General features: G+C 39.3%; 3 protein-coding genes across 12 annotated transcripts in view; 1 reads left to right on the forward strand and 2 right to left on the reverse strand.

Moving 5' to 3' along the window:
• wdfy3 (WD repeat and FYVE domain containing 3) overlaps positions 1–12,918 on the reverse strand; it is a 99,902-nt gene extending 86,984 nt beyond the window's left edge. For 3 of the 4 annotated variants that reach the window (XM_053674582.1, XM_053674581.1, XM_017452023.3), the window contains exon 1: positions 12,701–12,918. The gene's annotated coding sequence lies outside the window, so the exon portion shown is untranslated. The remainder of the gene's footprint in view (positions 1–12,700) is intronic. The other variant, XM_053674583.1, reaches the window with a different exon arrangement.
• A 1,913-nt stretch (positions 12,919–14,831) lies between these two features.
• On the reverse strand, positions 14,832–19,947 carry si:dkey-193c22.1 (alpha/beta hydrolase). 7 transcript variants are annotated; one of them, XM_017452016.3, is made up of 10 exons: positions 19,859–19,938; positions 19,724–19,749; positions 19,415–19,454; positions 18,482–18,619; positions 18,265–18,382; positions 17,879–18,091; positions 17,676–17,759; positions 16,356–16,497; positions 16,010–16,172; positions 14,832–15,151 (listed from the first exon to the last, which is right to left on the reverse strand). In XM_017452016.3, coding segments are annotated over exons 3-10 (1,095 nt in total). In that variant the 5' UTR covers positions 19,417–19,454; positions 19,724–19,749; positions 19,859–19,938; the 3' UTR covers positions 14,832–14,916. The 7 variants fall into 7 exon arrangements, with proteins under 7 accessions (XP_017307505.1, XP_017307506.1, XP_047005799.1 ...); XM_017452017.2 differs by having other exon boundaries at positions 19,880–19,917; XM_047149843.2 differs by lacking the exon at positions 19,415–19,454 and having other exon boundaries at positions 19,859–19,947.
• A 944-nt stretch (positions 19,948–20,891) lies between these two features.
• On the forward strand, positions 20,892–46,809 carry cspg4ba (chondroitin sulfate proteoglycan 4ba). Its single transcript, XM_017452379.3, has 10 exons — positions 20,892–21,129; positions 26,235–26,398; positions 27,869–31,438; positions 31,540–32,013; positions 33,112–33,288; positions 37,385–37,583; positions 38,196–38,327; positions 40,597–40,769; positions 41,930–42,110; positions 42,324–46,809. The coding sequence occupies exons 1-10, from the start codon at positions 21,072–21,074 to the stop codon at positions 44,351–44,353; spliced, it is 7,158 nt and encodes a 2,385-aa protein (XP_017307868.1). The 5' UTR covers positions 20,892–21,071; the 3' UTR covers positions 44,354–46,809.
• Positions 46,810–60,000: the final 13,191 nt, after the last annotated feature.

Raw genomic sequence — 60,000 nt, forward strand, 5'->3', positions numbered from 1 at the left:
TCAGTCTGCAAGGAATTGTGGGTGCTAACAGATGCTTAGCTGTAGGCTAGATATTGAGGAATGGTAACTCGGGCTAAACAGATGCATTTATGTATAAATGTACGGATATAAACATCGTATTCGGGATACGGCTGCACCCCGAATCTATGAGGTGCGTGTAAACATGGTCGTTGTTACCTTTTGGTCTTGTACGGGAACACAGTGACGTGGATGTGCATAATCCCATTAATAACCGCAACATTCAAGTACGGTCATGTGAAAAAATAAGTACACCTCACGGAAATTGTTGGCTTTCTTGACATATTTGGACAAGCAAACATTTGATCATCTTTGAAACAGTGGCTGTTAATGAAGGTGACATACTTGAACAAAACCACAAGGAAAATGATATTTTTCAATCATTTGTTCAACAGAAATAGCACCAGATGTGATATTCTCCTGTGGAAAAAGTAAGTGCACCCTTGGCCTGAGAAGCTAGTATTGCCCCCTTTAGCAGACCACTCTGTTTGACCACTCTTCCATGCAATATTCTTTCAGTTATATGATGTTTGAGGGTTTTCATGCATGTACTGCCTGTTTCACAACGTTTCAACCGGATTCAAATCCGGGATTTAACTAGGCCATTCCATAACCCTCCATTTCTTCTTTTTGAGCCATTCCTTAGTGGATTTCCTAGTGTGCTTATTATCATTATCCTGTTGAAGGTTTCACTTTCTGTTCAACTTCAACTTTCAGACAGATGACCTCACATTATCTTCAAGCGCTCTTTGATATATTGCAGAATTCATAGTTGAATCAATGAATGCACGCTGTCCAGTCCCTGAGGAAGCGAAGCAACCCCAAACCATAACATTTCCACCACCGTGCTTCACAGTTGGTATGAGGTGCTTCTCCTGAAAAGCTGTCTTTGGTCTGTGCCAAACATGTCTGCTGTTACTTTGGCCAAATAGCTCTATCTTTGATTCATCTGTCCAGAGCACATTATTCCAAAAGGCCTGGTCTTTGCCTATATGATCACTGGCAAACTGTAGTCTCGCAAAGCCTTTTTCCTGGCACGCCCCTTTTTGCATCAGACGGTCTGCTCTTGGGCTGAATTTGCTGGGACGGCCAGTCGTTTGAAATCTGCGCCATATGTAGATGATTTTCCTTAAAGTGGAATGATGTATTTCAAAAAATTTGGAGATATTTTTAAATCCCTTGCCAGACTCAGACATACACAACCTTTTTTCCACAGGAATTACAGAACTCTTTAGATCTTGGCATGATGACACCACACACCTCAATAGCAAAGGGAACACCAGACACTAGAAATGAGGGAGTATAAATAAGACAGGTTCCACCTGCACTCCCTAAGCAGATTCTAATCATTGGCACCCAATCTAGATTCAATTCCTGATTCAAATTTTATGGATTTACCTTTGGGATGAACTGGAACGCCGACTGGACCCCAGGCCTCCTCACACAAGATCAGTGCCTGACCTCATTAATGCTCTTGTGCCTTAATGAGCACAAAAATCCCCCCCCCCCAGTCGCACTCCAAATTCCAGTGGAAAGCCTTCCCAAAAGAGTGAAAGTTATTATAACAGCAAATGTGGACTAAATCAGGAATGGGATGATCAACAAGCACAAATGGGTGTGATGGTCAGGTGTCCACAAACCTTTGGTCATACAAACTACAAGCCAATTTGGGCCAAAAAAATTCAGTTGCATCCCTAATAAATACTGTTAACTGACGTTACCTATATATTTGATTAACGTGAGCCAGAATTGACATATATTCAACGATTTTATTTCATTTTAACGATCTCCATTTACCACGAAAGACAGCGAAGCCGCATCATGCAGGAAAATGGAGTTGAGCCAAATGATTACTCATGTGAGATTGCGGGAAGGGGGCGGGGCTTCCAGAGGTGTCCGTTATGCTGCATTCGTCCCTGGATGTGGGATTTGAGCTACAACTTGGAGGAAAAAAAACATGGGACACCTCCATGTTCGTCTTCTGTCGATGTTTTTTCCTGACTGCGGGTCTGGAATTACTATTATAGCATTAAACCCAGTGGAAAATTTGGGCGGAGAAGACTAACGCGTCTTTTCGAGTAATAACTCGTAGCAGCGTACTCTGAGGTTACGATGCGGAAAAGGTCGGCGGGTCTTGTGCGCTATTTATAAAAAAAAAAAAAAGAAAATGGATAAAAATGCATAAATCACTGCCTGAAAATATTAATGATCAGACTATACATTCTAATCACACAGTGCAGCCATGACAAATTAAAAAAAGCAATAAAGATTGGAGCCCGGTAATGGTTGTTAAAGTTTAATTACAGTTGAATGTTAACTCCAGTAAACTGTGGTTAAGCATGTGGTTAATGCTTTACTCTTTACTGGTATTCTCTAACTGGTACGATGCAAACGGAAAAAAAAGGATAAATAAACTAAAGGCTCATTAGAGGATTAAAAGAGTTTGTGAGCTTTGTGTTATGTAATCGCAAAAACCTCACTTCACATGTGACAAATTCAGAGAACCGAGACTCAACATTTCCATCGTTTCCAAATACAAAAAAAGGGAAGTTGAAACAAAGCCAGTTGCCTGATAAAGCTAAATTTGTCATTGTCCATGAAAACAGAAGAAAAGTTTTGGTTCACCCAAATTCTAGTAGTCACTGGACTGTCTTATTTTGACTCATTCAATAAATTTTTTTTTTTTTAATAAAGCTTTTGTTCAATCTGAGTCTAGTCAAGGCAAAATGTCGGATAAGCAAGCCAATAACATCAGAGATAAACTACAAATACTAATTTTATATATATAAAACAAAAAGAGCAACACATTTCAGATGCCCATAGCACTACGATTCACATGCAAAGCACCCATGATCACGATCGACATATTTACCATCTCCATAATCCTACCTTAGAAATCAATCACACTATTGAAGATATAAACGCTCCAAATACGTACTCAGAAAATAAATACAGCACAGCGAGTGTACTATCAGCGTATCCCGGGTCGAAACAGGAAACCTGTTATTACAATAGACCCCTTATCAAGAACAACTGTTTCCCATTTCACCAAAACCATGTAAACAAGGCTTATTACATCACATCCATTCTCCCAAATTCTGTCTAATAATCCAACATCATGATGTCTAAACAAAACAAAGCACCATCCTTACACAGTAGGGACTCATCCTGCGACATCTCAAATCAAGAACAAAGCACAAAACAGAATTTTGTGTCTGTGGTTGAAAGAAAACGGTGGTCAGAGACACCAGCAGGCTGTAACGAAGCAGCTATTTCAAGACCACCATGGCAGCAGATCAAACCGCACCAAAAAGGCGTGTAAACAAACCCTCTTGTCACCATGGAGAATGTGTTTTCCATACCTACTGCTCTCCCGCTGCTCTGCCAGCATCCCTTGGTATCATCGATGGAAAGGCAATTCGAAAGGAACCGGGGAGATAACGATCCTTGTTTTTTCCGTACAGGAGGAAAGCTCAGCGTTTATGAGGCGTTATGGGCGCGAGAGGAGAGTTTTATTGGCACTGCCAGGCGACTCGGGTGCCAGCCTGCAGGGACTGGCACAGCTGATGCTCCCCTGTCACCAGCTGTACCACGCGGGTGGATAATGGGAGGGGCGCTTCTTTCACACCAGGAGATACCATCTGGGTGCCATGGCGGGGGAGCAAAGAGACACAATCCATCGAAAACACGCAGCACACAGATTTTTTTTTCTTTTTTATCTCACCGTGTTGTCTCATCATCGTAGCTTCTTCTATTTATTTGATTATCAAAAACAGTAAATAGCCTGACTTATACCATGGATCTGTTCAGGTCTATATTAATGCACTCGCTCTTATATGTTATCGTTTCTATAGTAACAGCTCATTCACTTGGACTTGTGTGGCAGACGCTCCATAAAATCCAAGACTGATGTTTAACAAAACATCTTTAACAAAGGGGTGCACGGTGGCTTAGTTTGCCTCACACCTCCAGGGTTGGGGGTTCAATTCCCGCCGCTGCCCTGTGTGTGTGTGTGTGTGTGTGTGTAGAGTTTGCATGTTCTCCCCATGCTGGGGTTTCCTCCGGGTACCCTGGTTTCCTCCTCCAGTCTAGTGCATGACCAAAGTGTGAATGTGAACATGATGGTGCACCCTGCCTTGTGCCCCATGCTCCCTAGGAGACACTCAGCCTCTCAGGATAGGTCCCCCATGACCCTGAAGGATAAGCGGTATGGAAAATGGATGGATGGATGTTTAACAAAGGAAAATATATAGTGAATATATACACATATATTTTATATTAGGTGATGTTTAACATAAGTCATTTATTAAATATTTATGGAAGGAGTCTCCAGTGTCGGTGCTTTGTAACAGTCAAGAAGTTTTCGTCACTGGGAATGTCTTCCGGACAGACGACTTTTCGCCTTTTGGTTTCTCTCACAATTCATGTTTTTCGTCAATATGTATTTATTATCTTCAAGAGAGTAAAAAGAGACTGGCGAGAGACTGTTTATAGCTTCTGTAAACAAGAACTAACTTGTCTTGTGGACATCTTACAACATTAAAATAACCGTAGGTTGAAATACAGGACATTTCGTCCTGATATAATGGAGCTTAGCAAAAACGGAGCTTCTTGTCATCCCAGCCTTCCCCTTAATCAACCACAACCTCACTGTATAGCTTGGCTGAACCACACTGAAGCCAACCAGGACAGCCAGAAACCTTGGGGTGACTTTCGATGAACACTTGACCTTTACAGACCACATTTCAACAACTGCACGATCCTGTAGTTTCATTCTAAACAACATCAAGAAAATTAGACCCTATCTCACCAAACAGGCTACACAGCTACTAGTCCAGGCTCTTGTTGTTTCAGGCGGCTGTGGATCGGGTGGTAGAGCGGGTTGTCCACTAATCGTAGGGTTGGTGGTTCAATTCCCGGCCCATGTGACTCCACATGCCGAAGTGTCCTTGGGCAAGACACTGAACCCCAAGTTGCTCCCGATGGAAAGTTAGCACTTTGCATGGCAGCTCTGCTACCATTGGTGTGTGTGTGAATGGGTGAATGCGAAACAGTGTAAAGGGCTTTGGAACCGCTAAGGTTAAAAAAGCACTACATAAGTGCAGACCATTTATCATTTACTTGTTATCTCAAAACTGGACTATTCAACGCACAACTCCGAGGTCTCCCAGACAGCTCCATCAAACCCCTTCAGATTATACAGAATGCAGCAGCATGCCTTGTTTTGCAACCAGACCAAAAGAACGCGTGTCAGACCCTTCCTCCTCCTCCACTTGCTTCCTGTAGCCGCCCGCATCAAATTTAAGGGCTTGATGCTGGAAAAAAAACTCCATGGGGTGAAGTCAGACCTGTTCTAGCTCCGCCCACCTGGGCAGAGTTATGCCAAAAATCCAAGCTGTGGAGATAACGCTCAGTGTGTTTCAGGCTGGAGAAGTGTGTTTGTGTGTTGCTTTGGGTTAGGAGCGGTGAATGGTTCTGCAGACTTTAACAATTCACCAAAATGCTTAAACACTTACCCACACACCCCCATTTTGCCATTTTATCCAAAAATAAATGACTGCTTGTATAAACTTCTGAATCAGCAGGCTGACCAAATGAACCAAAGTCATTTTCATAGTACAGCACTGTTACAGAAACCAGAAGTGAGAAATGAACCTCCTACACAGGGCTGAAGAAAAACCCTCTTCATTAAGAAGACCAACATTCAGGTGGATGCTTACTTTACAAGAGAAATATGACTTTCTGAGACCCATAAAGCTGGTTTACAGCAGGTGCCATTATTTACACATCCTTATAAGCACCGTGGTTTAAGATTTCAGGACCTGAGTTTTCAAAAATGGAAATGACTCAAATTCACTCTAGACAGTTCCTTAACCCTGAGAGGGATGCGGGTTATAATATAACTCACATATACAGAGCAAAGCACTGAGATCTGTAAACACACCAGAACAGTGACAACTAAAGGCACGGACAGAAAAAAAGAAACTGATTCTTCAGTCTTCTTTCATGCTTAGTACACTTAACACAAACGCAACCCCAAAATACTGCCTACCTCAGCAACCTTGCGCTGAATGGAAGCTAGGCTAGGCATTTTGAAAAAAATGAATGAGGAACACTGGCCAGAACTCAAGTACAAGCTAGACTGATAAGAGACTAATACAAGTACAGGTCCTGGGAATGATCAGAATGTGTGAAAAAAATCCACTACATTACCAAGAAAGTTATAAAGACAACTTTTCAGGTTTGAAAGCCACATGACATTTATTTTAAATTCAAACACTTATCATCATAACAACTGTCTATAGTAGTACAGTGCTCTCCACTACTATTGGCACCCTTGGGGAATATGAACAAAGAAAACTGTGAAAAACTGTCTTTACTGATTTGATCTTTTGTTCGAAAAATTCACAAAAATACTCTGCTCTCATGGATATCAAACAAATGCAAACACAACATAGGTTTATATATATATATATATATATATATATATATATATATATATATATATATATATATATATAAATATATATATAAATTGGTTAAATCAAAAGGTCCTGCCATGACCATCCTAGTCCCCTGACTTGAACCCCATAGAAAACCTGTGGGCTGAACTGAAGAGGAGAATCCATCAGCGTGGATCTTGAAATTTTTAGGATCTGGAGAGATTCTGTATGGAGGAACGGTCTCAGATCCCTTGCCATGTATTCTCCAACCTCATCATGTACTACAGGAGAAGACTCAGAGCTGTTATCTTGGCAAAGGGAGGTAGCACAAAGTATTGACTAAAAGGGTGCCAATAATTGTTGCACACCTATATTTAACAAATATATTTTTTATGATAAACCTGTGTTGTGTTTGCAATTGTTTGATTTCCATGAAAGCAGAGTATTTTTGTGATTTTTTTTTTTAAACAAAAGATTAAAAAGTTAAACAATAAAGACAGTTTTTCACAGCCTTCTTTGGCCATATTTACCAAGGGTGCCAATATTAGTGGAGGCACTGTACACAGTATACACAGTACAAACTTTCAGACACAGCTCTAATTTCATTAGTCAGTTGTGGACTCCAAATGCAGTTGATATATAGGGAGAAAAAACCCTGGGGACATACTATCTTAGGAAAATAATCAACATCAAGGTGGTGTGATGCCCCACAATGCAAAGCAAAGTTACTGTCATCATCCCAATGTTGATTACTTCCTATAACAGCACCTCCCAAAGATAGTGTTTTATTTCACTTATACCACAGTATAACACCACTGTAACTTGCCAACAATAATAATTTTTATTAGCATTTTTATCTATTTATAGTTATGTCAAATGTTGTGAAATGTCCTTGAAACAAGTTAGATCATCTCAAATCAATTACATTATAACAGCAATAAATTATTGTTCCCATGACTTCTTATGTTAAAAAAAGCGTCACCATATCAATAATTATATCTTTTCTTTGTTAAATAAGAGCACATTTTCATCCTTGTGAATGAGCTGTTACTATAGAAACAATAACTATGTTTGAATCCACATCATGAGATACCGCATACATTTTTTAAAATTTATTTTAAAAACGCTGGATGGAAACACCTTATGTACTCGTTTGAGGGGGATATTTTTTTTTTATTCCATTAGAAGACTTGCGCATAGACTAGGATGGAAACACGTTTACTGAATAAATTCCTTGATGCGCTTAAAACAAAATAAAAAGTCATGACGCCTCAACAAGTCATGTGATTGGATAACCGACTGATGTGATGGGATATTCCGCACATGTGGCCAACTTATACAGAGCAATGGCAGTGCGTTTTTCTTTGGGAACTGGGGCGCAGTGGGTCGTATAATGATAATGAGTCTTTATTGATCACATATACATTACAGCACAGTGAAATTCTTTTGTTCGCATACCCCAACATGCCAGAAAGTTGGGGTCAGAGTGCAGGGTCAGCCATGATACAGCACCCCTAGAGCAGAGAGGGTTAAGGGCCTTGCCTAAAGGCCCAACAGTGGCAGCTTGGCAGTACTGGGGCTTGAACCCCAGACTTTCTGATCAGTGACCCAGAGCCTTAACTGCTAAGCCATCACTGCCACATATACATTATAATCAATCATAGTTATATATAGTTATACATATACACACACACACACACACATATATATATATATATATATATATATATATATATATATATATAAAACTGCACTAACCAGCAAACCAGTCTTGCTGCACAGCATCTCAAATGTTGTTTTTGTTATTCTGAAATGCCTGAGCCAAAGTCTGTCATCGAAATAAGGTTTGAGACAGGGTTTCGTCCGCGGGCGCCAAAGTGCAAGAAATGTATTATATTGGAATAAAGAGGCATGGAGACTTCCCCGGTTGCAACAACTTCCATTTGTATTAATTAATACTCTGTGCAAGTTTCCCTGGAAGTCATGATTTTGTTCTCTTGAACACATGGAATGGAAATGGTGCTTTATTCGCAAATGGTTTATACATTACTCCAATTTCCAGAAGCTAAATTTGCAAGTTGGATGGAGACATAGCTAATGATGTGTTACAACATTAATACACACCTGCGATCTGAACTACAGCTGGAACTACTGTCAGAGCTGCTGTTAAAGAAAATGAATTCAATTCAGTTTTATTTCTATAGCGTTTTATACAATGGACGTTGTCTCAAAGCAGCTTTACAGAAACATATAAACACAGGATACAGATTTTAAGTGTGTGGATTAATCCTAATTGAGTCAACCAGTGGCGGTGGTGGCGAGGAAAAACTGATGATATGAGGAAGATGATACGAAGAAGAAACCTTGAGAGGAACCAGACTCAGAAAGGAACCCATCCTCATCTGGGTAACAGATAGTGACTACGTTTACATGGACAGCAGTAATCTAATTATTGACCTTATTCTGAATAAGACAATATTGTGATTAAGGTGTTTACATGAGTTGCTTTTACAATACTCCTTTCATGTTCCTATTTTACATGTTATAGAACACGATCGATTAACATCCCCACGCCACACTGTCTGATGTTCCCTCCAGAATTTCACACATCAGCATACAGTTCGTCTTCGTTATGGTACCGTATACAGTTCTGGCTTTTTAATTTTATGAAAGCTTCAAGTGCAGGTAATGATTTGTCGTGCTATACGTGCAAATAGACGACTGCTTGAAGCCGTGAGCAGCGTCCGAAACCACGTACTTACCGAGATACATGTATTTCTCCTACTACATAGTAGGTCAGTACGTGGTTTGGGACGCAGCCGTGCTCTCTTGTTCGCCGTAAAACGGTTGCGCGCTGCCGTGTGTGTACGTGTCCTGTCGCAAAATACGGTGAAAACTCCCACACGACGTTAATAGTGTGAATAAGGTGTGTACATGTCTGTAATACACTTCGATAATGCGACTAAAACAGGAATATTCCACATGTATCAATTCAATTTGTGTTTCTTCGAGTATGACTTTCATCGGATTAAGGTCATCAATAATCGCGGTTTACGTGCTAGTTTCTTAATCAGAGTATCGTCTTAATCGGGTTCATATCGGATTATTGTTGTCCACGTAAACGTACTGAGTGTGAAAGTAAAAGAAAGTTCATTATGGTTTGTACATGAAGTCTTTGTTGAACTAGTCCAATTAATCAGCACCTTCTGACTAATCCGATTACAGAATTCAACAACGCACAATGTAAACATAATTAATCTTCATCATCTATCAAGGTCTATAAATCTTTTTAAAATAAAATAAAGGATATTCCTGCTGTAATGTCTGCCAGATATGACCTCTTTTAAAGCCTGTAGTCTGAGCTATGAATAAAGACTAGTCTATTTTATTTATTACACATGAATACACCAGGAGATACCAGTCTCTCCGATTTCTCTTTCTCTTGAAGTTAATAAGACAAAAATATGCAGCTTGTCATGTTACTGAGAAAACACACACCACAAACTGGTCTGTCCTGAAGACTTTCGCACGGAGGAAACCTTTAGATTATGTTGAGCGTCAACCGTGCAAGTCTGATTGAGCTGTTACTATAGAAACCATAATTAGTATGGATTACTAATTATAGATTTGAATTTCAGCAGGGACGACCGTGAGCATTGAGAAGTCAACAGCACTGTCGTATAATGATGGCAATAGCTCTATTTGGATTGGATTCGTTTATCAGGGGGACGGTGTTGATACGGTTTTTTGTTGTTGTTGTTTTTCTTACAGGTCTCCTCGGTGATAAAACTCTCACATCCAGACCGCAATAAAATCAGCACAAGAAGAGCACCCTTGTACTGGACTGTATTTTCTACAAACCTTACTATGTTTGCGTCGTGTGGTCTGCCTTCAATATCTAATGCTAAATGCTAATAAGTTACCTGTAAATAATTAGCAGTTTAAATATAAACAATTAAATCAGTCGGAATATTAATTTATCAGCATTTCCCATGAGATATTTAAGGAACTGGCAGTGATGCAACTAGTCATTATTTACAGAAGAGTAAAAGTTGATGATATTATGCATATGTGAATATAAGGTAATGTTTTATACCTGTAGCTGTCATTATAGCGGCTCCTTTAATCACTCTACTGGATCTCGCCTTTATTTAATGATTTTATTTCATTTTCACCTGAAACTGCTTTTCTCCAGGTAGTGTCTGTAGACCAGGTTTTACCGACCAGACCAAGTATCTGGCTGAGTGCCGTTTCTAAAGCCTCCATTTTACATGTCATGACTTGGGACTTCTCTCGCGCGCTCTCTCTCTCTCTCCCTCCCACCATCTGTATGTCTCTCTGTCTATCTCTCTCTCTATCTGCATGTCGCAATCTCTCTGTCTGTCTCTCTCCATCCATCTGTATGTCTCCCTCTCTGTCTGTCTCTCTCTCTCCATCCATCTGTATGTCTCTCTCTCTCCCTCTCTGTATGTTTCTCTCACTGTCTCTCTCTCTCTCTCCCTCCCTCCCTGTCTCTCTCTCCCTCCCTGTCTCTCTCTCCCTCCCTCCCTGTCTCTCTGTGTCTCTCTCTCCCTCCCTGTCTCTCTGTGTCTCTCTCTCCCTCTCTCCCTGTCTATCTGTCTCTCTCTCTCTCTCTGTCTCTCTCTCCCTCCCTCCCTGTCTTTATGTCTCTCTCCCTGTCTGTCTCTCTCTCTGCCTCCCTCCCTCTCTGTATGTCTCTCTCTCTCTGTCTGTCTGTCTCTCCCTCCCTCCCTCTCTGTCTCCCTCCCTCCCTCTCTGTCTCTCTCCCTCCCTCCCTCACTCGCTGTCTGTATGTCTCTCTCTCTGTCTGTCTCTCCACCTCCCTGTATCTCTCCCTCCCTGTCTCTCTGTATGTCTCTCTCTCCCTCCCTCACTCGCTCGGTCTGTCTGTCTGTCCCTCTCTCCCTCCGTCTCTCTCCCTCCCTCCGTCTCTCTCCCTCCCTCCCTCACTCGCTGTCTGTATGTCTCTCTCTGTCTGTCTCTCCCTCCCTCCCTGTATCTCTCCCTCCCTCCCTGTATCTCTCCCTCCCTGTCTCTCTGTATGTCTCTCTCTCCCTCCCTCACTCGCTGTCTGTATGTCTCTCTCTGTCTGTCTCTCCCTCCCTCCCTGTATCTCTCCCTCCCTCTCTGTCTGTCTCTCTCTCTCCCTCACTCTCTCCCTCCAGGTCATGCCCTGCTCTTACTGGTCCGGTGTCAGTGTTATGACTCTGTAAGGAGTCGGTTCGATGGCTGGTTTCCAAACGGCTCCCTACTGCTCCGACAGTGCGCGTTATTTCATATCGGATGTAGCGCACTTAGGTAGGAAGCAGCGAGCCATTTGGGATTCGACCAATGACTTGCACATAGCTTAAGTTTTACTTGTGAACAGCTGTCCTGTATTCTCTCTCTCTCTCCCTCTGAACACACACACACACAAACAGCTGTTTATCGAGGAGAGGATAAACTAACAATATAACACACTATTTTCCTCACTTTTATACCTAGCAGTAATTCAGAATTCCAGTAAACACAGACAAGAAATATCACATTAGGGCCCTTACTGTAAGTGGAGGAAGGGCGAATATATTTCATTCTTCTCTTCTACACATACACACAACCATATTATTATTATATATTTATATTTAAGCAACTGTACATGTATGATAGTGAAGTGAGAAGCTGCCAGCTACCCGGTGTTTCCATGGACAGGTAGAAGGACATGTCCTGCGCTGATAGACTGTAGTGAAGGTGGAGGCTACACAATTAGCACCATCAATCACTTACATCCGTCTAACGCTTCTGTTGTGTTTTTGTTCAGATAAACAAGCGCATTAATGCTGCAGACAGCTCGTACATAAACTGTATCCAAGAGCTGTCATTTACCCTGTGCTATTATTTCCTGTGTAAAACAGCCAGTGTAAACAGTAAACAGAAAACAGTAGATACATCCCGCTGTGTCTCTCTTCCCTCTGCGCAGAAGATGCTAAGCTAGCGTTAGCGTTAGCAGGCTAGCCAAACACTTCTAACATAGAAGCTGTATTCCCGCGAACAGTCAACAACAACAACAACAAGCGTTTTATAACACACCAAGTTATTTAAATATCAACACACACACACACCGGACGCGCACGCGCGCGCTGCAGGAGGTGCCGGAGTGAGAGCTGGCTCGTTAGCACTCCGCTAGCGTTCCCGTTAATGTTACTCACAGCAGCGGCTCGCGCTATCAATGTACAACTTACCGCTAATGCCGAAGCTCTGAGGTCGGAGAAAACCGGGCGTTTAACGGACTGGATGTCACTTCAGTATATTAATGACAACCTCCTTTTCCGTTTTCCATCCATATTTGACGCATAATGAGCACAACGCTTGATGTAGTGGCTACTGTTTCGGAGTGAAATCAGCTAGTGGCCATATTTAATCCTCGCCATCCCAACAACACAGGATCCTCATCCCAGCTCCACTCCACTCCGAGTCAGCGCTCAACGCTTCCACACCGCCGCCTGTCTGCCGCACGAAACACAAGCAACACTGACACCTGCTGGTCAAACGCCGGAATAGCACCTCATTTCATTCGAGCTAATTTAGTCCAGGTATATATATATTTTTATATAAATGATATATGTATATATGTATGTATGTATATTATATATTAGGGCGCACGGTAGCTTAGTGGTTAGTATGTTCACCTCAAACCTCGTATATATATATTTTTAATATAAATTACATATGTATGCATGTATGTATGTATGTATGTATGTATGTATGTATGTATGTATATATATTATATATTAGGGTGCACGGTAGCTTAGTGGTTAGTATGTTCACCTCAAACCTCCAGGGTTGGAGGTTCGATTCCAGCTGCTGCTTGTGTGTTCTCCCCGTGCGGCGGTGGTTTCCTCCTGCGTGGTACTCCAGTACTCCAGTTTCCTCCCTCAGTCCAAAGACATGCATGATAGGCTGATTTTCGGGTCCAAAGTGTCCAAAGTGTCCATACTGTGTGAATGTGTACGTGAATGTGCCCTGAAATGGATTGGCACCTCGTCCAGGGTGTCCCCCGCCTTGTGCCCGATGCTCCCTGAGAGACGCTCCAGGTCCCCGTGACCCAGTAGGATAAGCAGCATAGAAGATGGATGGATATATTACATATTATATTATACATGTATAACTTTTTAAATTGTATTTTTTTAAAAATACTAAACTGTTTAAACATACCAAAATATTTTATGTCACTAGTTTATATAAACCAAAGTATTTATGTTCTAGATTAATTTTAATATATGCTTAGGATCTATGCAACTATCCTTTATTTTAATTTTTCAAATTTATGCTGTTTTAACTCATCTTATATTGCCTTTTATGTACTCACTATAAAGCATTGTAACACATGCTCAATAAAACTTACCAGTTAATTTCCTAATAAAACTGCACAAATTGTACCTCAGACTAATTTTTTTTTAAAGCAAAGGGTCGTCACAACAAATACTGACTTTGTTTCATTTATTACTGTTTACTGCTCTTTATAGTATTTTTTAAAAATGTAGAATAATATAGTATAAAGCATTTTAAGTTCATTTTAGCTCACAATTTAGTATTTTAATACATGCTTAGGTTTTATGTAACTAGTTTACATTAACCTAAATGTCATAAAAAAATATTATTCTTTTATTTTTTTGTGGGACCAAACTGTAATTATGGGTTTTCAATATCATGAAATCTTATTCTTTACAACCCTATTAACAAAGTTGAAAGAGTATTTGATATCAGTGATTATAACTCTTTAGAATCTCTTCCTCTCGGCATTCTGAAATGGAAATAATTATATATATTTTTACATTATTGCACATTATGAGATTTTCTCAAAGGTATACATTAATGCCAATATTATCAAAAAATTTACTCACTAACAAGAAACACTTTAAAGTTCTGTAGCAAATTTTTCAAACGCAATTTTTTATTAATACTGTATTATTACTGTAAATGATAGCCTGTCCCCAATGTGTGTGTGTGTGTGTGTGTGTTGATTCCCAGGCTACCAGTAAACGAAAACATTAAACCAGATTTCTAACTGTGTATCGAGAGTGTCTGATATAAATTGAAGTGCTCTCAATTTGTTCTGTTTTTTATAGTTCCTGAAGAGCACAGTAAAATTTTTAATAACCATACAATAAACGAACATCGGGGGAAAAACATCAGAAATGAAGTTTTCCGTTTGGATCTGTAAACATGAGCCATGGTTGAGCATTAACAAAGAATTATTTCATCATTACATTATTTTTCATGAACTGTTACATAAAATCCTTGGGCTTATTCCTGACTTGGTCTTCGTAGATGATATAATAGCTATAATAAAGAATGCACAGCAAGTGGAAGCACAGGGAGGTAAACAAACTTTATAGCATGTGCAAAGACAACTGAAAGAACACAACAGAAGCATAACAACATAAAAAGACATGAATTAAGATGGTCTAATACATTTTTGGTATTCCTGTTTGATACAACCAAATACTGTATGATAAAAGTGTCTGCCTGGCACCATGAGATCTGTAACCACCTCAGTGTGATTGATATCGGGCACGAGGTAGAGGGTGACGGTGACAGAGAGTGACGTGAGGAGCTCACACAGTCGCACGGATGACTCCGCCGGAACGATGATGTCATTAGTGCCATGGATTAATCCTACTGGAGGAACTCTGTAAGAAAGCACAAGCACGCATGGAGCCTGATCAGAGTCTGAAATGGGATTCCTATCAGCTGAAATTTTTATTTAGTTTAGATTTAGCGGTGTGTTGAGATTGTACAGTGTTTGGTTGTCAGGTGAATATTTAATTCATTCATTTTCATTTCCACAAGAAGCCACAGTGTAAAAAGCTATAACCGCTGATAAAAGATGTGTCTTATTTATAGCCGTGAACTACAGAGACCACTGTTTATTTTGCAATACTAAAACCTTGAGTAGAAGCAGATACCAATATCCATTTTATATTGTATATTTTGAAAAAAAAAAAAACCTACTACTTTACTAGTTAAAAAAAAACATTTAACTGAAGCACTTCACAATTAAACTCGTTCATAGAAAAACCACGTACATTGTAAGTATAATAATTTTTAAAGAATAAATATAATAAAATAAATCCTGGAAAAGGAAAAAATACAATTTAAAAAAGTTTCCTTATATTATATTATATATATATATATATATATATATATATATATATATATATATATATATATATATATATATATATATAAACATTTCCAGTTCCAAGAATTAATTCCTTTCCAAAATCTTTTACGTTTGTTACAGGATTTTAGATATCCGACATGCTTTTCTCCGAAATTTGATATCTTATATATTTCACCACCATTTTTTGCTGGTATTGGTACTGATAGTACTGATACAGGGTCTCGTGGGTATCAGTGTCATCTCTACCATGAACCAATCCTTAGTGATTAAGCATTAAAACATAAGTGTTCCCTTCATCCAGTCATGTTAGCGGCTTTTCCTGATGTTTTTAAGCAAAGATTTTTATGCACAGTGGATACTGTACCTTTCTAACTGGTCCTTCTTTAGCTTCCTGAATCGAGCTGTAGGTGAATAGTACTCGAAGTTCTCGATGCCGTCCATGGCTTTGTGCATAGCGGAGATGTATTCAACAGCTCGTGTCTTCTCGTGTTCATAATGGTCCATTACATCGTACACGCCACTCAAACCTGCACAACAAGGAGTGTGTTTTGTGTGATGAAGTAGCAGGCATGGAGAGCATTTGTGAAGTGAAGTGTGTAACATGAATTGTGGTCTGTATTGTGGCTAAAAGCAACATAGTTCTGATATTAACAGCCATTCACTAAGTTACAGGTTTTAAGTGAAAAGCTGTAAAACAAGAACATGTTTACCTATGACGCCTTTAATCGAGTCGATCATTTCTTTCTGTTTGAACGGCTTGATGAACAGCGACTCCACACCGTCCAGTAGAAACAGTGTGGTCAGTGCGCACAGATGTGCTCCTGCTGAGTGGCCTATTAACACAATGTTATCCTACACGACATAAAGTAAAACACAGTTAGAAATGGAGATAAATAGAAATGTTAATCTTTGCATTGTATCATCTTTATTCCTATTTGACCCTGCGTTATCAATTTGACAATCTTATCTGCAATCCACTTATAAGGATGTTATTTTCTCACCACAAATGCGTCCTGTTCAAAGACATTTAAATAATATACTTAGCACTCAAAGTTACAAGTAAATAAAAATTCACAGTGTAGGCCTAAAAGTCTGAGGCCAATTATGGAAACCTTTTAATTCATTAAAATTAAAATTTTATGAAATTACACTTGAGATTATTCTTTATTCATTCAAAAAATGTTGCTGATTAACTTAACAAAATTCTTATTAATTGACTCATAAAAACCGTCAAACACTTAAAAAGTCACAACAATTATATCTATGTATCTCTCTCTCTCATATATATATATATATATATATATATATATATATATATATATATATATATATATATATATATATATATATATATAAACTTGAGCAATTTCTGTGTGAATAATGATATAATCAGATATATTTTAATAGCATTTGAAATGATTATTTTTTAATGACATTTTTTCCAACAGCTTGAAATAAGGTAACCTTCAGATTCAATAATGTACACTGTTTAACATATCAGGGTTTTGTTTTATAAGAAGCGAAATAAAAACAGCCACTGCAACAAGAAGTGGACAGGTGACAAATTAAAGGAAAACTGGTGGGAATGTTATGCTGCTAGCTATTCTGCTGGCATGGTTTGGGTCCTTTTGTCCCCTTTTCACTGATCAAATTTATCCCATGCTGAACATTTCTCCAGGATGACTCTGCCCCCATCCACAGGGTGCAAGGGCTCACTGAATGGTTTGATGAGGGTGATCTAAATCATATGCTATGGACTTTAGTTACGAGATCTCAACCTAGTTGAACAGCGATGGGAGATTCTGGAGCGTGCTTTCCACCACCATCATCAAAACGCCATCTGAAGTAACATCTTTCTGAAGAATAGTGTTCATTACTCCAGTGCAGTTCCAAAGACTTGTAGAAACTTTGTCTAAGCAGCTGTTATGGTGGCTCATGGTGACCTAACATCTTACTAAAACAGTTCATGATGGTTTTTCCAATTGGTCAGCCGTCTTTACCTTACAAGATCAAGTGCATGCAATACTTACTTTGTCAAGATAGAATGAATGTCCATTCTCTCTCACCCACAACAGACTGTCACTTATGTCCTGAACCATATTTAAAACATTCCCCTAAAAGGTAACACATTAGTTTAATGATCTATCAGTGTGAACTGTATGAGTTAGATTAATCATAAACCGAAAAGTAGTAGGCTATGCACTTTATATCATAACTGGAAAAAAAAGTGTACCTTTGGATATGTTGAATAATCAGGGCAAATGACTGAAGCATTAAGCTCTTTAGCCATTTGTAGAGCAAGCAGACAGTACATGGATCTCTCTCCTGAGCCCCAGGCTCCTCCATAGACAAACACTACTACTGGGATGAGCTCTGTGTCTGACTGATCCAATCTTGGGGAAAGATACAAGTCTAATTTGTTGCCTCTGTGACCAAAGGGGATGCCCTATAAACATAGAAAAGTTACAAAACTGTACTAGTGCATGAGACAGATTCGGACCGAATTCAAATTTCTGAATGGTCAAATAGCAAAAAAACAAAAAAACTTTCCATCACACATATTTTCTGCTGCTATTCTTAGAGGGAAAATCATACCAAAAAAAAAAAAAGGTGACTCACTTTTACAAATTGCTTACTATTGTTTTTCCTGTACCACAGTTTCCATTGGAAATATAGCTTGCTGTACTGCAGATACTTCATCATTTCCAGCACCGCCCTTGTCAAACGGTATATACGCCTAAGCAAAATATTGAGATTTATATTAACTTCAGTCACACATCAAATATCAAAATCATGAAATGAGCTTCACGACAAATTTTCGTTATAGTAAACATACCTGGGTTTGAGAGCCTCTATATACTTTTTGTACCCAGGCTTATCAGGCCATCCATAAAACCACTGGGCTGTAAGTGAGATGCTGTATGGAATAGCTACAGATATTGCAGCAGCTGCAACAAGAAGTCTCATATTGTACCTGGAAACAAATGACAAGCTTGTACTTTTGTTTACTGACATATGTTTACTGCCATGAACCTGACTGGTGCCACATTGAAGGTAAAATACTACTTTATATACACCACAGTGCTTTTATATTCACGAATCTGATTAGTCAGAACCTGTCGATTAATTTATCATTTATCTTACTTAATGTTACTCAAAGAAAAACATATAATCATTGATATGGTCGTGTTTTCTGTGACGAAACGTCTATCTGACATTTATGGAAGGAGTCACTAGTGTCAGCACTTTGTAACTGTTGGTAAAATTTCCTTCATGGAAAGAGGACTTTGTGATTTCCAGTTTCTTGGTAACATGACTGTGGTTTTTTTTTTTTTTTTGTATTACTATATTAAAGAGAGCGGTATTAAAAAAAAAAGAGAAGCTTGTGAGGGATTGACTGTGTACAAATGTTACACCATAAGTAATAAGAGGAACTAACTTGTTTTGCAGACATTCCATAACATTAAATGTAACTAAAATAATCATTTGTTAAAAAAGAAAAGAAAAGTATGATGTGTAGTTCTCTCGTTATAAATAATCGTAATAACTGGCCATATGCTGTGGTATAAGATGAGTAAAACACGTGCTCTTATAGGAACATCAGAGTGGGAATGGCACCCTGTCACTGATTATTTTCCTATTACAGCATGCCCTGGTGTGTTTTATCCCTTACACATAACTCAATTATAATAGTAAGTAGTGATGTAAGTATTATTTACACTATTATAATGAAAGCTCTGTTTCCCCATATGCATTGGGAGTCTCTTACATGTTTTATACGCAAAATGATAGCTGCAGCTGAAGAGTCACTAGATAAAAGATACATAAATTAATAAACATAAATCACCACATGAGAGATACAGTGTAAATACTATCTAACAGGGTAGCATACACACACAATATGTGCAATAGCATATTTGTACAAAGAGTGATCATTAGATTTGTTTCAGTCTGTGTTAGATAAGTGTACAGCTTCAGAGTATCGTAGATTAGATTAGATTTATGATTAGACACGACAGATATAAGAATTATGCTGATGTAAATGAATCAACAGGAAATAAAAGTACATACAACTCACCACAAAACGGCAAGGTCGACTGTGAGCTAAAACGAGAAAAGGACAATGAATCAGACTGTCACGGTTAGCCTGAACAGTGAATTAAAAATCATTTTAAAACATTATTATTCTACTGAACAGAAAATGTTTAGTTACAGGGAGGAGAAAACAAAGCACCGGGAGAGCTTGGCACTCAGCTGAGTACACTACACTTCCGCTCGGTGACGTACTGTATTCCTTCTTCCTATTGGTTCCTTTCTGCAAAGGCGGGGCAGAATGCTTTAGGACACGCCCCCAGACACCTTTACTGCTGTAGTAAACAGTGGGTATGTCCAGCAGCGGGGGAAGAATATATTCACCTACTGTTTAGTACGCTAGTATTTAGTATTGTACTATACAAAATAACTACTATTCGTTTGAATGGTCCAATAAATAGAATATTATGTCCAGATGAAAATATTTATTGTATAATCTTTTAAGTTGAGTCAATCATTTATATATATATATAGGAACCATAAATTAAACAAATAACTAATAATTAACAGCTGTGTCTGAAATAGCTTTCTCACATCTGGTCTCTGACATCTTCAGTGTGTTTAGTTCTTCTCTTTCACTGATTCTTTCAATCATTTTATACTGAGGTGCCAAAAAAACAGCATATAGGCCTACATTATATGGACGAATGTTTATGGACACCTGACTATCACACTTACAGTATATATGATTATTCCCAGCCCTGTAGTGCACTTTTCTGGAAAGTGGAAAGTGATGTAGTGATTTGGGATGCAGCCCTGTAGTGCACTTTTCTGGGAAGTGGGAAGTGATGTGGTGGTTTGGGATGCAGCCCTGTAGTGTACTTTTCTGGGAAGTGGGAAGTTAGAAGTGATGTAGTGGTTTGGGATGCAGCCCTGTAGTGCACTTTTCTGGGAAGTGGGAAGTGATGTAGTGATTGGGATTCAGCCCTGTAGTGCACTTTTCTGGGAAGTGGGAAGTGGTGCAGTGATTTGGTCTGCAGCCCTGTAGTGCACTTTTCTGGAAAATGATGTAGTGATTTGGGATGCAGCCCTGTAGTGCACTTTTCTGGGAAGTGGGAATTGATGCAGTGGTTTGGGATGCAGCCCTGTAGTGCACTTTTCTGGGAAGTGGGAAGTGATGCAGTGGTTTGGGATGCAGCCCTGTAGTGCAGGGGAGCTGGAGTGGGCGGAGCTACATGGGGAATGTAGAGAGGAGTTGAGTTGGTTAAAGGGGTTTAGTTTAGTTTAGATTTTTTTTGAGTGCTGTTTTAGTGTTTGTAGAACTGCGACTAATAAAATGGCTCGTAGTTTTGTGGGATTTTGCGTTGAACCGGAATAAAAACAAGGCGGGTAAAATGAAGACTTTACTTTCCTACGGGTTTCTGCTGCTGTTTGTCGGAGTGGCCCGAGGAGGTAAGTTAGTTATAGGACCTCCAAACTTTCATTAAATACAAACAAACAAACATGTAGAAAAAAATATTTAAACACACGACTTATCCATGCAACAGGTTAAATAAAGCGTTACTCTTATTCTCGGTTTGTCTAAACATCCTAAGAAATAGTTTTTCTCTTTCCCCACTCACTCGTTATTTAGTGGCGAGTTCCACTGTTATGTTACAGACCCACATGGGAAATGTATACATTATATTTTAAACTTTCTTTCTGAATAAATACAGTTGAAGTTTACACACGCATACAGCATCTGCAAAAGGTTAATAATTAAAAAAAATAAAAGTATATAAATAATAATAAAAAGAGTTACCAGAAACATAGCATGTTGTTTTATATTTAGTCCTGCCCTGAATAAGCTATTTCACATAACAGATGTTTACATTATAGTCCACGAGACACAGTAATAACTGAATTTACACAAATGAACCAGTTCAAAAGTTTACATGAGTCTTACTGCTATGTGTAGTTACCTGCATGATCATTGGCTGTTTAATTTGTTATTATTTTGTTTATCTCTTTTCATGTAGTTCTGCCTTTCATAAGCTATATAAGATATTTACATGTTCCCCAGAAGACAAAATAATATCAATTTACACCGATCATCCTGTTCAAAAGTTTACACACTCCTGGCTCTTAATGTATCGTGTTGCCTTCTTGAGCATCAGTGAATGTTTGCACCTTTTGTAATAATTGTGTATGAGTCCCTCAGTGTGAAAAGATAGATCTCAGCATCATATAGTCGCTGTTAGAAAGGGCTCAATGCAGAATATGATGGAAAAGTGAAGAACGTGCAGGACCGGGTGGATTTTTCTGAAGAACAGTGGGCAGTTTAACTGCTCAGGACAAACAAGGGACTCGTGATCAACTATCACAAAACATGAAAACAGTCATGGATCATCCAGGTAACGACACGCACTATTAAGAATCAGGCGTGCAAATTTTTTATGATCCCTCTTATTTAAAAAAAAAAAAAAAAACATTTTGCAAATTCTGCAATTCATATGTAAACTTAGTTTATAACTCATAGTTCTACATTAAAACAAATTTCTAAAGAAATATCAGCGCTACAGTAAGTCAATCACATACGTGAGATTAAACTCGTCCAGACTTCTCAATGTTGTGGCAGACTCATCGATCATCGATGCTGAAGAGAGAGAAAGGGTCGAGAGGGTATGATCGCGGCACACCACGATATGTGCAAGTGAAACAATGTTTGGTTCGTGAAGCTGGAAAATAAAAAAAAGTCTAAAGAAGCGACTCGTTAAGAGAATCACTCTTAGCTTTCGATCATTTATTGAAATAATGGAACATGTTTCCTGATTTTTTCCTTTCTAAAAAGTAGCCCTCCTTTTGTAAATACTCATAAACATGTCATTTTTTAAGCACTAAAGACAGCTGTGCAAAATAGCAATTTGCTTCTGTAAGTAGTAAAACATGATGGTGCATGCTGTTATAGGAAAACAATCAACAACTGAGTGGGGTGATGAGGCGAGACATGATGCTGGTTAATAATTTTTTTTATTGCAGTGCTTTATACAGTGTTTTATAACTCTGATAGCACATCAGTTTTCAAATGACTACATTGTTAGAAAGTAAATGTACTTTTTATCCATTTATAGTTACATTTAATGTTGTGGAACAACAGCACAACATTAAATGTTGTGCTCTCTTACATTACAACAGATATAAAGAGCCAGTTCCTTACCAGACTTTTTTTTCTTAAACAAAATATACAGCTTGTCATGTTTCCAAGAAACCTCAGTCCTCTATCCAGAAGAATTTCTTGTGTCAGAAAACGTAAAGTTTTCCAGCTTTATCTCTGATTGTTACAAAACGCTGACACTGGAGACTCCTTCCATACATGCTAAAAGAACGTCTCCTCCCAAAAAAACCTCACTATGTCAACAATTACATATATTTTAAATCTGTTTATGTGGAGTGTCTGGCGTATAAGTCCCTGTGTACGTTGTTACTATAGAAACCATATTATATTACAATAACCACATCTTGTAGCTGAACTAGTGTTGTTATAGAAAATGGACCAACAGCTTCTGACCAATCAGGATCAAGCGTATACTTCTTCATTACATCTTAGTAACTTGATAACTATATATTTGTTATGCTTAGGGAAAGGAAAAGCTATCCCCAAATGATCTGTTCTCAGAACACCACATCAATCTAATGAATGTTGTCAATAATGAGCAGGAAGTCCCTGTGATCATCTTTTTTGTCTCAACTTTCGGGGGAAAAAACCAAACAGGCGTTTTAAACGTTCTTAATGTACATAATTACATGCCTTATTTTAGCCAGTAATGTTAGATTTGGTTAAGTGTGGATTTCATTCACATATTTCACATGCCTTATCTACAGCTGGATGTACACAGTGTCCGGTAGAAGGCCTGATCTCAGGTGTGATGACATGACATGCCCTGTATTCTTCAAGATGTTGTTCATGACTGATGTTTCCTCCACATCTGTTTTTTTTTTTTATTTATTCAAGCCAGAAAAACTCATTCTTGTATCCCGTTTGTGGTATACCCTTGGACTTACTTCAGTACTTTAGGTCATGTGTTTGATATTTCAGAGGACTGTTAAGAGAAAGCAAGCGCAGTACAGTGGCATGAATTCTCCATGGCGTTTAACCAAATCTGACATACCATTTTGATGCTAAAGTAGACGCCACATGTAACCAACCCACTAATCAAGGCTTTTCAGGAGTGTTTAAACACTGAGGTGAGGTCACACATTTGTTGAGAGGTTGATGAGAGTGCAGACAGAGTATGGAGATCACAGGGCTATGTAGAGGGGTAGAGAGCGAAACAGCTGCGGCCGAAGGGCCTTCTGTAGCCGGTCTTTTATTGTAGTGGCAGCGTGTTGTCGGGTCCAAGCATGCCAGCGCATGCACACACACACATTATAGTGTTTTGTTGGCAGTACCATGCATATCACAGCTTTCCTTAAAGGCAACAGGCAATTTAGAAAATTTGATTAAAAAAATAAATGTGTGGTTCTCACTTCAAATGATATATTTAGGTAAGAAGGGAAGAGTTCAACAAAAAATATAGTATTCTGTAGTTCTCGTCCTGCAGAGTCTGTGTGGTAAAGCTTTAAAGGCCCAGCATTTTTCAACTTAACTCTGTTTCTGACGTCTGTAGCGTATGTGTGATTACCACAAACACTCGTTTTAAAACGACTTCCTGTGCTGAGAGAAGACCAGAAATTCTGTTTACTCAAAATTCACCTAGAAGGGCAGTTGACCTTAACCTTTAAGGGCAGTTGTTGAATTCTATCAATAAGGGTTTAAAACATGCGAGTATATAATGTGTGTTCATTGTTACATTGTATAAATAAATTTGACTGACATGAGAGAGAGCTGTGTTATGTAGTTTTATCCAACGTGACTACATTCATTTATCTTCAGTAACAGCTTCATGTAGTTGTTGTATGCTATCCTTGACATGCTATCCTCAACCCAGTCTGGGTGTTCTCCGCTCACCTCTCTCATCAACACCACAGAACTGCCACTTACTGGATACTTTTAGTTTTTCCACATCATTCTGTGCAAAAACTTGAGAGACTGATAAGTGTGAAAACCCCAGATAATCAGCAGTTTCTGAAGTACTTAAACCAGCTCATATGGTCAGAGTCACTGAGATCACTTTTTTCCCTCATTCTGATGTTTGATGTGAACATCAACTGAAGCTCTTGACCTGTGTATAGGATTTTATACAGTGTACTGCTACTATGTGATTGGCTAATTGCATCAATGCGTTCCTAATTAGGGATGCTCCGATCGATCGGCTGCCGATCGGTATCGCCCGATAATCACATTCTCGGTGATCTGTAGTCTCTAAATTTGGCCGATCTCACGAACCGATCGCAGTTTGATGACGTAAAAAATGTGAGGACGTAAAACACATGACGATGTTAAACTTTAGCACCGCGGTCATGTTCATGTCATCGCCAGTGTGGAATTATTACGAGGCCTCAAGAAACAATGAAAAATTCCCCATTTGCCGTGTATTTTTAAAGGCTTATTAAAATGTTCATTGTAACATGAATATTTGTTGTGCTTATTTATTTGATTCTCAATTTAAACAACAATCTACAACATTACTGTAAATAATATAACCAAGGCAACATCTGTGGTATTACTTCATCTGGGGAAAAAAAGGTTAACAGTGACCGTCAACGGAAAGCTTACATATCACTTATATAAAGCTTGATCGATCAGCCGATTATGATGACAAGAAATCGGTAATCTGTATCGGCTGCAAAAAGTCCTAGTTCCTATCAAAGTGGCAGGTAACTTCCACAGTCCCATCTATCCATCCATCCATCCATCTTCCAACCGCTTACTCCTTTTCAGGGTCGCGGGGGAACCTGGAGCCTATTCCAGGAAACATCGGGCAGAAGGCGGGGTACACCCTGGACAGAGTGCCAGTCCATCGCAAGGCACAATCACATACACACTCACACATGCTCTACGGACACTTTAGACATGCCAATCAGACTACCATGCATGTCTTTGGACTGGGGGAGGAAACCGGAGCACCCGGAGGAAACCCCCGCAGCACGGGGAGAACATGCAAACTCCACACACACATGGCCCCGGTGGGAATCGAACCCCGGACCCTGGAGGTGTGAGGCGAACCACTAAGCCACTGTGTGCCCCCAGTCCCATCTATGAAAAGATAATTTCTCCAGATCTCCTGAATAAAAAAAAACGTTTCGCATGAACATTTATTGACGGCCCCAACAACTGTTGTTAGACATTCATTATGAGTAAATTTAAAATAAGTAGACTTTCCTTTTTTTTTTCCTCAATATGGGAAAATGTTTTGTAATTCTTGTTTGTTGTAATTACACATTAACTACATGTGTAGTAGATAGAGATACTGTAAGTGTGAATAATGCTGAGGTATTCCTTTAACAGCCAACTAAGACCTGTATATCAACCATGTATATTTGCATAGTATATATATATATATATATATATATATATATATAATTTTTTTACTGTTTATTGTATGTCTATGTAAAATATATTCTCTGCTCTCTCTCAGCTTCCTTTTATGGTGATGGATTTGTGCAGTTAAAAGTGAAAGAATCGACTCAGCTCAACACACTCCGTGTCCGCTTCCGCACGTCTAGCCAGAGAGGTGTGCTCTTCCTGGCTGCAGGGCAAAGCGATTACCTGCTGCTGGAACTCAGTTCTGGCAGACTTCAGGCAAGTCATGTACACGTCTATCATCATGTTATACAGTGTGTGAGGCTCACTACCGTTCACTCACTGAAATGCACACGTCAGTTCCTTTCCGCTCAAAGGTATTTAATCGGTTCAGCTGTGGAAGTGAAAACCACAATCGATATTTATGCGAAGCTCAGTGAGATGATGTTAGAGTGCAACCATAACAGTGCAGATTTTTTCAAATGATCATCTCATTGTAGCTTTCTTCATCATTTTTCAACATGTAGCTGTTCTTTTTAGTACCGATAACACCTCCCTCTTTTAGATGCTTCACCGTGGCAGTGTCAGATGAAATCAGCAGAACAGAGCTTTTTCAACACAGGAAAGTGTCAAAGAAAAGTCCTGCATTTATGAATCGTTCACGTGAAAGTCGCATCATTCAAAGTAAATATTCGAGACAGTACGTCTGATGTTTCAGCTTTGTAGATCTAGATCTCGATCGTGACACCGATTTTTGTCATTTTGTTCCTGGGACGAGAATTCCATATAGTGAAGACATCACACGTTAGTGTGATTATACAGCTGTTATACAAGACTCGACAAGTCTATCCAAGTAGTTCTTCTCTGTGACATGACCGTGACATACCTATTTGAGCCTGTAAGCACAGGAAACAGGGATGTTGCTTCTTTTACATGACTAGTACATAATATAAATAATGAAACATGACAATGTGTGCTGTTAGAGGAATCTAATTAGTGCCAGGTTTGAGCAACACTACCAGCTAGAACTTTCCAATAACAGCACGTGTTATTCTTCTTATCCCACACTGATTTGCCAACAATAACATGCTTTTATTAACTAAAGAACAGAACGTCATGCATTTCATCAGTTTAATAGTTAATAATTTAATGTTGTGGAATGTCAGTGATAAAAGTTTTTTTTCCCTTGCTTTTTAAATTTATAAGGAAGAGTTAAAAAAAAAAAAAAAACTTACCATGTTACCCAGAAACTGGAAACTCCTATCTTGAAGACTTTCCCATTGTGGGAAACATACTGACTGTTACAAGACTCCATAAATGTTAAATAAACACCTCCTTACAGAACGATTTATCATATGATTGTACCTCTTTGTTAAATATAAACATTTTAAAATCTGTTGTTTATTCAGTTTATATTATATATTATAATATAAGCATCACTAAAGTCCCTGTAAATGAGTAATTTATTAAAACTAATGCACCAACATAAACCTGTGATTTGAAGTACAGCCAGTACTTCCACCAGGTCACGCCATTATAGAAAGTTAATCAACAGCTTCTGACCAATCAGAGAAGAATTTAACAGCTGTGTGGTCTAAAAATATATTACAAAATAAAAATATGGCTGTTATATAATATGTGTATATTAAATATTGTGTTTGGTTAGTGATTAAAAAAATGAGTCCTTTTTAAAATAAATTAAATAATCTATAACTATAATCTAAAATGTAGATTGATTTTCATCCATAGGCAAAGTTGGATCTTGGTTCTGGTGAGCGAATTCTACACTCAGACAAAGGGAACCCACTGAATGACTTGGCTTGGCACACAGTAGATCTTCTCCATGACAGATTTAATGTAAACCTAACTGTGGACAAGCATGTCCAGACCAGCCAGACACTTCCAGGCTCACAGAAAGAGCTGGATATCAGTGATGGTTTATATATTGGTGGGACAGGAGGATTGGATAAAGTCTATCTCCCTACTGACCTCACTGGCTTCCGTGGTTGCCTTGATGAAGTGCTATTTAATCAGCACAACCTCCTCTCATCGCTTAGGCCATACTCTGGCTTAAAGAACGTCTATGAGGTTTCTCTTGGATGCAGTCCACAGTTCTTTGCTAATGAAGAGGAGGCAATCAGTTTTTTCAGTTCCAGGGCATACGTCTCTCTTCCTCCTCGGTCTGCACAGCAAGAATGGACTCTTGAATGCTTGGTACATACATCAGCTCCAGAGGGAATCATTATGTACAATTCTGCTCGAGAAGGGGGCTTTGTTGCCATGGAGATTCACGATGGCTTACTTGTTGCTGTGGTGGGCAGAGATGGATTGAGAACAGAGCTCCGCTCTCTTACTTTCATCAATGACAAGAAGTGGCATTATGTTAAGCTTTACTTCACCTCTAAAAGCTTGCAGCTAACCGTCGACGGAGAGACTGTGAGGTCTAGTATTAAATCCAGATCAAAATCCTTGCATTTGAAAGGTTTTCTTTTCCTTGGTGGCGTAGATGATGGTACTCGCTCTGAAGTCAGAAAGGTGGGCCTGTCATCAGTGGCAGGAAAGCGCATTAAAGGTGGCTCCTTCAAAGGATGCTTTAGAGATATTAAGATCAATGGCATTTTAACAGGTCTCCCAGACGCTCTGGTGACCAAAGACATCTCAGTCGGCTGTGAACCGGAAAAGGAACCTCAGGTTAGCCCCACTTTGAGCCCGAGTACTGTGAGTCAGATTTTTGAATATGTCACTCAGTTACCGTCTATAGATATGTCCACCCTTGCAAAAGGTCTGGTTGCTGGGCATGGACAAAATTTCTTGCAACTTAGGAACCTTGTTGTCCCTGAGGGTGGTCGCGCATCATTGGAATCAAAACACATCAAAGTGAACCTGGATTTCAAGAAGCTCGGAATCCGTCAGTCTCAGATCATGTTGAGAATCGAAGAGCAGCCAGTGCATGGTCAATTGAGGTTTGATGTGGACCAGGAGCAAGAAGAATATACGTTCAGTATGCTGGACCTGTGGCATGGCAGAGTGATATACATCCATGGAGGTTCTGAAGATCCACAAGACTACTTCATGTTCTCGGTGTTCTCCAGTAGCAGAAAAGTGACACCGAGCTACCTCAAGGGAGAGAAGTCGTACAGATTCAATGTGACAGTAACACCAACAAACGATGCCCCTGAATTGAGCCTGCCTGAAGGAAATCTCTTTGTTCTACTGGAGAACTCTAGGAAGAGGTTAACCACTGATGTGTTGAAAGCCACAGATGTAGACAGCAGCTCCACAGATTTGGTTTACTCTGTATTGGGAAATCTTAATGTTGATGCTGGGTTTCTGGAAACTGATGATAACCCTGGTCAGGCAGTTACTTCATTCCCTCATTCAGCTCTGGAAGCAGGAAAAATAAACTATGCCCACGCCGGAGTAAGGAACTCAAGGATAGTGTTGAGGGTTAGTGATGGAGAGAAGATAAGCAACACGGTGGTGCTACGAATTATGGCGGTTAAATTGGAATACAGCATTATAAACAACACTGGGGTGGAGGTCACTCAAGGAGAAATGGCTCTAATAACCACTACACAGTTAGCCATTCAGACAAATGCAGTAAGGCAAGTAGTAGACATTCATTATGATGTTGTTGAGCCGCCAAGATTTGGAGAATTACAGAAGCTTCATTCAAATGGAGAATGGAAGTTCGTTCATTCTTTCTCTCAACGAGTTTTGGAGAAAGACCGTCTGAGATACCTTAGCACCTTTAAGGATATTCAGTCTGCTAATGTAACCGATCACTTCAAGTGTAAAATCACAATTGCAACAAAAGCAACAGAAGAACTGGTGTTTAATATAAAGACTAAATGGATTAATTACATTGTGGAGAGAAATGAAGTCCTCGAAATGGACAAAATCAGAAGAATTGCGATTGATTCAGAGCATCTATATGCGACGGCACAAGGTGCGGCTTTAACTGAGGACGAGATTTATTTCAAGCTTCTCTCTTCAACGAAGAAAGGGTTGATTTTGCTGAGTAATGAAAAGCTAGGTACATATTCAACATTTAGCCAAATGAACATCACTAACATGGAAGTGGAATATCAACTAATCGATAGATCGTCTGAGAACACAAGTGACCGGTTTGAATTTCAGGTGTTCAGCAAGCACGCTCGTTCAACTAGTCACGTATTCAGGATAAATATCAGAGCAGATATCAACAGCGTTTACATTAAAAACAGTGGACTTTCAGTTTTTGAAGGCGAGAGCAAACTTATTACGAACAATGAACTGTTTGCTGAGACTCTGAGTACTAAAGAAATCTACTACACAGTCACTGAGATGCCAAGACATGGCAAACTAGCACGAATCAACCTGTCCAACTCAACCAAGGATTATGATAATCTGATGTCTTTTACCAATCAGGATATCACAGAGGAGCGCCTCATGTACATCCATGATGACAGCGAAACAACTCATGATCAGTTCAGATTTACAGCTTCGACAAGTCCGCTGGCAAAGAGCCTCGACAACGAAGATGAGGTCGGCTCCAGAGACGGTGTCTTCAACATCTCTATACAGTTAGTAAATGATGAGAAACCTGTTCGAATCGTGGATAAAGTGTTCCATGTTGTCAAAAACGGACAGAAGCTGTTGACGTTGGATGACTTGTGCTACCATGATGCAGACTCCGACTTTAGTGATGGGCAGCTTGTTTACACCCGCCGCGGGATCCCTATAGGCGATCTAGTGTTTGTAAATGACACGTCTCACAAACTGTACCAGTTTCACCAAGAGGACTTGGAACAGAAGCGAGTGTTGTTTGTTCACCGTGGGATGAACTCTGGCCGCTTTGTGCTTTTCGTGTCGGATGGCAAGCACTACATCTCCTCACTGTTGGATATCAGCGCTCAGGAACCGTACCTTAAGGTCGTCAACAATACAGGCCTGTTGGTCCAAAAAGGACAGGCCGGGACATTCAGCATTGCTAATTTCAGTGTGGTTACAAACATGGACATCAGGGAAGACCGTGAAATCAATTTTAAGATTAATGACTCTCCAAAACACGGAGCATTGTTTTTAAAAGACAAGCAAATTGACTCTTTTACCCAGTATGAACTGAAGAATGCTTTGCTGTCGTATCGCCATGACGGCAGCAAGAATTTGGCTGAATTTTTCAGTATCAACGTGGAAGCAAAAGGGTTGCTTGTGGAAGCCAGGATCAATGTGAAAGTGTACTTGGAAAGCCACCAGAAGCCACCTGTCATACTCAACAAGGAAATCTTAGTGGTAGACGAGGGAAAGCCAGTGAAGATTGAACGCAGTAAACTTGAGGTGAAAAATTATTATTATAATAATTATAATTCTATTCCTCCAACCATTTAACGCTTTGATATTAAAGTACAGTGGTCTTGTTTGTTTTTTTTATTTTCCAGGTCACTCATGAAGCAAATTTGCCCAATGAAATCATCTTCACTGTCAAAGTTGCTCCAACTTATGGATATCTGCGAAGTTTTGTTAGCAATAAAGAACAATTCCAGGGACGTGAGCAGGACCCTTTAATGACCTTCACACAACAAGACATCAACGCTGGTAATGTCCAGTATGTACAGATAACGCCTGACCAGGTGAACGACTCCTTCGTTTTGGAAGCCAGCAACGGGGTTGCAGAGCTGAGTGGAATCGTTATGTCTGTGGTTATCATTCCTCGATATATACCTGTTGAGGTGTTCAATGTTACGCTGAAAGAAGGAGCGTCCAAAGCCTTGACAGAAAAGATCATCCGAGTTACCAGCCAGCATTTCTCTGGGCTTCACTTTGTGTATTACGTGTCAGAGGGACCAATGCATGGACACATTGAGAACTCTCGTTTCCCAGGAACACCCACAACATATTTTACCAGAAAACAGGTGAGATACATAGCATAATATACAGTATAAAGGTGCAAGAAAAATGCTTAACAACAGGGTGGTGTGAAGCAACAGTTGTTCTTTCACTTTCTCGGGAAACCGCAAAGCTCAAAATCCTCTGTCCTGTAAATTTACAGCTTTTCACCTGACTGTTACACTGCGCTGGCACTGGAGACTTGCAAATGATTTGCAAATCTCATAAACCCACATGTTATTCACAATAGAACATAGAAAACATAAAGTTTAAACTGATTTTTAAACATTTTTCAACTTTTCCAGCCTTTTGTTGCCCCCGTCCCAAGTTTTTTGAGATGTGTTGTGGCCATAAGATTCTAAATTACCGTTTTTTTTCTTCCTTAAAATGGTACGTTTCCTCAGTTTAAACATTTGATATGTTTTCTATGTTCTGTTGTGAATAACATATGGGTTTATGAGCTTTGCAAATCATTGCACTGTGTTTTTATTGACATTTTACACAACGTCCCAACTTATTTGGAATTGGGGTTGTAGATGATTAGATGTTGTTGTTTTTTTATTGTTATTTTAAACATGTTTTTAAAATCCATTTACTTGGATTATGTGGAACGTCCACCGTACAAGTCTCTTTGTAAACGATGTTACTACAGAAATTATACCATATTATAATACGCAAATGATTATAAACCTGTGATTAGCAGGAACTACTGTCAGAGCTGCTATTATAGAAAATTAATTGACAACTTCTGACCATTCACCACTGATAATTCAACAGGGTTGTGGTATAAATACAGTACAGATTATCACATTGGCATTCATAACGAATCAAGTACAAGAACATAATAAAGAATCAGAGTAGTTTAATATTTCCAAAATGTAACCGTTTCAAAATCAGTGAGAGAACAGAGCTATTACTGAATAACCATCTGACCGAGTAGTTACACATTTCACCATTAGTGAGTCACTGAAAGCGAAGTATTACCAAAAGAGTATCACATTCTCTACTGTTCGTAGTTATATTAAAGTCTTACTCATAACTGTAACATGAACCCATTTGTTCCAGCCACTCTATTTTCATTCACTAGCTCATGTCTTTTGTTTTTCTCTACTGCACTGATCCAGGTGGAGCAGGAGTTTATCTACTATGTCCACGACAACTCTGAGACATTACAGGACTACTTCACTGTTATAGCCAATGCCACGGATCTGCGGAAACACAGCATACCAAGGACAGTGCATGTTCAAGTCACACCAGTAAATGATGAACCTCCGGTTATCACGGCCAACAAAGTCCTCAGGGTGGGTGCACTTCAAATCCTCTGGGTTCAGTATTCAATAGAAGAAGGGTTTAGACACTAGAGAGCATGTAGTGCTTGATAAATCTCTATGTTTTCTATAAGACACACAGTCCTGGATTGAAAGTATAGTTCCCAAGTTATTATGTTTCTTTGGGTTTTCATTGTTCACAGGGGTATGCGGTGTTGTGTTTAAGTTACTTTGTACCAAAGCATTCATTTTATGACTGCAGATCTACATAGAGTCTAACTATAGACTCTGGCTCTAATTTGAGAGGCACCAAAAGGACTGTCCTAAATGCTTTGGATTCCTCCAGGCATTCAATAGCCATTTGCTGTGAAATGTAAGGATTAGCGCACTGAAGGATTAACAGAGTTTGGACAAACCGTCGCAGACATCAGATATGTCGAGCGTGTTAAATTACTCACTGCCTACACGGGAACATGAACTTTGCTCAGCTTAAGAGACTGTAGATTTGACTATTTTACTCTATAGTCATGTTTTGGTGTGTGAAATCAGGTTCTCGTGAATACTTTAGGTTGCCACCAGGGGGCGCTCTACAGTAACATTTACAAAACAGAACCTCTGCATGATAAAGGCAAAGTTTTCTTTCCATAAAGACTCAGATTTGGGTATTCTTTACTCGCAGGTTAAACTTTTATCAGGTTGCGTATACCTAAATTTATTCAACACCGGGTCAGCAGTGGGTCTCATCATTGATGGATGAGACAGAAAGGGACTGATACACTCCATATGGGTTAATCAAATACCAAATAATGTGGCCACTGGATGTATGTCAGTAACTCAGTAGTCACAGTATTTTCGAAATCAAATCAGATTCCTTCTATTCCATCACAAGTCCACCGATAAATGTATAGTTCACCTTATATTTTAACTTCAGTCATTTTTTCACATTGTTAGTGATTTTCTCTCGTCTTTTCACCACGGCAGACAGCAGGCTAACAGGATGTTGTGGCTTCCTTAAAGCGAAGCCTTCACTCCGTCTCACTGACTTGTCCACTCATCTGTCGTGACATGAAAAAGCTGGCTAGGAACGCAAGTTTCACTCTGAATATTTGAGAAACAAGACTACCAGCACATAATATGAACCTACTCAATCCATAGGGCCAGCAAGCACAACTGACATAAAAGTGCCGGAGCTTTTACTGAAGTGCACACGGAAGCCTTCATTATCAATTTTAAATGGCTGCTTTACTATTATATTTATAACATATAACATCTATAACATATACCAGTGTTCAAACCTGCTGACTGAGTCTTTGAATAAGTAAAAAAGTATATAAAACGTGATGACTGGGAGGTGTGAAGTAGCCAGACTTAAAGCGGGGTTGATTATTTTGCTATAGCAGCACACCCTGTAGTGTTTTATTCCTCTTATACAACAGCAATTTGCCATTTATTTATTTATTTATTTATTATTAAAGAATGACACATCATACTTTTATCTTTTTTTATGTGAAACGAGTTATTTTCCATGGTGGTTATACCACAGTATAGTTGAATGCTTGATTCTGATTGGGCAGAAGGTGCATTATTTTTGTATAACCGCACAGTTAATTCTGGCTCTAACATTAACGCTCATGTTAGTTCTAATGTGTTATTGCTTTTAAAGTAACAGCTCATACACAGGAACTTGTATGGCGGACGCTGCGCATAATCTAAGACTAATAATAAACAGATGTAAAAATGGGATGTTGTTTAAAAAGCAGTTCTTATAATCATTGATAAGGTGAAGTTTTCTGGAAGACATCTGAGTTATAAGAGCTTTCGGGTGTCTGTACTACTTTCTGTTTTCTTGGTAAAAATAGCCGGTTGTGTGTTTGTGTGTGGGAGAGAAAGAGAGAGAGGCTGTTGATAGACTGACTGCTTATCGCAGCTGTAACGTAGTAAGAACAGGAACTAACTTGCTTCTCGGATGTTTCACGACATTAAATCCAGCTACACACCATTAAAATGTGTGACATGTCCTTCATTAATAAATTAAATTCATCATCATCATCGTTGGCAAATCGCTGTGGAATAAGCAGAATGACACGCTCCAGACCGTGCTTTTATATAAAAGCAATGCACTTCAGAAGGGTAGCATCAACATTTCCCCGTCCCAAACCCCTACTTCATCTCTGACTGTTGCAAAGCACCGATACTGGTGGCTCTGGGGAAACTTCACCAACAGTTACACACACGTTTTTAAACCATTTACTTCTTATGATTTGCATTGCAAGTGGAACTAGTGTCAGAGTTGCTGTTATAAAAAAATTAACCGACACCTTCCGACCAATCAGAATCGAGAATTCGGTAGCATACATGTCCACTTTATATCTGCTCTCATCTCAAAACAAATGTACCTTACTAACTACGTTCAGGTATGACAACACACGGTAACCTTTTGAGTTGTTTTTGTTCAGACCGCAGTGTGACTTTTTTTTTTTTTTTTCTTCCCTCAGTGTGCACACACATCTATGTTTCGTTGACCTTGAGACCTCACAGAGAGAATGACATGACCCTGACTCTAGGCTGCTAATTGAAATACTTACAAAAGCACACATGAGTCACTTGTGTAATCAGGAATCTGAGAGAGATGTGTTTGAGACGTGTGCTTTGAGAGACCTACACAGTGCAGTCTAAAATATTGGACAGTAACATGTTCTTTGCTTTGACTCTGTGAGCTGGCACACCAGATCTGAATTAAACTATGATTTATGAGGTTTACATCAATATCAATGACATGGTTTAGTTCAAATCCACAGTGCAGCAGTTCAAGGACAAAAACGGCACAAAAAAATGTGACTGTCCGGTAAATAATGGACTGCTCAGTGCTTTATTCGGATAATTAGGTATAAACCTTTGTATTGTTGGGTCATCAGAATGATCAGAATTTACAGCCTACCATGAGATGCAACATTTTATAGACACCGTCCTTCAACTAATAATGTGTTGTTGTTTTGTTTTTTTACTGTTTCACCCATTAGACTAAGCAGTGAAGATGTCTGCTGAATGTCAGAACATTTACTCTAACTTTAATAATTCATGTTCGAATAGTTATCATTCAAATAATTATTGATAAATGTAATAATGCTCTGCAATATATTTTTTACAGCCAGTATTCAGAAAATTCAAATTAAAATAAATTTAAATGTATTTATAGTAAGTATTACAAACAGAAAAGAATAATTATTATAAATAATTGTTTATTAAACATTTATAATACGTGTAGTAATACTTTGTACTGTGTCAGTATTTTGGAAGTTGTAAATAAAATTATTATTAGTCAGTTGTTTAATATTTGATTGATATTTTTTTTTTAATCAAAAAATAAATAAATAAATAATAAGGGCACACGGTGGCTTAGTGGTTAGCACGTTCGCCTCACACCTCCTCGGGGGTTCGATACCCACCGTGACCCCGTGTGGATGGAGTTTGCATGTACTCCCCATGTTGCAGGGGTTTCCTCTGGGTACTCTGGTTTCTCCCCCAGTCCAAAGACATGCGTGATAGGCTGATTGTCATGTCCAAAGTGTCCGTAGTGTATGAATGGGTGTGTGAATGTGTATGTGATTGTACCCTGCAATGTATTGGCACCCTGTCCAGGGTGTTCCCCGCCTTGTGCCTGATGATCCCTGGGATAGGCTCCAGGTTCCCCGTGACCCTGAAAAGGAAAAGTGGTATAGAAGACGGGTGGATGGATAATAATAATAATAATAATAATAATAATGAATTTAGCAGTGCTAGGCAATTATTTATATATATTTTAAGGTATGATAAACATTTTGAAAATTCAATACTGTTTATGGTTTTGTTGCAGCTGCTTTGCTAATGTTTGAACACAGACTGAGGGAAAGGAGACAGGGCGTACCAAGTGATTAAATTGGTTGTATTTGGTCTGATCTTTTCGTAGAAATAACCTAAAACCAGACAAACTTGGATAACAAAGCTACTTAGCGAAATATTATCCTGATTACATCAGCAAGAATTGTTATCATGGTATTCTACTAGAACGTTTATTGCCTAGCTCTAATTAGCAGCATACGATTGCATCAGTCCACTGAACCCCCACTGTATCTCTGTTCATTTTAATTAGGTTTGGGTCGGCTCTATGACCGAAATCACTCCTGAAGATCTGAATGCAGAGGATGAAGATACAGCTGCAGAACAGCTACATTACCTCACCACTCAACCCAGTAATGGTCACCTGGCACTGAAAAGTGCTCCCACTAGACCGGTCATGAACTTCACTCAGGCTCACATAGACCAGGGACAACTACTGTTCGTGCACCGTGGTAAATAATTCACCACCCAGATATGCTTCCATGTGGTAAAAACAGAAAGGTGTGTGGGGGGGGTCATATTGTGTATCTTACAATCACGAAGGAGCAACCATGATGCTTCTCAAAGCCCAGAGTGACGGATTGTTTTCAGCCAAAGATTCGGTGAAGGGCCATTGAGTTTTGATGTAAGGTTGAGAAAAATAATACTTCTGTATTTGAAGTAATGCATGCTGTTGAATAGTGTGCAGTTTCTCCAGGGATCAAATAACAAGGTCTAAAAATAGACACACATCACAAGGCACGGTGTTGATGTGTCAGGTTCGTAAAAAACAAACACGTCTATAATAGAAAAACTACAAATAAGGTTAACCCTGCACCATGTTACAGACTTTTATAGTAGGTATGGGTAGGAAGACGCTTAGAACTGTTTTTTATATTTTTTTTATATACTTATAATAACTTACCAATTCATCCTGCATTTCCTTCAGGAGCCATAGAAAAAGTAAGAGCTACCCATTATTAATTTCACACTGCAAATGAAAACCGTAAATTCTCAGCTGTCCCAGTGGTACCATACACGCCACACGGTCACCCTCATTGAGTCTGCTTTATTGTCTTCTCCAGGAGCCACGGCTGGAGGTTTTAACTTCCAGGTGAACGATGGGGTGAACTTTGCTCCAAGGCAGATATTCAGTGTAACAGCTCATACACTTGTTCTCCACATGGAAAGGAGCGGTCCACTTAAGGTGTTTCCAGGTAAGTCTGCTATTGCACCAAGATTGCTCAAGCACAACTGTATTTTACAAAACACACATGTTGTGCTGCGGTTTGTTTTGGCAAACAAACACTAAAACATTAATGTTTTGCATTATAGAAAACCGAGTGTACATGGCATTCAAAAAACAAACCAGCTCATATCTTCAGGCCAAAAGATGCCTTCCTTCAGGCTCCTGTCGTTAATTCCTACATTTTAATATGAGCTTCATATCAGCCATGACCATAAACACCCTGTCTAAAAGTTTAATAGCTTGTAAGCTATGTAGCAAAGTCCTTTCAAGTATTTCCACTTAGCACAACAAGCCTAATGGTAAACATGTTATGTTGAAAAGACTCCAGACTTAATTTAGTAACTCTTAGTAATATGCCGGATTTAATCCCCAGTGCTAAAAACAGCTGCCTACTCACTGTTTTGTCTGGGGCAGTATATAAAACAGCTGGTGTGCCTGTTTTCTGTCCTGTAAATGTGCATTGGCAATCGTTTTGTTGGCACATTCAGCAGGGGTTTTTGGGGAGTGACTGGTGCCAGGTACTCATCTACAGTCTGAACTTAAGTGCTGTGTAAGTGCAAAAGTTTGCCTCGCCCATGGTTTTTGAATGAACAAACGAGGGAAAATGTAGCTTGATATAAAAGCTGTATATAAAAAATAGAATTCCAAAGTGTAAAAAAAAAAAAAAAAGAAATTGGCAAGCAATCTGGCAGAGTTACCAAAGATCTGTCAGGAAAGAAACTGCAAAAGCTTGAATTACTTACTAGGAGGTAAAGAAGTTGGAAGCAATTAAAAAGTTGAAAGAGCAAAGAGTGATACAAATTATTACAACCCCAATTCCAAAAAAAAAGTTGGGACGCTGTGTGAAATGCCAATAAAAACAGAATGCAATGATTTGCAAATCTCATAAACCCATATGTTATTCACAATAGAACACAGAAATTATATCAGATGTTTAAACTGAGGAAACGTAGTATTTAAAGGAAAAATTAAGGCGATTTTGAATCTGATGGCCGCAACACGTCTCAAAAAAGTTGGGACGGGGCACCAAAAGGCTGGAAAAGTAAGTGTTATTAAAAAGAAACAGCTGGAGGTATACAGGAGGTAATTGGCAACAGGTCAGTAACATGATTAGGTATAAAAAGAATATCTTATGCAGGCAGACTTTATGAGATTTCTGTTTTAATTGACATTTTACACAGCATCCCGACTTTTTCGGAATTGGGGGTTGTATATTTAAATCTACATCAATTAATAAATGAGATATGAAATATTTATATCACTCAGAAAGAGACGTACAAACCTATGCACTGATATAATTTTGGGCTTTTAAAAAAAAAATCTTATCAGTTTTTACATGTGATAATGAAGACTCATTCATAAAGACTACAAATAAACATTTTCTTCTTAAGGGTACGCAAACCTTTGCACGTGACTATACTTTATTGCCGTGTGCGGAAAAAACACAAAGTCTGTCTAATGTCCTTTGAGACGTTCACCTTTTCCTTGTTCGTCCTGGCATAAAACGTGATAAAACTTTTACATGATAAAACTTGTTGCTATGGAAACCAGTTTCCCCACATGTTTTATTGGTTGCTGTCTATACACACGAAACACTTCATCAGTACCTTTTTGAATATTTTTTTTTTTCATCCTGCTGAACAAAAAAAGCAAGTGCTCAGTGCTGTAAGTGACATGGGTAATAAGAAATAAATGAATAATTATGTTAAAATCGCATGGAACTTTGCACGTGGTTTTGACCGGATGAGGAAGTATTTATCCCGATCACAAATTAAATGTTCTTCCCCTTTCATTCTCAGATATGCTGTACGCACATTTATAAAAGCGAGCTGATGAAAGGATTGTCGTTCCTTGATTGTAAATGAGTGTATTTTAGTAGCATACTTCCCCAACAGGGCTTATAATTGGGCTGGCTTTATTACTATAATTGTGTTAACGAGAGAAACAAAATCTCAAAAAAAAAAACAAAGTCATGAACTCATCATCGTTCTAAGTTGTTTTTTTCCCCTGTGAATGCCATCTAAAGAACAAAGCTTTAATTTAGCTCAGATGAACACAAGTGTATAAAAGGTGTTGCCACAAAGATTCAAACACATTCAGCCATCAAAGCATCCAAATACCCAGTGATGTGGTAATGTTTATAGCAAGTGCCAGACGTTTGCTGTTGTTTTTTTTTAACTGCGCTTTTAACAGCTGGAGTTCATCTGGACTAATGTTTAGCCTTGTTTTCAATCCAGGCGCTTTATCCTCCATTTCAAAAGATGTCCTCAAAACAACAACCAATGACAATGAAGACAATTCAAACCGCACCATTGTTTTCACCATTGTTAATCCCCCGAAATTTGGAAAGCTGGTGACTGTGCAGGCAGACAAGTCCATCACTGAGATTTCTTCCTTCACACAAGAAATGGTGAGTGCTGTAAAAACTCATGATTTGCATGGAGAGAGCAATTATAACCCAATAAATTATACATTTATCTTCCGTGAATCTGCGTTGCTGTAAGGATATGTCATTATGCCATCTGTCTTATTAGCTGCTGGGGGGGATGGATAAATCATCTGAAGTAATATTAACAGGGGAAAGATTGTGAATTTTAGATGACAGGATTTGTATTGTATTGTGAAATATAATATTCTTTATATTTCATATCTTGGGTAGGTCATATTTTGTAATTATAGAAATTAATCATCACTGTGTGTGAAATCGCTCCTTCACTCACTCACATTCAGTTTTTCCTATAAAACTGTTCAGTATAGTGCACTATATAGGCAGGAGAGACGGAGACATCAGACTGGATTCAGAAAATACTTACCAACGTATGAACAATTAAAATGCTCCAAATTACCTAGTGAACGAAGACCATAAAAATACCATCCAAAATAAACTAGGCTTCTCCTAAGTATGGTAAAATACACCAAAAATACACAAGTGATTTACTATGACTGAAAGTGTTTTCACATATTAAATACACCGTTGAAAAGTAAAAGCAATTTTATTTATATTTAGATCTACATGTCATTTATATATATAATTTACATGTTCAATTCAATTTTATTTGTATAGCGCTTTTTACATTAGACATTGTCTCAAAGCAGCTTTACAGAAATATCAACACGGTATACAGATATTAAAGGTGCGAATTTATCCCAACTGAGCAAGCCACTGAGTGGCGACGGTGGCAAGGAAAAACTCCCTAAGATGTTTTAAGAGGAAGAAACCTTGAGAGGAACCCGACTCAGAAGCGAACCCATCCAGTATGCTCCAGTATCCATCCTGACAATAATTCTTAGCTCAAGGAAAATGCGATGCATTGTGGTAGTTTAGTGCAGAGGTAGTGTGCAACGTTTGTACACTGGATTTATGGTGCACTATGGGTAATAATATAATATAATATAATATAATATAATATAATATAATATAATATAATAATAATAATAATAATAATAAACTAACCAGGCAATATCATTTTGGATAAAACGACTTCATGCCAAATAGTGCACTATATGGTGAACAGGAAACAAATTCAAACACGGCTGTTGTTTCACTTGTAATAAATGTGATCATTCCAGGTTGATGAGGGTAAGGTGGCATATGAACAAAGTGTCGACTCTGTTGGATGGGCAGCGTTAGACAAGTTCATGTTCACTGTGTCATCACCTCCTGCAAGCCTTGAGGCTCAGACCTTTGATATCGACATCTCTTATGAAAATGCGGGGCCTGAACAAAACTCTCTCCTTCTTCAAAACACGGGTATGATTAAACCACTGATTTTCCACTTACCTGTTTTACCTAATCACAATTTCAAATGTGAAAACTAACTAAACAACCTAGCAGTTCATTATGCAAGGTCACTGGTGATTCACCAGTAGTCACCGGTCAGGCCAGTAGTGTCTATTTTGTAATTTTGCGTAGGTGTTTTGTAAAAGAAAACAAAGAATTTCTCAACTTTGTTTTGTGTTTCAGGAGCTGTGGTAATAGAAGGAGACAAAGTAGTCATTGACAAAATGATGCTGGATGCATCAAATCTCCTTACCAAACAGCCAGAGTCTCGTCGCAACTTGTATGACGTCTGGTTCCAGGTCACGTCACTACCTCAACATGGTGTCATCATTGTGGGTGAACGGAATCTTACAAAGGAAAAGCCATACTTCTCTCAGTTCATTCTGAACAAATATGGAATAACCTACCAACACGACAACTCTGAGACCACGCAAGACCACTTTGTCTTTGATGCTTTCCTTAACCTGAAGAGCAAACCTGCACAGCGCCCTCAGGATGACCGTGAAGTGTTAGAGGAAACATTTAACATTACGGTCACTCCGGTGAATGATCAGCCACCTGTCCTGAAGACCAAAGCACCAAGCCTCAAAGTGGTTCAAGGAGACACTGTGGCTCTTGGACCCAGCAACTTGAATGTAGAAGACCTTGACAACTCCCCAGAAGATATCCAGTACTCTGTGATCAGCAAACCTAGCAATGGATTCCTTTCTCTTATAGGAAGTCTAAATGTGTCTGTGGATACCTTTTCTCAAGCCCAGATCAACAATGGTGAAGTATTCTTTGTCCAAGATGGCAGTCCTGCATCTGGGGTGTTCTATTTCAGTGTCACCGATGGTCATCACCGGCCAATCTACAAACTTTTCAACCTAGAGGTGTTGAAGATTTCCATTTCAATTGTCAATCAAACAGATCTGATCTTGGAGCAGGGACAAACATCAGTGGTGCTCAACCAGTCACACCTGGCTGCAGGGACTAATGGAAAAAACACTACTGTCCAATATAAAATAACTGCTCCGCCAAAGTATGGCAAACTTCTCTTGGACAATGAAGAGGTTACTGCTTTTAATCAGAATGATTTGCAAGCACATAGATTAAGTTACCATATGGTCAATCTTGCATCCTCTCATGATAACTTTGAGTTCACTGCCTTCACATCGGAGGCAAACCTGACTGACCAAATGGTTAACATCACAGTTAAGCCTTTAATTTTGTATGCAGAAGGTGTAAAGTTATCAAATGAAATTCGTGTTAAGCTTAAGGCAGACTTTCTCAATGTCTCTGAGCTTGCCCTGATAAGTGGTGCCGATCCCTTGTTTGAAATCCTGTCCCCACCAATATATGGCAAGATTATAAAGATTGGAAAGGGGAAAAAAGCAGAACCTACAAAGACATTTTTCTTTAGCGAGTTACAGCAGGAAAAACTTGCCATTGAGCTAAAGGCCAACCTTACTGCAGTTCAAGAGGTGAATGACTCATTAAGATTTGTCCTAAAAGCTGGCAACCTCCAACCTGCAAATGGGGAGTTCGTCTTTAGCATTGTGCCATGTGACCCTGCTCTCATAACAACCACAGCTGTCTCATTGTACACAAGAAGTACTGCTTCATCCAGCCAAACCACAGTTATGAGCTCTCCTCTCATTTCCAAATCTCCATCAATTCAGCCTTCAGCGCTGGTCACCAAGGCCGCACCAAAGCTCAAGGGCCGCAATCGCTGGGGTAACTCGAACCGCAGTGACTCTCATGCTACTACTATGCTTAAACCAACTCTTGGTCAAGAAATTGTCCCAATGAGGAACCAACCAGTGAGAGTTGAGTCAGTGTCTCAGAGCAGCTCCTCCTCCAACCCCATGCTCATCATCCTCCCACTGCTCGCTCTTCTACTTGTGGTGATTGTTGTCATATCGGTGTTACTACTGTGTCGAAACAAGCAGAAAAAGAAAAAATCTTTGAATGGTGCCTCTGTTCCTAAAGCCTTTCCTGACAGTAAACACTATCAAGGTCATCCAGAGAGGACTGCAATGGTTCCGTTAGTCACTGTAACCCCTCTCAGCCCAAGCAACCCTGGTAGTCCTGCTCTGACGAGATTCCAGACAGGCAACCCTGCCTATGGGCAATCCATGTCTCTGTGCTCCTTTGGTGACATGGCTCTTGAAGCCACACAGTTCTGCAGGACTACAAACCCTGCGTTGCAGCAGAATCAGTATTGGGTGTGAGCTATAATCATGTGGATAAGGACCAGATCAATCACAGTGTTTTAGTTGAAACCGTTTTGCATTGTTACTAGTTGACTGAATCTTGTATCCAGACTGTTGAATTCATTGTTGGAGCAATGTGGTAGACAATGCAACGGCTAATTTACTTATTTGTTTTTGTATCCGGGTCACAGTTGTGCTGCTTGGATCAGTACTTTGTCTGTCTACATCTGAAATCCCCATTTTTACCTGGCATTAGCTTAAAGAGGTTAAAACACTACCTTTCTCTTTTTTTTATGATGCTGGACTTCACAACTCTGGTTCTTTTGCACTCAACTTTAATCCACTTTTAAGGAAACTATTAAACAAGCCAAATTGAACAAGATGAACTCATTTGTTCAAGTTTGACAGACAAGATGTGTAGCCACAAACCTCCATAATGAGATGAGGTGTAATTAACAATAGTCGTTTTTTTCCAAACTTTTAAAGAACTCCGAATTATTAAAGTATTAAATATTTAAGGATTCTGAAGTGCAAAACAGTGGTATGGGTGCGAGCAGTGATATTGAAGGAGAACTCTGATAACTGCACTACACTAGACTGGACTAGCATTCTGGGTGGCGTCTGCTTTGTGCTAGGCAAACAAACCACAACACTAAAAAAAAGATCGAGTGTAGGAGTGGAGATGGGGAAGTGGTGGGGGAGAAAAGAGTCATGAAATTCAAAAGGAAGAGAGGGGAATTACTAGTAAGATAGCCAGTATGAAGTTGGAGTTTTGATCCATTTCTGTGTATTAAATATTGTGTTTTAAATCATTGTGACTACTAGATATTCTAGTGTATGGGGGCATGGTGGCTTAGTGGTTAGCGCCTTTGCTCATACCTCTGGGGCTGGGGGTTTGATTCCTGCCACTGCTCTGTGTGCACGGAGTTTGCATGTTCTCCCCGTGCTTCACAGGTTTCCTCAGGGTGCTCCTGTTTCCTACCTGTCCAAAGACATGCATTGTAAGTTGATTGGCATCTCTAAGTTGTCCGTCGTGTGTATGATTGTGGCCTGTAATAGGTTGGCACCCTGTCCAGGGTGCCCCCACCTTGAGCCAGGCTCCCCACGACCCTGTGTAGGATAAGTGGTACAGAAAATGGATGGATGGATGGATGGATATTCTAGCATGTCATGCACTTGCTCATTGTTGGTCTTGCAGGCCAGTATTGTAGCCTTAAGCACATGTTTTAAGCACTATCTCCTTTCACAGAAAGTTGACATTTGACCATCACTGCAAAAGCAGCGTATTGTTTTTTTTTTGTTGTTGTTGCTTTTTTTTTTTTTTACATAAAGTGCTCAAAAGTTTGCTGATACAAAACCAGACCTGTGTGCAACACCCTAAAAATGGTGTGGTATACATTACTACAGTTTTGCATGCAAGCGTCTAGAGAGTCTTGGCATGGGACTAGAATGCAGTAAACCTCACAAAATTTTCAGTCTCACTACGTCTATGTTCTGAAAAGCACACTGTTGTCATGAAAAAATACGTCTCCCTGAGGGACTGAGCATGGAGGTACACACAGAGGCATACTCTAAGGCTCACTGTGCGTGCTGTAGAGTTGTCCTGATTTCACCTAACCCTGAGGAAAGTCCAGGTCCATCACACTTTGTTTTGAAACAATATGGTTCAGTCTACTATGACAATAATCTAATGGGGATTTTAATGGATGTCTTGTTTTCTTTCCAATCACCAGGATTGGCAGTAGTTATTCAACCGTATCAGTGACCCTGCTTCTGTCTACCTCAGACATCTGCTGTAGGAGTGAACCATGCAACCAAAAAATGTTCAGAAACCTTTTTAAAAGACAGAATCTTTTATACAACTAAACACTCAGATTGCATTAAGGTACTATATACGTTCATGCTGTTGGTATTTTACAACATACAAATATTTATTTCTATATCCAACTTATGTATTGTACATATTTAAACAGAAATGTGGTACATCATTTGTTTATGATTATTCCTATTATTCTAAGTACAATTATTGATTTTTTAAATATATATATATATATATATATATATATATATATATATATATATATATATATATATATATATATCTCAGGTATTGGGAGATTATATTAGACACTGAAGCTGCATTACACTGTTTGTCATGAGAGCACATGATGTAACTGTATATTACAGTTAGCACTGACTTGTTGGAAAGACAGTTACTCTTTTCTTATTTATATTTTAACATGTTGAGCTACTGAAACCATTTATAGTGCATGACTTCACTAGTGTGGGCTGTAGATTATTTGTACCTTTCAATTGTGTTTATTCCACTGCAAAAAAAAAAAAAAGAAGTTTCATCTGTTCTGGTCTTTATCACTGGACGTGTAATCTTTTGCTCACTGTATTGTTATGTTTGTCAATAAATCGTGCATGTACAGCACCTAATTAAGTCACAGTAAAGTCATGTTTCATCCGTTTGTATTCGGGTTGTATTTATGCCCATGGTTCTCAAAGTGGGGTCTGGGCTCCATGATGCACATATAACCAGGGGAGTTTTTTTTGTAAATGACATGGTGGCGGTGGAGATTACTAAGAATTAAAATGTGCAGTAATCATATGGGGTTATTTGTGAATTCTTTTCATCTGGAAGTGGTCTCTGGCAACAAAAGGTTTAAGAACCCATGTTTTAGGTTATACCATGTTGTCCTTTTAATTATATATTTTGCACCTTATTTTACCATTAAATTTCAAATCCACTGTCCACACAGCACTATTATTATTTTTGTTACACTACATACACACTGTGTTTTTCCTTATTCGAAAAGGCAGTTTTCCCAGCAGCATCTATTGTTTTACCATCTGGATATCTCCTCTTCATTTGGCTGGGCTCATACTGTAGGGAACACGAAATATCCTGGAAGGGAAATGAATATCCTTTCAGAATGTAATTGCTATGGTATGTCTCTTCACATGCTTAATTACTGTGATTTTAGAAGCCGTAAGGTACTGAACGTGCTATTTGAAGGCAGCAGAATTGAATTTGGTGAATTAAAATGTTCACCAGGCGATTCTCAGGAGGGTTTGTGCAGAGAAAACAAAGGAGAAGCTGAGTGATAGCAAATTGTGTAATCTTCAGATTTCATCCTATCAATCAATTAATCTTAACATTTTGAGATTACTACAGAGAGTGTTGGAAGGCTTCAGTATGTGTGACCTTTTGGTCAGGTAAAATAAGGGGATATAGTTTAGTCTAGGTCTTTTGTCTTGGCCATTATCTTTTAAAACTGTTAATCACTTCTGCTCTTTGAAAACTAAATATAGCACAATAGTTAATTGGCTGTACCTTCTGTAGCTTCTTAACTCTTTATGTAATGTCGGAATGGTTGGTACACTTTAAAAGAAAAGAAAATGTGTAAAATAAACATTATGATTCATGTTTATCATTCAAACAATTGAATAAAGCACTTCCTATTCCTCTGAACAGAGGTCATCCTTATAATATAAAGTTACACACTTTATCCAGTTGTCTTCCATAGCTTTGGAGAACTACCAATGCTTTTCACACAAAGGGTTAACATGTAAACATGTAACAGGGTCACCTGTAAAGGTTCAAGACAAATACTGCACTTGCACAAACTTAGGAATATAACAGAGCTTGAAATTGTCTACAAGGTTTCCAACATTGTTACCTACTATAGTTAGAGGCTCAGACCTTTTATTATCTCCAGCGGTTTGCCAATAATTTGGAATTTTTTTTTAAAAAGGCTATTTTTCAACCCCATACCTTCAAGCTTATCACTCATTGCATGGACTCATTCCTATCAAGGGTGTCAATAATTTAGCAGTTGACTATATATTCATCCAAGGAAGTAAGATGCATGGTAAAATCATGGAAGATCAAAGCAAGTGTGTTATAATGTTAAAGATGTTTCACTCAACTTGATCAGTTGAATGGTATCGAATGGTGGAAAATTCACCAGTATTTATAGTTCTGCTCTTAACACCAATGATCTCATGAAAAAGATCGCATGACACATTGACATCTGGAGGTGTGAACTGGTTAAAATGTTACCGTGACAGTGCAGTATGCAGATGACCTTACAATGACCTGGGTGTATGCAAGCGTTCAGCTGTGTTAATTCATTTTCACTAACAACTTCCTGATCAGGGCGGTGGTCTGGCCAGAGCTTATCCTGGGAACACGGGAGTCCATTACAAGGCGACATATATTTACATTTATTCATTATCAGACGCTTTTATCCAAAGCCACTTACAAATGAGGAAATATAAGCAACACGATGTGTGTGTGTGTGTGTGTGTGTGTATATATATAAAATGGATAAAGCAGAGAACAATACAAGTAGTGCTATCATACAAGATTTTTTAATTGTGTTCTAGAGAAGCAAAGTGCACAGAGTAATGGCAGAATGTTTTATTTTTGTTTTTTGTTTTTGTTTTGGGCGAGGGGGTGGGGGTGGGGGGCACGGTGGCAGATGTAGGGGGATGTGGACAAGTTAGGGATTAATTAAGTGTTCATGGAAGAGGTGGGTCTTTAGCCGTCTTTTTTTTTTGGGGGGGGCAGGTTCTGCTGTCCGGATTGAGGTTGGAAGTTCATTCCACCACTGAGGGACAGTCAGTTTGAAGGTTCTGGAAAGGGATGTCATGCCTCGCTGAGTAGGCACTAAGTGATCATTAACTGATCGCAGTTTGTGTGAGGGAACATAAACTTCATGGAGTATGTATTGAGGTAGGGGGATGATGTTCCAGACAAGGCCTTGTACGTGGCATCAAGGTGTTGAATTGGACACGGGCGGCTACAGGATGCCAGTGGAGGGAGAAGAGGAGGGGTGTGACATAGGTTCTTTTGGTCTGGTTGAAAACAAAGCATGCTGCAGCATTCTGAATCCTCTGAAGGGGTTTGTTGGAACTGGCTGGGAGCCCTGGGAGTAGTACGTCACAATAGTCAGTTTTGAGATAACAAGAGCTTGGACTAGTAGCTGTGTAGCCAGTTCAGTGATATAGGGTCTGATTTTCTTGATGTTGTATAGAATGAACCTACAGGATCGTGCAGTTGTTGAAATGTGGTCTGTAAAGGTCTAGTTGTCATCGAAAGTCACTCCAAGGTTTCTGGCTGTCCTGGTTGGCTTGAGTGTGGTTCAGCCAAGCTATACAGTGAGGTTGTGGTTGATTGAGGAGCAGGCTGGGATGACGAGAAGCTCAGCTTTTGCCAAGGTGAGCTTAAGGTCGCATTCCCTCAACCAGTTTGAGATGTCAGACAGGCAGGTAGAGATGTGTGCTGAGATGGATGGATCTTCAGGCTGGAATGACAAATATAGCTGGGTTTCATCAGCATAGAAGTGATAGGAGAAGCCATGAGCCTAAGTCACAGGCTCCAGAGAAGTAGTATAAATAAAAAAGAGAAGTGGACCCAGAACAGACCCATGGGAAACCCCAGTTGTGAGTTGCTGAGTTACAGATACTCCTCTCCTCCACAGCACCATTCAGAGCTATTCTGGTGATGCCTAGACTGGAGAGAGTTGACCAGAAGATCTGATGATTCACAGTGTCAAAGGCAGCAGAGAGGTCGAATAGGATGAGGACAGATGATCTTGAGGTTGATCTTGCTAGTTGTAAGACTTCAGTGACAGAAAACTTTAACTAGTTGGCGTCAATTGTGCATTGTGCCAGTGATCAGGATATGTTTTCTAGAAGAGGGAATTACTTTGTGACAAACAAAAGAAAAGACAATATAAACCTTATTTTTACAAACTCAACTGAGCCCAAGACCATATTTAGCTAGACCAATACACAAGACCGAGACCAAAAACAAATTCCAATAGGTCCAAGTCAATACAGAAAACAACTTGAGACTGGACTTGAATCCTACAGCCCTTACATTAACATTCTTGACTTAGGTGGCTAAATGGCTTGAGGAAGGACTCATTAAAGAGAATCATAAGACCGACTGACTGGCACAAAATCACTTTAGGCAAATTGAAAGCATAAAGTGGTCTGCATATTCAGAGAAAAACAACACTTAAGGGGAGATGTTCTCTGGATGACTCATAATGCAACAACATAGTTCTCTGCTAGACTCATTTCCCTGTGGTGTTAAACAAACCAGTCAGCACCATAAATCACACCTCATATGCACCTGACTCACAGGGCATGCCTACAACTACTATAGTTTTTTTGTAAATGTGAACAAATGAATTTCAAGCTAAACTCATGTGCTTATGGTGCTCATGGAATAGATGGCTACCTGAACAAATGCATCTGGTGCTGTTATTCAGTCCAGAGTGAGCCATGCTGCATTTGTGGTCTATAACATTGTACTCAACATGCAAACTCAGGCAGATAATCACTCACAGAGAGGCAACAAACCACTTAACCTCAAGAGAGCAGCTCTGTGATGTCGCAATAGCTCCATGACGACTTGTCATGTGGTCTTTCATGCACCCTACACTGTGTTTTATGCAGTCCATTGTTTTAGAAAAATGTGCGCCATGAGGAAGTTTCAAAGTCAATTTTGCTAGTGTTATCAGGTGTAGAAACATAAAAGTGTCCATACATAGGGGAAATTAACACTTTTAGCAAAATGTCTTCCAAAATATTCCATACTTAGTTCATATTTTATATATACATACATATATATATATATATATATATATATATATATTCCCAGATAGCCTTTAAGAATGGCATGGACGAAAGAGGAATTTATTGTTATTCTCATGGCTGGATCGGGAAGCTGTCACAAGGTTGTGATGGATTCTAAGAGGAAACATGGCCAGCACATCACACGCGACACTGTTGCCAAACGTAACAAATGAACAAGTTCGAAAAGACTGGGAGTGTTGCGGACCAACCGAGATATGAACGTCCACGAACATCCACCGACGAAGACACAACTGACGTGGTGCTGGCAAACATAGTCCCCTATGTATGGAGACTTTTGAGACACCCTTACTACAATAAATTCACCTTGATCATATCTGAAGCATTTGTCATGTCAGTAAAGTCCAACCATTTTCCATACCGCTTATCCTACACGGGGCCGCAGGGAGCCAGGAGCCTCTCCCAGGGGACTCGGGGCACAAGGCAGGGACACTCTGGATGGAGTGCCAACCCTTCGCAGGGCACAATCACACACATTCACACACTGCAGACAATTTGGAAATGCCAATCAGCCTACAACACGCCTTTGGACGGATGGAGGAAACCGGAGTACCAGGAGGAAACCCCAAAAGCATGTAGGTCAATAAAATGAGTTGTGCTAAATGCAGATCGTTAAAAAAAAAACGAACAGATGTCTAGCTTGTGATTTTTGAATGTTGCCTAAAGCCTGTTTTGAAGACCGTATTTTTGTAAATAAATTATTCGACTAAGTGGTTCCAAAAAAAGACATTCAACCTTACAGAAGCACCTACACTTTTCACTCAGGATATCCAGATAGAATAAAGATGCAAATTAGAAACAACTTCACTCCATTCCCCAGTTTAAATCTCTCTTCCATGGCATGAATTTGCATATTTGAACATGATAGGCTTTTATAGTTTTAATAATTGATCATGCAATAAGCCATGGGCTACTGCAGTTTAAGATCATTCCTAGACTACACCTCTCTAGAAGTAAATTTGCCAGGATGTTCCCAGAAAAAAGACCCGACAGGTTCTAGAAGTCATAGAGATGAGTCCACCCTGTGTCATATGTTTCAGTCGTGCCTGATGCTGGGACCATTCTGCTCTGCTGTGTTTGAGACATTCTCATGTATCAGTGAAAAGGAGATATGACCTGATCCAATAATAGCAATATTTGGGGTGACCCCGGAGAATCTTTTACCACCAGAGGTCAACTTGATGCATTGGCTTTCTCTTCTTTGTTGGCTTGACGGCTTATACGCCTACAATGGAAGTCAAACAAACCACCAACGCACCCCGAGTGGGTAGAGAGTGCAAATATTCCACCCAAGGTTCAGTTAAGAGATTTGTGGAGGTCTGGAGACCCTTCCCTTCATACTTTGAGGAGAAATTTGTTCCCAAACACTAATTGCAGACGGAACAGAGATGCATAAAGACATGCATTTTATTATCTTTTTATGATTTACATTCCGTTCAAGCACACAGTCAGTGTCGAAACACTAACGTGAAGATAGCAACATGGCTGGAAGTGCAGTTCAGCGCTGCATGGAAAGGCAATATCCATTTTATCTCCAGTCTTAATTGTTATTTGAGATATAAATCAGAGATAGAGTTACCAAATCAACAGCAGAGAAGATTGTGTGTGTGTGAGAGAGAGAGAGAGAGAGAGAGAGAGAGAATGAAAAATACAGGCCTCTTGGTGAGCAGCCAGAGGGAGGAGGAAACAGTCAGCATTTTTTTTTTCCAGACAACATGAATGAAGCCCCGCCGGACAGGGCTTCCTGTGCAGGGCTATAAAACAAGCCAAAAAAAAAAAAAAAAAAAGAGCTAGCAAACAATGCCTAGTGGGCTTACATTCCTGAGCTTTCTACCAGGTAGAGCAGACACACTCAGCCTCATGCGCATCCCGTTATGTGAAGAAGAAATTACAGCCGAGAGGCGTGTAAAGGTCTCTGCACTGCTTCAATCAACATGGGGGGAAAAACGTATTTAAGGCTATAAAATGTGCAGGAAGAAATGCGATCTGATTGCGGTATTGGACGAGGTGTTGTTATGTTCAAGCAGTTCGTGATCTGTGAGTTCTGCAGGCTGGGTGGAACGCGTTTAGAATTCACTGGAGAGCAGGCAGGTCTGGCTAATGGCCCGTAACACACTGCTGCGACTGCCTCGTGAAGTAGCGCTGTTTGTTTGCTTAAGCTGTGCCTGCTCGAGCTCTGAAAAATCAACACTGCCATTAATATAATGCTTCCAATTACGATTACTGATTTGTTTTTTTTTCTTGTTTGTTTGTGTGTGTGTGTATACTACATGTCTACCTCTCTGGATCTTTTCAGCTGTGATTATTAATCAATGACACTATCTGTATCTGTTTAGTGCTACAAATATCTCAATTTTGCCTCAATTTCTCATCCTCAACTACATCACTCGAGTTCATAACTGGATAGCGGTTATTATTTTTGTTTGGACCATCCCACGATGATTTCTAACAAATGAAGATTGTTATAGTAGCCTAATTTAAACCACAGTGACCCTGACCCTGACTCGAGGTGTAATGAGCGGACAGTTTGGATTGATGCATCGTTTTAAAAGTGAATTGAATCGATGCACAAATGACATATTGATTGTTATAAATTATATTAATGAAAAATCAATTATCATCAAAAAGGACAGACAACTGGTGAGTAACAATAATACATATTTTTTTAAACTGATGTTGCTGCTAGAGTTTTCCTCGCACCTCCGGGGTCGGGGGTTTGAGTCCTGCCTTCACCCTGGGTGTGCAGAGCGTGTGTGTTCTCCCTCAGCTTTGGGGGTTTCCACGAAAAACGTCTTTTCTTGGAACCACCCAGTCGAATCATTTATTTACAAAAATATGGTTTTGAGTGACATTCCAAAACCACAAGCTAGTCATCTATTACAATTGTGCAAAATAGTTTCTTTTTTTTTTATCTGCATTTAGCACAACTGATTTTACTGACCCCTGTGCTCCAGGGCTTTCCCCCAGGTACTCCGGTTTCCTTCCCCAATCCAAACATGTGCGCTGTAGGCTGACTGGCATTTCCAAATTGTCCGTAACGTGTGAATGTGTGTGCGATTGTGCCCTGCGATGGACTGGCACTCTATCCAGGGTGTCCTCTACCTTGTGCCCCGAGTTCCCTGGAACATACTCCAGGCTCCCCAACGTTGACCCTGTGTAGGATAAGTGCTATGGAGAATGGATGGAAATTCTCTTCATCATCATCGTTCATGAATTAACGGTAAGCCCACCCTAGATTTTGAACAACGCTGGTCACAGATCAATTGGAGGCTATTAAATCGAATCTTATCTTATTGTAGCAGATTCAGTGCGTCATCAGGAAAAAAAAAAAAACTAATCGTTGCCTTAAGAATAGTAATCGTATTGCATCATGTGGAAGTCCGAGGTTTACAAAGAACCACTGCTTTTTCTGCCAATGATTTGTCTATCTTTCTCACAAGCTTTCGGAAAAGAAAAAAAAAAAAAAGTGCACATCCCATCTGTTTAAAGTACATTATTTCTTCAATCCGAATAGCGTATTCATCTTCAGTGACATCACTCGGATCACTGTGAACAGTGACCCTCGGTGCAGTGTGCTGTGAGTGACTTCTCTTTGATTTGCTCGATCGTACTGATGAGTCCTCTGACACAGAACCCTCCAAGCACAGAAGATTCAGGAAACAGGAAACATCACGTCTCGAGACAAAATTAGAACGAAAAGATTCAGGGTGCCAATACAATCAGCTCACATGACAACTCTCTCAGAAGCTTGTGACCTTCCTTCTTCAACTGCGTGTTTTTTAACTGCTGCTGTAAAAAATAAAAAAAATAATAATAATTTAGTTGTGGCCAAAATGCTTGATTTTGCTGTGGCTTTTAAAAAATTTTTTATTTGCGTTTTTCTGCTCTTTTTTTTTTGTGGAAAACGACTCGTCTTGGAGAAATTGCAAGTGTACAGAGTTGTTGTGCACGGTCCTCGCAGTGATGTTTGTTGGTAAATGAGACCTTTTAGCTGTCCTCACGTGCGACGCACATGGATCAAAGAGGGCTTTCGCTGAACGTGCGCCGTGATGATGTCACATGGCGCGTCTTGGCTCAAATCTGTGGAAAATCTGCGACAATTAAAAAAAATTCCAAGCTCCCCCGAATATTGTGGCGTTTGTTGGATTCTGCGTTCATTTCCGCGATCACAAAAACGCTAAATCCTTTTGATGGACTGATAAACACTCTCCTGTGCTCATCCCAGGACTCTTATTCCCAATATTCTCATACTCATCATACTTTCCACACACTTAAACCGCCTTTACTCTTCTACACCTGTATACCGTAATGATTTATTATCGCACTATGATTCAGGATCACTGTGAGTCTCGAGTCAGGTTCCTCACAAGGATTTTTCCCTCATGCTGCCTCAGGAGTTATTTGCCACTGTCGACTCTGGTTAACTCATTATGGATCTAAATCTACATCTCGAGTTCTGTAAAGCTGCTTTCTGACAACGTCAGTGAATATATAATATGTACTATGGTATAACTATAATAAATATTTTAAGAGATTCAATCACCCTGCTCGAGGCGTTTCAGTGATTTGTGGCAAAAGTGGGACGAATGCAAAAAATAAAATTCAATTAAATACCCAAGCTGATGTCAAAGACAGAACAGCTGCGTTTTCACCATGAGAAATGTGATGGCTCATCATTTCACGCTCAGCATCTGGCCTCACACAAGCTCCCCAAAAAACGGATGGAAACCAGAAGGTCAGGTGGCAAACTTTTGGATCTCCTAGGCTTTAAGCATGTACACTGTGGTGACTGTTTATGCGGTTCATCACTATATTCAACTCAACTCAGTATTCTAGCATCTACCAGGTGTTCTGACATCTGTCCTCCTCAATGGTCTAATAATAGCAACAGGAGTTTCAGAAAGTAGTTCAAAAGATTTTACATCGAACTCAAATCTTTCAACACCAAGAGCTGAGAGTCTCACAGTACAAAGGGTGACTCAGACGTGACGCGGCTGTCAGAAGCACCCACTGACGGATTAAATGACGCCCGTCTGCAACCATATACTCATCATAACCTTTAACACTTCAACATAAAGCCTCAATGACTCAACTTACAAAGAATGAGAACGAGACCTGTTCCTATAGTAAAATCTTCCTTCGGACCAAAGCCTCCTACATGACAAGAAACCCAGCGACATGACAGACTTAGAATCCGATCGGTCAGAAGGTGTTGATTCATTTTCTGTAACAGCAAAGCAATAATGGAATAAAAGACTTCAAATAAAACAAATAAAACAGTAAAAATAACATCCCCGCTCCGCTGATAACGTCATCTTCCCTGACGGTGGTAATCTGATCAGACAAAGCGCAGTCACAAACTGGTATAAAAATAAATAAATAAATAAATAAAAATAAAAGACTCTTCTTTTGAAATGGGTCAGTTTATTTTATTTTAGAAGATGTAAAGTGACTAAAGAAATTAGGAAGAAAGGAGAAGTTGATGTCTGACTACAATCCTGAAATAACTACCACAGCGAACACAGTGTTTATGGAAGTTAATCAAATGCAGAACTCTTTTCAGTGTGACACTTTCAGGGCGTATTTTTGTTCCAACACATGCTGAACCACCATCAGGTCTACATTCACTCAACTCTGATCTCCATCGTCCCCTAAAAGACCGATGATACGCACGTAACTGACTCCAGGACGCTTTCCCTGACCACTTACTCATAAAGGTGTTTGCATGTCTGGTTCTAGTGTACACGCAGGTAATCACAGACCCCCTGAAGTTTGCGTACCGAGCAAACAGTTGTGCTGATGATGCAGTCAATCTGACTCAACACTGCATACTACAGCCTAAATCAGGGGTTCCCAAACTTTTCCAGGGCAAGGCCCCCCGAATGGCATGAACATTTGACCGAGGCCCCCCTTTTGCAAGATGTTTTTAAAACACATTAAAAATACAGACTTCTGAATATATCCCCCTTTTTTTTAATTAATAGTTACATCTTGCATCTTCGCCTCACACCTCCAGGGTCCGGGGTTCGATTCCCGCCGGGGCCATGTGTGAGGAGTTTGCATGTTCTCCCCGTGCTGTGGGGGTTTCCTCCGGGTGCTCCGGTTTCCTCCCCAAGTCCAAAGACATGCATGGTAGTCTGATTGGCATGTCTAAAGTGTCCGTAGTGTATGAATGGGTGTGTGAGTGTGTATGTGAGTGTGCCCTGCGATGGATTGGCACCCTGTCCAGGGTGTACCCCGCCTTGTGCCCGATGCTGCCTGGGATAGACTCCAGGTTCCCCGCGACCCTGAAAAGGATTAAGCGGTTGAAGATGGATGGATGGATGGATCTTGCATCTTTACATTACATTAGACTGATTGTGTGCGTGTGGCTGTCTGAGAGTGAGAAAGACAAAATCATGTATTTATTTATTTTTCACATCAAATTGTTGAGGCCCCCCCGGCGCCCCCTGGTGGCCCCCACTTTGAAAACCACTGGCTTAAATTACATACGACATACCTGGAAATAAAACTGCTTCTGTTTCCTGTTTCTGAAACAGGAAAGCATCTGCTGATACCACCACGGAGTGTAGAAAACTAAACTCTTTATGCTCGTAGCTTCCTGATCTGTGGAACCATGTTCTTTATAGTTACGCATATCTCTCTATTAATGTTATAATACTACAATGATACCGGATTCGCGATTCTGATTGGTCAAAAGCTCGGACTTTCACAAATCACAACTTTATATTAATCCACTCTGTCTAAAATGTTACTGGATTTTAAACAAGCACCGATACGACACATTTTTAGAAGGAGTCTCCAGTGTCGGTGTTTCGTAGCAGTCGGTTACAAGGTTTTCCGACAGGAAAGTAAGAAGGATAAAGAAAACGGTATTTTTTTTTTATTATTAACTTTCAGAAAGAGAGAAAAAAAAAAGACAGATTGAGAGAAGGATCATTTCTAGCTGCTGTAACATTACGACCTTGTTTTGTTGACATGCCACAACATATGTACACGTGTAACCATGAACAGATCAAATGTAATAAATTGTTAGCATTGCCAAATTGCTGTCGTATGAATGAAATAATACATTTGGGACTGTGTTATTATGGAGAATGGAGTTACATTTACTACCCTGAGTTTATTATTTTGCAATAACAGCATATTTAGTTCTCCTGTATTGCTGTAAGCTACTACTGCTTGAGCCTTGAGTAGGATCCTTAACCCGCTCTGTCCCAGAGGTGCTGTAACACCTGTGTGCTGACCCCAAATTACTTACAAGCTGGGATTTGTAAAGAAAAAAAATGCTTGCAAATATTCACACTATCCACATCCTGGGATAGGAGCAACGCTAAGCAAAGCACAGACTGAGGCCTCGTACAGCTGTTGGGTGGAATTGGGATTTTTGCTTTCCCATTATGCCCTTTCGCTCTGACTCATGGCTCCAGCATTTAACAGGAGGGTGGAACAGGAATCAGGCCTAATCTGAGCAAAAAATCTTGGCACTTCAAATCAGCAGTCTTTTCGAAAAGCAAAAACAGACCCTCCTTACACTGGATGTTCTGCACGCATCGTCATTCAAATCGAAACAGTTACAGCAATATATATGTACACACACACACACACACACACACACACACACACACACACTGTATATTTATATAGAAATAATTACAAGCACAATATTGAATAAATTACAAACACTTCCTTTCCTTAATTGCGCTTCATATATTTGTTATCTGTGACATGACGTGATGATACATGACGTAATGATTTGACCTCTCTGTTAGGACACGTTTCTTCGTAGCATATGGAAAGTATTTCCTGTAAGGCTGACGCTGTATGCACGTTCTCGCTATTCAGTGTTCATATTCATATCCAGTAAGACGTCACTCACAGATACATGCTTAAGTAGGAATATTATTTTATTACATTTTTAAAGCTTCCTCTATAATAACTTCAGCTGCATGCTTTGGCACAGCAGATTCATTTTGAGCTAATGTTAACGAAGAACAATGGGAGGAACATGCTGAAACACACTGGGAACACTACCTCTGGTTGCGTGTGCAAAGATTTGCACACCCTCAGGACAAAATACAGGCAAAACCATTTCATTTCACCAGCACAAGTAATTCAAACGGTTCACGCACATTTCATTTCTTCTTGTTTCTTGTGAAATAAAAATAAAAAGGAAAATAGGAGTACAGTTTCTTTTCTTCTTTCTTATAAGGAATAATGCACTTGTATATATTTTTATAATTTATTCATAATTATTATGGCAAAAGATTACAAAACCAAATAAGCAACTAAATTAAATTAATTAAATATTTAAAAAAAAATGTATTTCAAAATACGCCACTTTAATTTTTTTTTTTTTTTTTTTTTTTTACTGATTTATGACTTTTTTTTCTTTCAACATTTGAATTTTAAAATGGATCGTTACTCAGAACAATAATAATCCTGCACATTACATTTTATTTCTTCCTTTATTGTCAAATAAACACTTTAATATGAGAACAGAGAAATAAAACTGGAGTGAGATGAGAACTGGATGAGAAGATTTATGCATATTTATGCAAATGTATTATTTTTGTGTGAAATAAGCAGGCAGAAGATTCACTGGCTACATCACCATCATCATTACAAATGAACTCTGTTTTGTGGCTCAAATTGTTTTTTTTTGGGTTTTTTTTTTTGCCTGTGGCTGTCTTTGGTCAGCTGGAAATGAAACTGGTTCTGTCCTTGTTTGCAGGTTTATGAAAATTTGTAAAGGAATTTGCTGCTTATTTAAAAAAAAAAAAAAAAAAAAAAAAAAAAGGGTTTTTTTTTTTTTTTTTTGTCTAGACCAGCAGAAAAGCAAGACCCTCAAGTTGCGATCAAATAGCAGCAGGTTCGCTTGGCACGGAGCCCTGACGTCCATCCTGCTGAAAGCAGAGTGTGTTTCTGTGTTTACAGGGAGAGCTGAGGACTGCATAACTGTGCCAGGGCCAAAGAGACAAAGAGCCAAG

This window comes from Ictalurus punctatus, chromosome 22 (assembly GCF_001660625.3).
Source record: "Ictalurus punctatus breed USDA103 chromosome 22, Coco_2.0, whole genome shotgun sequence".
Classification (NCBI taxonomy): domain Eukaryota; kingdom Metazoa; phylum Chordata; class Actinopteri; order Siluriformes; family Ictaluridae; genus Ictalurus; species Ictalurus punctatus.

Bases quoted from the DNA above. Each gene is read 5' to 3' on its own strand.
- si:dkey-193c22.1 (XM_017452015.1), bottom strand. From the start codon at position 18,660: ATGTCAGTAAACAAAAGTACAAGCTTGTCATTTGTTTCCAGGTACAAT. The intron at 18,383-18,481 runs GTATGTTTACTA...TATTTTGCTTAG, and splicing joins ATAGAGGCTCTCAAACCCAG to GCGTATATACCGTTTGACAA. The intron at 15,152-16,009 runs GTACAGTATCCA...GCTTTCTTACAG, and splicing joins AAGAAGGACCAGTTAGAAAG to AGTTCCTCCAGTAGGATTAA.
- cspg4ba (XM_017452379.3), top strand. From the start codon at position 21,072: ATGAAGACTTTACTTTCCTACGGGTTTCTGCTGCTGTTTGTCGGAGTG. The intron at 31,439-31,539 runs GTGAAAAATTAT...TTTATTTTCCAG, and splicing joins TTGAACGCAGTAAACTTGAG to GTCACTCATGAAGCAAATTT. The intron at 40,770-41,929 runs GTGAGTGCTGTA...TGATCATTCCAG, and splicing joins CTTCCTTCACACAAGAAATG to GTTGATGAGGGTAAGGTGGC.